The sequence below is a fragment of the Grus americana genome, chromosome 3, assembly GCF_028858705.1.
Source record: "Grus americana isolate bGruAme1 chromosome 3, bGruAme1.mat, whole genome shotgun sequence".
In the NCBI taxonomy this organism is placed as follows: Eukaryota; Metazoa; Chordata; class Aves; order Gruiformes; family Gruidae; genus Grus; species Grus americana.
Genome location: NC_072854.1, coordinates 90,122,418 through 90,173,395, shown reverse-complemented (window position 1 = coordinate 90,173,395; position 50,978 = coordinate 90,122,418). Strand labels below are relative to the sequence as shown.

Sequence of the window (50,978 nt, the reverse complement as noted above, 5' to 3'; positions counted from 1 at the left end):
GTGTCAGGGTTCTCAATTGGGACCCCACTGCTGTCCATGGGCTCAGGAACCCCATTTCAGCTCAGCCCAGGGCCTTCAGTCCCTGCCCTAGTGACACGATAGGAATGCTGGTCTCCACTTCTGCCACAGCTTCTGTGGCACCCTGACAGGAGGTTCTAATAGAAGAAAGGTTTCTAAATATATTAATATCTTAAGCAGCCAAGGAAACATAGTACAGGCTAAAAGTTACCCATCCACAAAACTAAATTTCTAGTTTCTCTGAGCACAGGCTAAAAAAGAGTTGTCTTAAACAATGAGGAAAAGAAATAGCTTGATGAATGTGTAGGGTCACACTGCAATGTACTTATGAAAAAGAATGTCTTCTCTGGTGTACATATTCTGGGAAATTTATTTATTTATGGAAATACTCTGGTATAAATCAGAATCCAGGAGAAAATTAGTCCTTTTATAATTATTATAGGGAGAAAATGGTTTATACTATTCAAAAGTAAACAGAAAGTATTCGGTACTTCCTTGATTTTCTAGCACTTGTAGAACACTGACTCGAGAGAAGCAGTTAGTGATCGATTCAGCCTTACGTTTGGAGTCACGAAACCCCTTAAAAACACATAAAATGAAAGCGTTTATAGGAAACAGATGTATTAATGTACTTTGTGTTCATATGAAAAGCAAATGTATGCAAGCAGAACAATTAGGTCACTGCTAATTTAATTAATTTGCTTACAACAACCATTAATTTCTTTCCTTGGAATAAAGTCCAGTGTGTCTCTCTCTTAGCTGTTTCTTGCATCATCTGAACTTTATTTGGCCTCACTATGCCAGGTCCAACACCTTCCTTGCTAGGCTTGCATCTAGGTTATTTATATTTGACACATCAAACAGCTGCTTCCAATTCTGGTCATGACTGACATTCTCAAAAAGGCAGCCACCCAAAGTATCCCTTCTCTCAGTAATTCTAGCAGGAATGAAAAAAATTCTGAGCTGATATACCCTGTAGGAGTCAAGGCCTCTTATGTTTTTCTGAAACTTGGCCTCAGCCTGTTCTTGTTGCTTGTTGAGAATTTCCTACGCAAATTAGAGAATGTCCTTCAGCCCTATCCCTGATAAATAGCTTCCTTGTTAACACCAGTAAATGCAAAAAGGAAAAAGGACTATGAAGTAAAATCATCCTTAAACAAGATATTGTTTATGACTCTCTTTAAATTTTTTTTTTTAGATTTTCTGTCATGTTCCCATACTGTACAGTTATTTATACCCATTTGCCAGCAAATCCAGATGGCTCTGTCCTGTATACACTTTGTAGTGGTATGAGTAAACAGGTGAAATGAAATGGATACCTTCAGTACATTAAAGTTTCAAGAGTGTGAATTCAAGCAAATGTCAACGATGAGCAACTTTTATTAATATAACATAGCTTTGTCAATGGTGGGAGGAAAGTAAGGTTGCTGTGGAAGTCATTAGTGAGTTGATGTACCTGTACTTTCAAAAGAAACTGTGTTTGGACAAACTGTGTGTTTGCATCAAACTCCTGTCTCAGGGTTTCTGCTAGCCTCCTTGTCAGGCTGTTTTCCATCCTTCGGTTGTGATCCAGCTTGGATGTTTGTTTTGCTTTTCGGTTTCCTCTAAGGCACTGAATTTGGTCCTTGTCGGAAAAAGACAGAGATCGATGTGGGGTCATGCACCTCCCAGCATTTGACCTGCTCTTTACCTCCCATGGACATCCTCAGTGCAATGCTGATTGCTCTAGTTAGGTTTGGCAGGGAAACTGGGACAGGGGCTCAAGAGTTCTTGAATTAGATGATTATTGGACTTTCTGGTATGTTTTTGTATTGTATTGTGCACAGCCCAGATGAGGAATTTACCAAATACTCAAGCAGGAACTAAGCATATGCTTTATGGCTTCTCCTTTCTTCCTCTGGCATATTTAGATTACTTGTTTAGGTCTTCACTGTACTTCTTCAGTTAGAAGAGATGGGCAAAAGTTTTCTGGCATAGGGGAAGATTTGTGAAGCATCTGTGGACCTTTCTGGGCAGTTATGTAGTTAGCATACTTTTCTCCACAGAAAGTTGATGCAATATCCAAGGCAACACCTTCCAGTCCTCTGTTCCAGCCAGAAGGTCAGCTTGCAGCAGTATCTTGGTTTTCAGGAAGTTGCCGTGTAAAGTTGCCTTGGGAAGTCTAAATTCCGTTAAGAAAAGGAAGGTAGAACTTCTCAAAAACCAGAAATTCAAGGGTTTTGTCTGACAAGCTATATTGTGACAGCTGAGATGCCAGATCAGATTACACAAAGCAGTGTTTCACAGAAGACCACGTCAGAACAGAAGCTGAGAACATTTCAAGTTTGCATCTTCTAGGTCTTCACATGTAAGACTGAGCAGATCCGAACAATTCAGGGATCCAGCTTCTGAGGGAAGAAACAAGAGAGCTTTAAAGAAAGAAGAAATCTGCTTTGCTAGTGTAAAAGTCCTGTTCTTGACTTGAGCAAAGGTTCTCCTCCACAACACAGTAGTTCTTTTTGCCTGGAGCAATGGTTATTATTGTAGTTCAGACCACCCACCCTCATCCGAAGACCTAAGGATTTATAAATTGAGAGGAGCAATCACATAGGAAGGATATTACAGACCAAAACCTCCTGCAACAGTGAGACATTTTTCAGCAGACTAAGCCAGGAAATCAAGTATAAAACACAACAAAGCAAAAATAACACTACTGCAATAGCTGCTGTAAGAATCTGTTTCTGCTTTCTAGGCAATACTTACCTGAGAAGTCCTGCAAGATAATGACTTTTCATTCAGCAAATACTTTTAATGTTATAATCATGGTATTTGAAACTGGTCTGCACAGAAAAGGTCTAATTCCCCATTTCACCCAAACTTCCCTTATGCTAATGACTGACAGATTTTTCCAGTGAAAGTTTTGGCCTAAATTCTCATTTGGTTCTAAATCTCCAGGTCCCATAAGAAACATGTGGCCAAGAAGAACCTTGAACTTGCTTTCTAAAATACAAAAAGCACTATAGTCACAGAACCACCATTCTTCTTGGATCATGAATGCACTGGAAATTTGATCCAGGCTTATACACACAGAATATGAAGTTGAAGGCAATTAAGCATTATCTTAAAAAATAAATACAGTTCTTGGCCATTCTGCATCTCAGTTCCTCATTTACAGGAATAATATGGGAAACTGTAGCTGCATGTCTCATTAATGCCCAATAATGTAAGTACTTAACTGGAATCAGTGGTAATGACTGTGTTCCTAAAATACACTGAAAGAATGGAATTAGTCAGCATTGACTCCCTAGAAATTTTAAGGATAAATATATATATTAAATCACCCATGACTTGCATGTTCTGATAGGAAGATACAGATAAATGTGGTTATCTAATGAAGAACAGTCTACAAACTGTGTCAGGATTTTACCTAAAGACTTCGGTGAAAGCTGCTGGAACTTTGCCCTCAACTTCACTGGGACCAAAGTATTACTCTCTTGTCTCCAACTACTTAAAATCAGTGTATTTCCCAGAGGGTCCTGCCTGCTTGAAGTTTGCCCTTAAAACCTCAGGAAGTAAACCCAATTGGAGAAGTCACCTCAATTAAGACAGTAGAATTGATCTGCCCCTTTGTCCCATATTTCTGAACTCTACTGCAGTCTGATTACAGCAGAAAATAAAACTTCGTGTTTTGGTGAGGCTATGTACTGAATCACAAAGACATAGCAATTTAAAGGGTTTTTATTGTATTGCACAAGATATCTATGCAATTCATGTAGGGTACTGTATTAAAGGATCCACATTTCCCAAAGCATTGGCTGTTGCAGCACACATCACAAGCATTGTGAATAACCAGTGCCTTCTTCAAAAATTAAAATAATCGGTTGCAAGTTTAAGCATGTGTGGCAATAAATGAAGAAAAAAAGCAAGGAGTATCAATACATATTTCTTTTCAAACACACAAATATACAATTTTCAGAAGAGCACCAATAATACCAAGCATCTATTTTGATGACATACTGTATGTGTAGGCTCTGCAGTAAAAAGCCAATATGCACACAAAAAATATATTTCAACTTTTAAAATAATTTAACCATAATATCTTGCATGTGTCACCTGTTTACAACATATCATTTCATATACAATGTCAGGCCCAAGCCTCCACTTGTGTAAATTTGTGCATACTCATTTAAAGCAGCTGAGACTCTGGACCAGGTGTTCAAGCTGAAAAAGCCTTCAAACTGTTCACATCCGAATACAGAGCGGTAGTATAAGACTGCAAAAGTAGTTACAGTGAAGGCATAACAGAAATGGTACTATGGAAAATGAAGAATAACACTATCAAACCCTCAAACACAAGGTTCTAGAGAGAGGCCTACATGTAAAGTGATGTTGTAATAATTTATAAGTGAATAATTAATATCAGTCTCCTTTCTGACACTTAGACATTCTCATATATTCAGAAGCCCATAGAAGTGAACTAACCAAAGGTCACAATCAGTATCATCCTGAAACTGTTTCTTAATTTTCTGATCATTAATACTGGTACTTAAAAACATTTTATTTTTGCTGAAAACAGTTATTAAAATTTACCTTCCTGCTATGAGAATTTAGTGTAATAAAAATCATGAAAAACAATAGGTAAAAAAATAGTATTTTAAGAATATTTTTAGAAAACCCGTCAAACAACTGCAAATACAGCTGATTTTTAAGTGTCTCTACTTTTGAACTATGTTTTTTTGTTTGCTTTTGTTTAAGTGAATCACTTATAAAGAAACAAGTGAGTACCAGTTCTAAGATTTATTCTTGTCCATTACATTGAGGACCTCATCCAAAAGTGAAGGTCCCAAGTCAAGTTGTAATGAGAGAAGAGAGCCTGCAAGGTCTGAAAGGGATTCTTCTGACTTAGTCTTTGTCTTGGTTAGTTCACATGAAAGTTGACTGTCATCAAATAAATCAACTGTTTGCCAATCAGTGCATCGTTCAGAAAAGCTGGATGAGTGACTGTCTCTACCATTAGTAAAATGCAAAGAACCACCGTTTTGCTCCCATATGTCATCTTTGTATGTTTCTCCATCCTCCATCTGTTTACTTTTCTCCTGCAATTTTTCTTCTATTACTGGTTCACAGCTAAGCCTAGGATTTCTCGATGACCTGATGGATTCTTGCTTTGAATTAAATGTCACTGGTGACAATAAGGGCAATGTAAGGGCTTGAGAACCCCCGATGGCAGGAAGGGAAATAGCATTTTTGAGCACTGGTGATGGAGTTTCTGTAAACATGGATTCAGAAGTGCTGTTTGCCCTTAAGAATTCATTGTGGCCACCAGACTGGCTAACTCTGGTTTCTCCTTCATTTCCAGGCAATAGCTCATAGTTGCCCTGCAAAAAGGAGATGTCTCCAAAAACATCATGTTGTCCCTCTTTTCCAATGTGTATGGTGTGACGAAAATCTCCAAGTGGTGGACTGATCATATCAGGAGACAAGATATCCCTTAGTTTGAATTTCTTCCCTTTCTTATTGTTAGCAGCTTTCAGGTAGATGGGTGTCTTGGCTGGCATCTTGCTTGTAGTTTCTGAGACAGGAAGTAATTTTTAAAAAAAAAAGGGAGGGGGGAGGGAGAAGCCTCTTACAAAGTCAGTTATTCTCAGGAGACCTTCAGCGTTATCAATGTTACATCATCATCTTGAACCACTCTTGCACATGAAGTCCCTTTCTTCTGATGCAGAGAACTGTGGGGTATGTGAAGGTTAATGTCTCCCACTGCAGATCTTTCCAAGGTGGAGCACAAGTTTCAGGTCAGTTAGCAACCAAATGCCCTGCTACTTCCAGAACTTGAAAGAAACCTGCATGGGATACAAATATCAGGTTATCATTAATTTATTTTTCATGGTTCATTCAGTCTTGTTTTTACCAAAAAAAATTAGTAACGGTACTGACAGCTCCAGCCTGCAGATTAGCTTTATGATGTTGCTTCCCTTCATTAGGCAAGATAAAAGAGTTTAGATTAACAAGGGCTAGCTAACCTTTCTCTGACTTCATAGCTTTTTTTTGAAGTCTGAGTTTCTTAGACACGGTTGCTGAGCACAATCCATTTGATAAACATCACTATCCCAATCTTTCTTCTCCTTATTCTGGCATTCCAAATGCCGGCCTTTGAGAACACATGCAGGAACACATTTATAACATTCAATAACATGAAGCTTTTGGTGGACCCAGGAAAATTGACAGAGCCATTCAGGAAACCTTTTTGGAAATGGAAGTAGACCACTTTGGATTAGAGAACTTCAGATACTCCCATTTAGTGCTGGAACTCTCACAAACTGTCACCAATAATACTTCTGACAAATGTGCCCATTTAAAAGGATAGTTTTAGGTACTTGAAAGTGCTAGTCCAGGTCTTTACAATTAGTTAGAAGCATCCAAATGAAGGTGTTTTAGAAGAGACTGATTCTTATGAATACAACCTTTAGACTATAGGAATTCTTCATAGCAATTAGTTATAGACTGGAGCTCATTAATTATGTAGGCCATGAGGCCACGGTGACTCATAGTTGTTCTGTGCAACCGAATGAAACAGTGTTTGCAGACCAGGGCTTCCTCTTAGAATGTGGTCTCTGAAAAGCCTGATAATAGCTTGTTAGCCCACGTGGACTGCTTTGGGTCGACAAGTTATGGAAAAACACTCTTCATTAATGCTTTAATGGTGTATTTCTTCCTCACAGTACCAGTTACTGACTCTTGAGCAATCTCAGAATAAGAATGCATTTTTCTCCTGGACATCTTTGTACTTTCCCCTATTCAGCCCATGGGCCACCAGAGCATCACAGGTCACTCCTCTTCACCAGAATACTCAGCCCCAAATCCCTCACACTCCGTTCACCATCCTCACTCCATAAAGGAGCTTGCAGTTTTTGCACAGAAGGACTGTTGTATGCAATAAGCAAATGGAAGCTGTCTGTAACAGGGGCTACTTTTGCTGCCTTTTATCCATGCCCCAGCAGATATTTTCCTTCATCAAATTAAGCCCAGAAGAATCACAGGTTTTAAAACTTTGTACTGTATGGCTATACAGCCAGATTGTCACAAAGTATTTAAGCATTTTTACAAATCCTTTAGCCTGAGTAACTAGTTCCTACAGTGAGGTACTTAACTGCGCATCACAAGGGGAGCTGGGAATCTGGCCAGGTTAATGTTTTGATTTTTTGATTTCCACCAGTTTTCTACTGCACCTCTGATATCGTTGAAAAAGCCCTCCCCCCAAAAGTACAACAAATATAAACAGATGAAAGCTGTCATACAGAGTAAGCTCAATGTTCTATAAGTTATGAGGACATTTTATACTTTTAAGCTCAATTTTGAAAATATATTTGATTGCATCAATCAGTTAAAAGCACTTCAAAGCTCCCTTCTACACAAGAAAATGGTAATTCATTAGGATCTACAGAATACTAGGAGATTCACATTGCATACCAAAACTCCACCAACTTAAGTCCATGTCAGTACTGTATGATACAAAAGTAAATCCTAAATAAGATCTCTACTTGTGCCACACCCCATGGCAACAGAGCTGATTAGTCAATTCAGTTACTTTTCAGTTTTAAACTGAAAAATTCACTGCCCCGATTATCATTCTACCCAAGCAACCCATTTAGCTGAACAGAATATCCTCAACTCTAAAGAGAAGACTATTCTTAGCAAACAAAGCCAAATGGTGAGGTTTTATGTTTATCTTGTGAACTCAGCTCTGTCTCACTCCTGAGGAATACCAGGCAGAATTGCCCCTGATTCAAATTCCTCATTCTTTCAGATCTTTTAATCTGGAATGAAAGGCAATGTAGTGTCAATGTGGTCCAAAGTCACACCTGTTGGTCGCTAGTTTAAAAATGAAAGACAAATCCTGGTTCATTCAAAGCTTTCATGGCTTCCATCAGTTTGGATGTATATCAAAGACCATTATCACCAAACTCGACAAGGAGATTTCAAAGAAGCCTGAAGGACACAAAAAAATCCATCTGAACATCAAGAAATACTAAAATGAAGTCTAAAATAACTTTGGAAATAAACAATCCATTTTGACACACAAGAAGAGCATGTTATTTTATTTAGCTCATATTGGGGTGGGGGGGCAGAATGCAAAAACCCTAAATAGAGCAAATTTTTAGGCATCCAGATCTCCTTTAGTTCTTGCACTATGAGAGAGCCCCAGTAAGGGGCAGTGTAAAACCACACTACATCAGCGGATGCTGCAAGAGACTCCGGTGCCAGGAATTATAATCCCTCTCTATACAGCAGTCCCTGTATTTGTGAAGGCCTTGCCTTCCATTTGGCCAGTGCAAGAGACTTTACATTGGAAGAGAAGAACTTTCACAAATAAGTGCTTACTGCAAACATCATTTGCTCTGCTGAAAACAAAGGCTACCATTGCTGCAGATTTCACTAGCCACTCTATTGAAAAATCTGCAAATTACACCTTGTAAATAAGAAATAAGGGTTCTCTCCTCAATGGACAGGCTTTCCATGTACAGCATAACATGGGCTTCAGAGCAACTGTACTTTGTTTCTGCATACCTATTTTCTGTATCAACTACTGCCCAAAGGAGTACAGATTTTAAGCTACTTTGAACAGCTGAAATATATAATGAATCTGAAAATATTCACATAGCCTAAAATACTGTTGTTACTCATATTTCATTTACAATTAAATAAGGAAGAATCTATATTAATGTAACATGGTGTTTTGTTTTTTTAAAGTAGTTCTTTTAGTAAGAAAAAAAATTCAACTTTGGCAAATGAAGAAAGGCTTAACGAGATTAAGCCTCCAGCTCAACTCCTGCAAAACTAAAAAATTAGTCCACATAATTTTCCACAAGAACCTTACACACTCCCTACACTCAGCAAGATTTAATGAAATCACTGGTACACAAAAGCTAAGAGAAGGAACAGAACGCACTCCAATCTCGATACCAGGCCACACAGTAAAGTTCACCTTGTCTTAACATGAGATCTTTTTCTGATGTTGCTGCTAAAAGAGTCTTTTATGACTAATTTCAACTCAGTAGCTAAGTGAATGTATAGCCAAACTGGAAAGCTGAATGAGAAATCATCAGAAAACCAAATGTATAACCAAAAGTCCACAGTCCCAGACTGCCAGCCTACAGTGGAAGACCTTAATTTAAGAGAAAAACAACATGAAAGCATTTTTCTTCCAGTTGAAGAGATATCCCTCTCCTAACAAGATCCAAGCATGAGCCAAGCCAGAGAAACTTCAGCCCAGTGAAAAATTAAAGTTTTAGTCTGGCTGTAACACTTACTCATTTTCATTCCTATCACTTCACACTCTCATGTAAGTGTTTTGCTTGGTAACAGACACTAATATTTTCAGAGGCACTTCTCAATTTGCCTTGTGAAACTTCTGTCCACTGAGCAGTCATCACCTTCCACACAGCGCAGTTTTCCATGGATGCCTCAGTTGATTCCACAGTCAGTTTTAAAAGGACAGACTATCGCCAAATATCTTAACAGCTAAGATTACAGAGCCAGAGACAAATAAGGGTCAAGGTGCAAAATTTATGCACAAACTCCAAGAGACCTAGATCCTTAAACAGTGTCCTAAGCAAAGAAATGATAGAAAGAAAATCCTGTTTCCATAGAGCAGGACCAGAAGCAAGTGTGCGCTCTAGGAAGCCTTCCTACAGGACAATCCCTTGCAAGGGCTCTGCCTTACACATCCTTGGCCAGAAGCACATGAACTTTAGAGAAACCCATTTCCAAAGCATTGCTTGAAATAACATTGAATTATCTTGTGGCACAAGACACTAGGAGAAAACAGTCTGTACATTATTTAAAGATCCAAATGAGAACACAGTAACACAGCAAGAGACAGATACAAACTGCACAATAAGCTGCTGCAACTTTTCTACACAACGAAATATCTGCAAGCATAGAAAAATTAGGCTTCAGGGGTTAATTTTAGGTTTTAGCTACTGGTAGCTTTCAGCAACATGAACAAACTGTTGAGAACATCCTCGTCAATGCTGATATTTTCACTATGCCTGAAACAACATCAGTGAAAACGGCGTTTTTATTGTTTTTTGTAACAGAGGCTTGAACTTGTGCAGTCACAATTCCTGAATGCAGGTAAAACAAACTCATAGTATAACCAAGTCTTCAGGTACAAGAAAAGCAGCAGATGATGCACCACAGAGCTTACCTCTCATGTTCCTGTGGACTTATGAGTCCATATCAACTGGCAGCCTCTGAAGATGAGAGGCCACAAGTCTGTCCACTTCTTGACCAGGCCACCAGGGAGCCTCTGCTTATAGAGCCAACACCTTCTAAGTAGCTTTAACCAAATCAGGTGGTAACACTTCTTCCTCCAGGCTGTTCATCTAAATTTACCTTGTTCATAAGAGGCCCAGCCTTTGAATTCATCTGTATTAAAGTTAACTTCTCTGATCAGATTAGAAGGCCCCTTTGTTTCTCCTTCCATCAAAGAATTCACACCTTTCTGATTAAAGCTACAGATTTAATTACCTTATAAAAACAATCAGCCTAATCACACTTCAGTTCAACTAATTTTCTCAAACTGCACTCAACCTACTTTCCTAGATCAAATCTAACCTATTTTTATCCCATTGCCACGTACGCTTTTTAGAAAATGAAGAAAAAGAAATCCCCAATCCTTCCCACAGCTACAAAAACACAGGTCAAGAGAGGACCCTGTGATGCAGGTCATTCATTTCTCCATCCATCTGCAAAGATCCAGGTGCCTTCTGCTAGTCCTGGAAGATGTTTGCCCACCCTCCTCTTAAAACTCCCTACAGGTTCAGACTGCACACATTAATTTACTTCACAGAGGCTAGTCATCAGAGGAGATGCACCTAAAGTCTCCCCTGCTCCAATCTGGGCCCTGATGAATACAGTTAATTATTTATGCATTCTACATCTCCTTTCAGCCTTTTCTTCTTCAGATTAAACACCACAAACATTTCAGTCTTTCAACACAGGTTTCTGGAGCTTAGATAACTTTGCCCCAATCTCCTTTGCTGGTCTTCGTCCCCTCAGCTCAAATCTTTCTTTAAATATGCCCAAAAGCAAACATAATTGTCAAGCTGAGATCTCAATTTCTCTCTTAATAGAGCGTCTGCATTTTTCTTTCAGCATCACAACATTGTTGGCTTATGTTTAGTTTGTGGTCCACTAAAAACCTATCTCCTTTAGTGAAGAACTGTTGTCTAGCCAGTTATTCTACATCTTGTTCTTGACTATGCCCCTGTAGCAAAGCCTCCATACTCACTGCATTGCATTCTATTAATTTCAAACACTTCAAATGGTCAGAATCACTTTGAATTTTAATCTTGCCCTCTACAGCATACAGGTTTAGCATCATCTGCAGATGTAATAAGCATACATTCAAATCATTCATGAAAATATTGTGTAGTGACAGAGATGGAAGATAGCCCTGCAGAGTTCCACTTGATACATCTTTCCAGAATAATATTGGCTAAATACTCCAAGATACTGCTACTTGAAGCAGCTTGGATTCTTGAAACAATTGCTCAGGGGTAAGTAAGGAAATGTGACTATGCTCCGTAATACAGATATTAATGAATGACAAGGAAGGCTTGGAAAGCTTCAGCTATACACTAGCTGGGGAGAAATATTTAATTAAAAAAAAAGGGGGGGGGCAATGAATTAATTCCTTTATCAATCATCTTTGAAAGGGAAATGTAAGAAAAATCACAAAAGGATATATTTTCATCTCCCTTTTTCCCACGTAAATCAAAGATAAATAGTACACCAGCTGTGATCAGTCCACCTGAAGAAGTGTTAATTATCATTAAGTCTAAGCACAGACAGGGACAGGCTGCACACAGTGTCTTTCTCTCCAGGTATCTTCCATTTCTCCAGCACCCTCCTCTTCCTCCCTCCCCCCCAAAAACCTAGATTCTCAAACAAACAAAAAACAAGTTCCTGAATTAATTTTTAATTTAATCTTTAAATCTTGCCACCTTTCCCTACATAGTACCCTTTCAAATGGATCAAGCTGGAGTAAATCATATTAACCAGGGAATAACTTCAACTTTAAACCATTAAAGTACATGTGTATTATATTGAAATGAATGAAGCTTTTCACATATTTAAGAGTTTTCATTTTAGCTTATAAGAAATAAAGGAAAGCCAAAATGGTTTGAAAAACAAGAAAAAAAATATTCACAGTTCATTGTATCCCTCAAACAGTTGTACTAGCACAGCAAGAAGGAGCTGCTGAAGTTATCTAATTTGGGGCTGCTGTCTAATTTGAGCAACTGGGACCAGTCTCCCGTTATTATTTTGTTCTGTATCAGTCTGTGATATTACAAAGGCCCTTTATCAACCAGTAACCTTCATCCCTGTTAAGGTACTAACCAAGTTGTTTCTTAGTCATTGGTTTTGATCAAAGTGAACAGGGGGAATTCCTCATGTGGTGATGGTGGAGGAGTAATTTTAAGCCTTCAAATACATATCTCTCCCTCGCCTTTGAACACTCTCCAATTTTCCAACATCCTTTTCAGAGCAGATCAGAATTAGTGACAACATTTCAATATCATTCTCGCTAACAGCATACTCAAAGATAAAAATCACTTCTTTCTTCCCATCCTTGCTGCCTTGTTTATAAACATGATCATATTTCTGCTTTTATCCTCACCATCTTAAAACAGGAATTTTCCTGTATTTACAGGGTAGCATTACATTACAAACCATTTAAGAGTTCTTGTGCTGGTATAACAAAACTGAGTTCTCCAAGCAGAATAAACTATATTGGAAAAAGTAGAAATTTGTTATCACTGCCATTTCTTGGTTCAGAGTGGGCATCACCATTCTGGTTTTTAGGATGATACACATCTATTCATTTCATCAATGAATTTTGCCAGCACAGCCAATGCCGGTGCTTATGTTACAGTGCTAGTTCAGTAAGACTCTATTCCTCAGAAAAAGAAAATAGTTTTCCAAGCTATCCTTCTCCAGCAAATAAACTGGATTTATATTTTTTAGGATAAAAACCAAGGCAATACCTCAGAAATAGAACACATTTTATTTGAATGTGGTCAAGCTGTCAATCGATAAATCAGTTGAGATTTCTCCTTCTTCCTCAATATACTTCCTCACCAATCTCCATCACCTGCAAATTTGTAGCACAACAATTTTACACTTATTTGCAGGCTGCTCATAAAAAATACTATGCAGCCCAATGCTGTATAAAAAGATCTCTGCATTATTTCTATAGAAATAGATCCCTCTCATGCTGACTTCTTTCTGACATTTATTCTGAGATTCTAAATGTTTTTAATACATGCTTTGTTGACACTGCAGAGGACTAATCTTTTAAAAATTCGGCTATGACACAATATTAAGTCAAATGCCTTATATAGTCTCTTTTTGCAGTTGTGCTTTTGATGACTCATTAGAATGCCTTAAATAATTCCCTTTTTTTCCCATCACGCAAATTTTTTTTTCACCTTCCAACAGGTTTTGGTCACAGCTTTCTTCCAGCTTTGAAAAGTTAGCATCTTTTGTAGAATAATAAAAACCTTTTCTTCTTCTCCAGAGACAGGCATTTAATGAGCTCACTGTATTCTGTTGTTCAGCTCTATGAGCTGAAATAGGTCCATCTTTATTACCTTCTTCTTAGCTTTGTTGGCTGGTACATTCATACATACCAATTTAATACCATATAGTTCAGTTTTATCATTGGCTTTCAAAAATTGGGCGAGTGCAAGACTACGCAGATTTAGGTATAGGTACATGTCAGTTCAAAGTCTAGCACCTTAACTCATGCAGCTTGTGAAGGCAAGGTTATGCTACATCAGACAGACTGCACTGAAGTACAGTCACACATTTCCTCCTACAAAGCCAGCAGACCAGATGAGCAAACAGCCGGGGACCATAAACTCCTAAGTTACAAGATGGAGAGGCTTAAAAACTTGTCCATTAGTTCTCTTGGGCCAAAGGAAAACAATTGTGAAATGAGACCAAAAAAACCCCCCAACCTATAACCCAAGCCCATGTGCCACGTAAAAGATTGGTTATCTCATCTGGTTGAAATCTCATCTGCTGCAGGAGAAGAAAGGAGGAGTTTTTAGCCAAAGCAGCTCCCGCATGCAGCTCAAGGCACGTTCACCTAAGTGCTAGTATTGCCATATAGAAGAACTTGGGAAGATGTTGACGGAGGCAGGCAGTACTGCCCTTTTTGATGTAAGCCAGTACTCATATCAGTTTAAGTGGATTACAAATCCACACCCTTTGTAATTCTGAGCAGGTTAGCATAGATGGCTTTCTCTTGACGCAGATGGTGTAGTTCCCCAACCCAGCTCTGCTCTCAAAGCTGGTTTAAGAAGTTCCCACCCTGGATTCCTCACTCCTTGCTGCTGGTTCCTGGTTCTGCACTGCAGTTCCTTGTACCCTCTGTGGGCAGGCAGACCTAAAAAGCCACACTGCAGACTAGTCACAGCAGCAATTCTCCCCACTGACTCAGTTTACAGTAAAGGTTTACCAACAGCTGCAGTGTGACTGATGGCAACGCTTCAAGAGAGTTCAAGCCCAATATAACTGTTGCTGTCAGAAAGGCATTCCTCCCTTTCCCGCTGTCTATGGAATTACATCCAGATTATTCACTTCTGATGCAAAAACGGTTTGGTAGCTCCACTAGCTCCTGCCTTAGTGTTCCCAAAGTAGCTGTCATGTTGAAATGAAGTGTTTTCCAGCTATAGTTAAGAGTTTATTACTACTATTTAAAAAGAAAAAAATCCTTAGTTTAACATTTCCTTAACTGGTAGCTCCTGACACTAGGCAATCTAAAATGAAAGCATTCCACCCCAAAAAATCCTCCTATCCTGAGCTCCCCACCTCCAATTCTTAAATACCCTTCATCTCTAAGTCAAGTATTCTTTATCATCTTGAAACTCACAAGTGACATAGGCATATTATAATCATCAGTTCTCCTGTTATTCAATTCTCAAAGCATTTCACTTGAAATAAATATTTACCATCTTGAAGTGGCTGATAAACTAGGTTTAAAACACACTTGAAGGCCAGAGAGCACTCTATATGTAAAGGCTAACAATGAGGTAGAGGTACAAAGCTACAGAAAAATATAAAGTTGCACAGGACTTATTTGTTTTATTAAATAGAAAAAGGATGAATCCTCTGCTCTGTTGCAGTTCCACCTCCTCCAGAGAGTTGAATGGTCATCAAGATGAGATCAAAGAGCATGGGGTTGGGGTAGACGGAAAAAAGGAAATTCTTCAATGGATTACAAAAACCTTCACTGAATTTCTGGTTTAGTCTAACTCATGCCCTCTTTAAGGAATAGGGATGAAATTATGGAGTAAATAGGACTTCTAAAATTTTGTAATCTATATGCAATTCAAAGTAGATTGTTAATACAACTAAAGTAACTGTTTTATCACCCTTATATGAAACAAAAGAAAAAAAATAGAAATTACATCTTCACTGTGAGTTTATGCTACACTACTAACAAAACAACTCCACTATTTGAAGGCACTATTTGAGCAGAGGTAAGAATCTGGAGGAATACGTGACAACTGAAAGACAAGTCATATTCTGGCTCTGCTCTGCAGCATGTCAGTGACACCTATGATGTGCCGCAGCTGATAGGGATGCCTCACACTGGACAGCAGCACAGGGGTCCCCGCTTCCTCCTGAGACCTTGCTGCCACAGACGCTCAGTTGTTAACTTGACTTGCTTATACTACATAGATCAGACTTCTTTTTTCTGGAATGTATCAAGTAGTATCAGAGTGCATTCACTCTCTGTGCCAACAGTTGTATTTCATATACTGCTTTTAAAAACAGGCAGAGTTAATCAGTTTAATTTGAAAGTAATTAATATACTCAGCACTTGTAGAGAGGTATATTGTCTGAGTATTCAGTGGCACAGTGGCAATTCAGTGCTAAAGCTAGTGTACTGATTAGCAGCTGATATTTCTTTCAAACTCTAAACCCCATGTATTTAATTAAACTGTCTGAAATACTGCTGTATCAAATCCCACTAAAGCTGCCTTCTCAACACTCAGCGTTTTACCTCAGCCAGTACTCAGCACCTATCTTGCCATTACTACAGCCATATTTCAAAAGATAAGTACAGCTCTAAGACACAGCTGAAGCCAAATGGTGAGTGAGATGACTGCATCTGTATATAGAGAAGACTGGACCCTGAGCTTGCATGTGCAGGCAACATGACAGTATAATTAAATGGGTCAGGGAAACATACTGTATCCAATGAACCCAAGCAGACCTAATGTACTGCAAGTCAAGTCCTGTCCTTTGCAGCTTTCTGGAAAAGCATTTTGCAGATGTTCGTGTTCTCTCTGCACACTGCAGGGGCTCCTGCTTAGAACTTTGCCTTGAAACTGCAAGAGAACATAAATCCTTCTGTTTAAAGGTCAATATTTCAAAGTGCTCCAAAATGGACATGTTGTTTTCAGAAGTAGTGTCAAGGGAAAGCATATTGGCGGCAAAAAGAAAACTTCTAGTAGGCAGTCACATTAGGGTAATGTAATCATGACTCATGCTCCTCACCCATTTCCTGACTAGGGCTGTGCATGATCAAAAGAAAACCAGCCACAGTAATGCTGGTGCTCGTTAATGTTAGCTAGCCTGAAAGGACTACGCACTACCAGAAAACAAACTCATTGCAGAGTATCCTATTTAAAGCTTGGCATAAATTGACACTGACAAACACAGTGGTGTAATACCATGCTCAACCAAAACAACAACTTGCCTTTGTTGCGAGAAACAAGTTACAACTTTTTACAGTGAGTTCTCCTACCTGAACAAACCCTCTCACACACCTTAAAACACTGTAAATCCTTGGAGTGCATAGGGAGAGGGAGGGGAATATCCAATTGCTAGTTAGTATCTAAAGAAATACAAGATACATGGCCCCTTTGAAGAGGATGACAGCAAACTCAGACTGCTATAAAACAACTACTGCCTCCCCAGAAAGGCTGTAAAAGAACACGCGTGCGCACCAACCAAAGCACGAGCTGGGCCCAAGTGGCTGTCACCTTATAACAAAAGCACTGCAAGAGGTTCTCAGTGTTCAATCCTGTTGGGCAGCCCAAGTGAAGTGTGTGCTTAATGATGCAAATTGGTGTTCATTTGTATAAAGAGTTCTTCAGCAGAAAACAAATTTCAGATCCTTGTTGGGACCTTGGTCACATTTAATTTGTTCCAAAACCCACATTAATGAAAACCCCAAAATTAATCACATATTTCAACAGAAACTAGGCTAGACATTAGGTAACACAGATGACAACACCCAGCTGCACCTCTCTGCAGCCTTGCAGGCCAAATAGAATCATAGAATCATTTAGGTTGGAAAAGACCTTTAAGGTCATTGAGTCCAACCAGTCGACTCTCCTCCCTCTCTCCTATCTCAGAAGCAGAGCCCTGCAGGCCTCCTTTATAAAGGCCAACTAACTGCTAAACATGCTCCTCAGCACCAGTCACTGCATTCCTTATGCTACTTCCGACAAGGTAGATCAAAGGGGAGAGAGATCCTGAAGCTGACCATTAAATGTATAATCCATTGCCAAAATCATTGTCCATAGAATTAGGACTGATCAGCAGTGGTGCTCCACTCCCAGGATATTGAAGAGACTTATACCAGGTGTCTGACAGCCAAGTTCAATCCAAATTTAACAACTTGGCCTTTTAGTAATGCCTCAGCTTACCTCTTAGAAACCTCAGACATTTTGCCCCTCATATGATACAGAGTACTGGGGGACAGGTAGGAGAAACAATCAGTTTCACAAGGCAAAAGTTACATTTAGGTCTGACTAAACCAACACCAACTAAATACAGAAAGCCTATACTTTATCTAGGTTGCACTAATTACTTCAGAGTTGAGAGAAGCTGGTTCTGAAACAGAGCACGCATATACCAAGGCCTTACACTGCATTGTGACACTTGCTGCTAGACCGTTATAATTCTGCTTGGTCATCACATGTCTTATTTATACAAGTCTAACAGCACAGAAATTAGGTGCAGCCATCCCTTTGGGCATGGATGCGCCTGTCTCTTGACCAAGAACAAGCTGTTACCACATGCTGCAAGTCATTCATGTACCAATTCGTACAGCTGGGATGGAAGGCAGTGGGGTGCAGGCAGACAAATAATGTAATGCGGAGACCTACTTTCCTGTGTAAAGGGCACATTTATTTACTTAATCCTTTAATAAGTAGATAAGATGAACTTCTGCCTTTACTGAAGGCTATTTAAAGCAAATTTCTAATGGATCTTGCAAGTTCCAGGGAGTCAGAATTCAAGTCATGGGAGGAGTGATATGTTGCTTAGTGTGGTTTACCATCCTTCAGAAATTTAAGAAAAGGTGACATGTTGTAGAGCCCAGGACAGGCACCCACAGTACTGACAAAAAACTCTGCTCAAATACTAGAAAAGAAAAAAAAAAACCCAAAAAACAACCAAACCACAAAAACTAAAAAACCCCCCACCAACTCAGAAAACAAAACCAACATAAAGATGGTCAGAATCCAAGCCACAGAAGTAAGTGGCCAGGTATTCCTGATCTCCTTAGTGTTGGCAAGGGGAGCAGAAGCAGAGGTCAATTTCTTTGTCCTGAGTGCAAATCCAAACCATATCCAGAAAAAATCCCCCATGTAATACTGTAACAATGCATCAGGATTGCATTAATTTAAGGCACAGTGTGGCACTCCCTTCTCTTGTAAAAGTCTATACTGTTTCTTTTAACAGAGATAGCCTCTGTAGAAACACAGGGAAGCAACACGCTTCAGCTCCCTGAATTACAGAAGAACACATGGCCAGAGACAGTATACTCAAGAAATTTAAGAAGGAACTTGTATCTGAGGAAGGCATCAACATCTCAGTGTTGCTGCTTCAGTACTGGACAGGAAGAAATTAATGGGTAATGTCAGGCCTGTTCCACAAACTCTCTGGATATAGCTGACATGGGAAGGAATAGAAATATCAGAACCAAAATATTTTGAAACACAGTCCCAGTAAAAGGCATGTACAGTAACTTCTAGAGGAAGATGATATTGCCAAACTGGCATTCCTTCTTTTCCTCTGTACGTGGGTGCTACCTAGATTCACCAGACACATGCTCCTTCTGGCTGCAGAAGCAGTGGGGCAGCATACTTGGGCTCCAAGAAATGAGCCCAAGGAAATCCTTACTGGAGGAAATCATTAAATTGTTCACCAACAGCTACAAAGATCCATGTTAGAAATAGTTCAATATCCCTATTGCTACAGTCCTATGCTTCTTAAGTTAAACCACATCCTTGGGGAAAATGGGATTTTGTTCTTGTTTTAAGTTCTGTCAGAACACAGAACACTAAATATGGGTTATCCTACAATAATTCAAATTAAATATATATATTTTCTTAAACAAAAAAACCTGCCACCGACACTGCTGTTAAAGTCTTGCCATTCCTGAGAAGACCATAATCCATTCACTTTAGAGAACAAAAGTGGGAAGGCAGAGATAATTTAGCATGGGAAGAGAAGGCAGGCCTTAACAACAATGAAAAGGAAAAAAATCTGCACCAAATTAGTAAACCAAAACTCTCCAAATACAACACATTAGCAGCTTGTGGTAGAACAGTTAACTTTTAATAGTCACCAGATTCCCAGGTTAGTCACTGCTGATTAGGAAAGTTCATGCCTCTCAAAGCAAGCGTTTCAGGCTGTCTGAAACAAGGCAGGCAGTTTCACCCAGGGTGCCAACACAGGTTGAAAGTGCATTACATTTTGAAGAGAACTTATAAAACCAAAAATATTGTGAATACCTGAAAAATCCAGAGACTCTTAATCTGCCTTGCATTTTGGCTGTTACATTCCCAGTGACTAAATATCCAACAAGATGAACTGAGTGCTGCTTTAGAATTTGATTAAGCCTAAAAAATAATGAAACTCCCTTCGTACCTCTTGCTAGTTGCTTCTTGTTTTTTATGCAGGAGAAGATGTAAGAACATCTTCCTACATGTTTTTCCAGACACCAAAGTATTCTTCTTGGGCTTTTTGCTAAAAGGCAGTCATTTACTAGACACCTGGAAATAGCCATTTGATCCTTGGTCAAACTTAGCATTAATTCCCTCAGCAGAGTGCAACAAAGAGTTTACCAATATAATGAACATCTTGGTAGTCATGCTGCATTTGAAAAGCAACCACTCAACACCCCAGGAAGTACAATAAACTCCTGTTTCTGTTTGTTTTCCTAGAATCTGCCAATGTTAAATGCAAGAAGCAAGAATGAAACAAAATTAACATGTTGAAACACCGTAGCAGTTGCCAGCTAATGACACTTTCCCAATAGCTTAAAAAACAACCAAGATTAACTTTTTGAGTCACTTATAGTCCACATCTCTCTCTGTTAGCAGTAATTAAATTGGTGTAATTATTGGAGGTTATAACTACTGCAAATCAGATCAGAATCAGGACTCTTGCTCTACTAAATAGATGACAAAATAACAAAACCAGTACATCTGCAATGGAAGGATAGGTCTGTACAACACCCAATACACAGAGCTCCTCTTCTGCCCAGTACATCCACTCAAAATCAAAAGAATTTTCTTTTTTCCTGTCATGCGATCTCAGAGTAGATCAATTATGACTTGTTATACACCAGCTTAATATGCTTGATTTCACAGGAATTTCTCCCCATTTGTACACCATAGAAGGTAGCGTCACTCCCAAGTCAGACTGATGTTACAAGATGTTACAAACAGAAGTTGTGGCATTTTTTTCTGTTGGCATTAGGACTCATGGGGGCTTTCTGCTCAGCACAAGGCCTTTCAACCTGCATTGCCAGTGGTTGTTCTTAAACTCTTTGCCTTCAATTCATCCATTTCAGTTGGAGAATTACCCTAAAATGACCTGTGCCAGAGGACTCGGGATCAGGGGGAGGAGAGGAAAATTAACAGGTAGATAATGGCAATGAGAGGAAGAGAGTGATCTTGATTAGCTGATATCTAAACATCAGTAAGACACTTGAGTTTTAACAGTAGCCAAAGTCATGCATTCAAGATTAAGACTAAATAACTTGGGCCATACTTTCAGGAGGGAAGATTGTGCTCAGAAACAGCAATAAGAGTTTTGCAGGTCAGAAGAGATAAGTAGCTGAACCTCATCCTCTTGTGCTGTAGTCACAAGGGGCTACTGCAATTCCCTGCTTCATAAGAGGGCACTGACAAGGAAAAGGGAAAGTCCAGTATTTCTGTATTTGGCCACCACCATGTCCAGTCCCAGTAGCCACAATTCTGGGAGGATGCTGCTAAACAAAAAAGGGTTTCAGAAGAGCCACAAGACCGATACAATCACTTATGTTTGCTAGACAAAGCAAGGCAAGCAAGAAAACATACCTTCTCATAACAGCAAGAACAATTTACCAAGACTTGTGGTGGATTCTCTATTATTTGGATTTTTGTTTAAAAAAAAAAAATTATAAAACCTGCCCATTATCTAATTCACACAATTCAGGCAGAGCCAGGAGTCTGACACAGAACTGGGTAACAATTCAGGAAAGGTCTACAGCTTGTCAGAGACAGGGTCCCAATGGTCTGTTCTGCCTTTTATCATTCAAGATATGAACAGTATTTTTCTGTAAATACATGACATTTCTCTTAAGAATTAAATATTTTGGAAAGCATTTTTATCTAGGGAAAACCATATTAAATTTTTAGAGCCTTTTTGTCCACAGATTATGTTTTCTTGGCCATCAAGATGATTATGAAGGTTAGAAGTTCAAATCTCCTGGAAGTTATCAAAATAGAGCTCTCATCCAAACTGTTATGTTTGGAAAGTTCTTGTCTTTCAGCACGAAAGAGAAAAAAATAAAAATAGTTATCTATGTTTGACACTACTTCAAATCCTGCATGGAGAACTGAATAAATTCTTTCCTGTCAAACTGCCATGAACAGTTTGAGATCTGCAAGCTTTAAAAGCTGTTTCTCCTCTGATGCCGTGCAAGCAGAAGGGCACATATTTCACAGCAATTTAGCCTATTCAAAGTGAACAAGGAAAACTAAACATTTTGAAGTACAGCTTTCTAGCAAGGTTATCTCAAATCCATGACTGAGCAGAATCCAGTGTCCAACTTCAGATACTCAATTTTGAAGAAAAGCAGAATGAAAAAATGAGATGTGGCTTCATTCACTTTTACTCAAAAGAAATTGAGGTAGTTCTTGAATTTGACAATGCTCTGTAACTATCATTTCTTTTCAAGCCACATCTCCTATATATTGTTACTACTGTAAAACTTAACTTTAGGACCACATTTGTACTTTCAGGATATTAATCTGAGAACTACGAACTTTGAAATTCAGAAAGCCCAGTAACTACTGACAGCTACCTCACCAGATTGACTGAAAGAACACACTGAATCAGAGCACCTGAAGAATTATCTGGTACCATTTCAGACAAGGATCTTTAATGTACACACAGACAGCTGCTCCAACTTCCGCAGATACCACACTATTTTATTACAGAGAGAATACACACAATTTCTTAGATGATGCCTTTTTAACGTGTGCACCTACTCTTCAGATGTCTTGGAAACTTCCCTTGTAAACCTCAGAATTTTTTATAAATATCAGACTTTGCCATTCAAGCCAACATTTTCTATCCTTCATATGCAGCAATCAGTATATGTTTCTTTATTGGGAGGATTAGAAAGAGGTGGGAGAATTTTAACCAAAGTTGTTAAACTGTTTCTCTAATAAGACAAAACAAAATTATGTATTTCTATTCCCCAGCCCTTTACTCCTATGTATACACCACCCATCAAAATCTACAGCCTTGCTAAAAAGCTCTGGCACTTCTGTACTTTTAAAGCTAATCCTGATATTCAATTTGTATCTGGGAATGTGTCTTTTCCTGTCACTGTGAATTACCAGGACAGTCCATTTTAAGGTGTTTTAATTGTACAATTTTTACAAGATTCAGTAGCTTAGTGTCTGCCAGCTTCCAAAATCCCCCCTCTATTAAAAATACCACCCCTCCTGCTTACATTGCTCTATCCCCACCAACAGGTCAGCAGGAAGGAATAACCATCAACCCAAATTCAGAGGAAGGACAGAACCTCTGCATAAGAACTAGGGATGTGGAACCAGGAGATGGAGGACAGAGGAAGTGGGGAAGGGATTGACCCTTATACATAGATGCAAGGGAGAAAGATATGTAAGCAAGCTTGATGCAAGAAGTTAGCTGGAATTTAGCAACAGGAGTTAATTTCATGTTTAGATTGCTCATTTGGGCATTGAAGCCTGCTTCTTTCCTTACAGATTCTTCAGTTTTATGCAGATTATATCTTTGTATTTTCAGAGATTACTTGAATACACTTAAAGATTTACATTTCAATTGATATACTGTTCTTACCAAAGACAACATCAAAAAGCTTCCAGTTTCTTTGTTGTTGCTTCATTAGATGCTACTCTTGTCTCTTCCTCCTGTAAGGTTGTCAGAGCATATCCCAGCAATTCAACCGTTATACCATGCCACAAAATACCTTATTTACAATGCATATTCCTCTGCCAAAGTAAAGGGACCATTGTAGTCTCAAGGTAAAATAACTACTGCAACTAGAAGTGAAATTAACTCTCAGACTAAAATCTGAAAGCTGTCTGCAGCATAAGCTACTTAATTGTTCATCGCTTTTGTTTGGAGATGTGGGTTTTATTTTTGTCCTCACAAATTCCTTTAGGAACTCCTACAGATTCCTAACCTACTTGGGCTCTTGCTATTGTAGCTTTTCTTCTTTGGGACTAGAAATATGTATTTTTAAGAGAGTCGTACTGCCCACTCTGCCATAAAATGGATGACTTCGTTGTCTTTGCTGTTGACCTTAGCGGATCTTATCTAAAAGACTCGGGAGACTGAGATGGGTATTCATCATGCCTGAGGGTGCATATAGACAAAACCAGAAGAAATATAGCCTCCCTCCCCACTAAAATCATACCCTGCAAGCGGGGAAGGGACATACAGGAACAGAACAGCTGCCATACAAATTACTGGTCTGCTCAGTCCACTTTCTTGTTCCTAACAGTAGATTTTCTATTCAGTCTGTATGACTTCTCCGTACCACTAATTACTTTGCATATCATTAATAAGAAACAAGTTAGAGCAGATATGATAACATTAACAATCCAACCTTTTCATTTAAGGTCTCCTTCAAACTGACTAGACTCTACAATTTACTACTTCTAGGCAAGATGAATAATCTGAGCAATACATTACTAGAATTTGTATTATTGTAGCAGCAGAAGCCCTAATCACAAGCCAGGTATCTAGTATATTAAGAGTTATGCAGAAATTACAACATTAAAATCCCACAAAAGACAGTTCTTCAGTTATTGCATCTTTGGGGGCATGGAATACTGCTAGCTTTGCAACAGAATTTTAACTGTTGTGAGCATCATCTCCCTCCTATTTCATGTTTCCACTCCAAGCGTTTGGACTGAAGTAAAATACAATTCGGTATGCCATATATACAGCCTATGCATGGACACACTGTTCCATTCTTTACCTCCATATTTCCATCTGGGTTTTAAACATCCAAGCAGAAAAGATGCCCAGATTCATAAGAGGGTAAGATGCAATGTACTGTGGTTATTCTTCCAAGGTCATCTGCTAGAGAGCCACAAGCAAGCAAAGAACCAGCTTAAACTTGATGAAGAGCAGTAATCTTTTGTATCTGGAGCAGGAACATGTGAGCTGCATCTGACATGCAGGACAATCAATGGTGCTATTATTTCCTTGTCCCTCTGTAGCTCTCCTACTGTTCAAGTCTTTCTTAAATTGGACTAACCCCTAACATTATTTGTAGGAGCCATGCATCCTTAAAAGAAGGGAAACACCAAAGACTCCACAGCCACATACCATCCTCCAAATGAACACAGACAAGTCATGCAAAAGCTAAAGAAAAGTGCCTTTGCAAGGACCACAGCACTGGGGAGAAATCGTATGGCTGGCCTTTACATCAAACTACAAAAGGCAGAACCTATATTTTCTTTTTCCTTCACCCTCACTGTGACACATGCAGCTGTTAGTGTCAAGAGATGCTTTGCTTTTTATTCTTTGTGGTTACAGAAACATGTACTCTCAAAGAGCCAATGAGTCACGTTAATGCTTCAAATGACAGGGAGCTTGTAAAATTAAAATTGATTAAGCTGTCACTTGAAATCTGAACACTGAGAAGATTGGCCTAACCATTCTCTGGAGATAAATTTTAACCAATCTGAAACTATGCTTTAGTTCCCAAAAGGCAGTTTATCAAATAATCCAAAAATAAAGACCAAAAGAGAATACCGATGACCATTCCCCAAGAGAATTCATCATTAAAAGCAGCGGCAATAGTGCCTGAACAAAATGCTGTTCCTTAGTGGTTGTCCATCACATTTAAGACATAATATTTATGGTGTGCATCTCAAGCACAGAAAAAGGGAGAGAAAAAGCAATCCAAAACAGTCACCATAAGCTTAACCACATCATGGACTAATCTTTGTCTGGGTTTCAGATCTAATTTACCCAATCTTATGAATAAACAGAATTAAAGTCAAACTAAATCAAAGTATACACTGAATCATATTAACTGAGGCAAAAAGGTAAAATAGAGGTTTCTAGAATATACTTAGACTTTCATGAAAAAGATATATGTAAACACACATGATTTAGCCTTTACTTAACTAGAACTGGAGATACACATAGAAGGAAGAAAGAATGGAACTTGTTTCTGATCACAATATCTTCATGAATACAATTTAAAAGGTTAGCTTTAATAAGTATTAGAATGAAGAACATTCAAAAATTATTCTGGTATCACAAGATTTTTTTTAAGGTTCTAAATTACTTAAGTATTGATTTTTGTAAAATTTAAAAGCTTTTTTAATGAGAAGAATCCATTAGTGTTGCCATACACTTCTTGATGATATAAATGAAATAAGAGGAAAAATAAACAAAAAGGCAAGAATGTAAGCGTGGGGAAAAAAATCCCCAGCAACACTGGCATTACATTCCTGTACGTCACCTGGTACTAATACACCACTCAATCACTAAAAAAAACCCAACCGTCTACTACAGGGGGAGCTGACCCAGTCGTATGCCTTGAGAAAGCCACCTTCTTAAAAGTCAACAAGCACCTTTACTAGAATAGGAGAAACAGAGAAAGTGTTTATCAAAGCAACAAGATCTATCAGCCTCTTCTTCACTGAAGACTTAAGACTCAAGTCTTGTCTACTATCTCCTTCCTGCCTCTGCTTTCTTCTTCTGCTGAAGATTTGAAACGCTATTAGTCATACTCGTACAGGTATCAGGGTTTCTCCTAGTGAAGATCATGACAGAGAACTCTTCCGGCTAGAAAGCTAGTTTCACAACCTCTTTGGAGAAATGCTTCATAGATGCTGACTGTGGTGGCAGCAAAGCACCTTTGATCTTCCTTGTAGAGTATCACTGAGAATTTTAAACCCCATAATTAGAAATATCATATGCGGAACACTAAGGTTGCAAAGTCAAAGAACGCAAAGTTAGGAAATCCTAAGATTATATTACTTGTACAACCATTATTTGGTTCCTTCACCATCTGCATTACAATGTTGCCCAGCGCCATCGAAAAAGACTATGACAGAGCAAGACCTTTAGCTTTAGCCCAGAATTTCAAACAGATCTTTTTTTTGTTACTTCTCACCTCATTCACCCTACATACTGTTTCAGGGAAGAGGGCTATGAGAAATGTGACCATAATGCACTTAATATATGTATCACCATTTTCTACAGTCATTTTCAAACTTATGGATACTTGCTTTTGCCAGCATAACAGGCTTTAGGTTTTTGGGCTTGCTTGACTTCACTGTTATACTGTACAGACTTTGTAAAAAGTTAACTAAAAAAAAATTCAGACCAACAGTTTGCTTTTATTTAGTATTTTTATGATAGTGTCTAATATTCTAATAAAAAAAAAATCTTAATGAAGACTGAACACCTGTTTCCTTTGTTTAAGGCACAACACAAATATTCAGATACACATAAAATTGCTATAGCAAAACAGTGAGAACCAGACTTGAAACATCTGGTATTTCAAAGGGACAAAATAAAAAAATACACCAAGCCCTTCATTTTAGATCTTCCCAGCAAAGACATGAGAAAGTATTTATTTTTAGAAAGTTCTCTACAGATGACTTAAAAACAATTAATTGCAATCTAAATGCATCTACACAAGTTTGCAGACCTAAGCAAGTCATACGTAGTTTCAGTGACCACAGCTTGCCATCAGCACTTGTATCTCTACAGAAGGTCAGCTGCTCTTTACGCATAACCGCAGAAAAGTTCACTTGGCTCATTCAGAATGAACCCCAGCACAATAACTCATTATATCAGTCCATTTAATTTCTTATCTGACTTGTTCCCTGTTGACCTTTATGATAGAAATCAAAGCAGTCTATCAGACTTGGTGAGCTTTCTTCTATTATTCAGTGCAAGTAAACAACATCAATGCAACATTTACATAGTTAAGTTGCATGTTGTTTTTCCACACATAGTGGGGGTTGAAACCCTTAATGTGGCTCCCTAGCATTCATGAGATGCTAGTCATTAAGTTTTAAGAGTATTGCGCAACTTGCATAATTTCAAAGATAACAGTATTTCAAGTTACTTTTGCTAAACATAGATTTCAGTAAAATGATATCACATAAAAAGCTGCTATGGTCATGAAGATAATGATTTAGTTTCAGTATTCAAGTACTGCTTTCACATTTTCAGAACTTTAAGTATTAAAGTGCGCTACTGAGTGTAGGCTCAGCCTGTAAATGGTGTGCAAATGGTTTATCTCCCTCCTTAAAAAAAACAAACCAAAACAACAAACACAACACAAACAAAAGGGAGTAAAGCACATTCAGCAGTTCACTAGCCTCTCAAAAGAAAAATGTCACAGTTGCTTACAAAAATTAACTAATTGTGCTTTGTGGAATTAACTAGTGGCACAACCCTAAGACAAACATTTGTTTCTACACTTGACTATTTATTCCACAAGCATCAATGAAACCCAAGTAAAGGTATATCTTGTCACCCTGGCCAACTCTGTCCATTTGTAATCATCTCATTTTATCTTGGCAGTGTGTTTTCTGAAGCTTTACTGTGTCTTGATTTAACTCTTAAACTATGAGGAAGCTAGTCTTCTTGTCAGCCAGTTCCAGCTGCTCCTGTTACATTCATCTCCCCTGCAGTCACCATGCCAGATCAATACCTTGGCTCAATAGCATTATGAATGTAAACACAGAACATCATAAAATATCATAAGCAATGCTTAATTTCATGAATGTCATCCAGAAATATTTATTATTTATTGTAGCATTAGAAATAGATCTTTTCTTCCACATGAACTTTACCTGAGCCTGTACTCTAGTTGCACCTCATACTGCCACCATACTTCACACAAAGTTCTCCCCTACAGAGTTGGGGCTTCAAATCTGCTCTCGCTGCTCTACCCAGCCACATCCACCAGCTAGCTGCTTTCACTGACTAGTAACTGGCCTGCTTTGCGGTGAGAGAAAATCATTTAAAAACAGTCCTCCATCCAACACCTGAATACAATTCGCCCCACATCCCCCTTTAAGTTCAGACTTGAGTTTATTTGGGAAATTCACCTTGCTATCACACAAAAACCCCAAACCAACCAACCAACTAACCACAGGGCATACCTTCAGTCAACTGCCACCCTGTAAGTGCTGTACCTGTGGGGATACCATGTCTCTGCAGCAGGGCTACACCTATTAGGCACAGACCACCCAATTAGTTCAGCTTTATCACTGAGGGAGGGAGAGGCAGCCATTTCTCTCCAAGATGGTTCAGATCTTGAGAAAATGTATTTACTTTGCCTTAATCATGATAAGGGGGAAAACTGTAAAGAAGCAATGCTTTTTATTTGCTGTTTGGGTTGGGTTTTTTGTTTGTTTTGGTGTTGGCTTTTTTTTTTTCCCCCCAAAGTAACATTTGCATGCAGGAGGGTGAAAGCCTGCGGTGTTTTACATCATTATGAAAGGCCAAAACGGGCACCAGGTGACCTGATCCACAGCAATTCTATCAACGAGGGTGAGGAACGGGAGAACGCACTGGTCAAAGAGCATCACTGTGCCCCTGGGACACAGCCTCACTGGCAAGAAGCAAAGGAGAACTTGATGGCAAATTCTGCATGGCAGAGGGAAATTTCTTTCTGAATGCCAGTTCCCTCTCCTACCCCAAATTATTTCTCGAGACTTGGGCAGAGGACCAGAATTTCTTCTATAAGAAGTCATCTAGCTTAGAAGACTATAAACTAAAGCAGCGTACCTAATTATGCAAAGCTGAGAGCAAAACGTGTTTTGCCATGAACTATGGCTTTCTTTGGTTACAGTAAAGCTGATATAAGTGGTTTGGAACAGTTTTAGACGCATCTTTGAAGTCAACGTGACATTTAACCACAGCAGTCAAATAGGGACAGTGCAGAGCCACGCTGCCTCAGGGAAAGAGTTGCTCTGGGCTGCCTCTTAGGTGATACCCATCTCTTTCCTTTCCAAAATTCACCCAGGCCACCTCCTGGTGATCCTGGCTAGCTTTACTGATCACAGAAGAGAGGCAGAACCACGAAGGTAGTTTCTGCAGCCTGATTTTCACTTCTGTGGATGCACACGATGCTTCTGAGAGAACAGTAACTGATTATCTTTAATCCAAGGAGGAGATAGGCCCCATTGTTTCCTTCCCAGATACCGTTGTCTTATACTGAGGCCAGGAAAAATCACTCCCTTCAGTACTATCCTACGGACCCAAGAACCTGTTCAGTTCCTCTCCTCTGCATGCTGTAATAAAAAACAAACGTTCAAAGCAAGGACTGCCCTGAACATAGGAGTTTCTGAATGCTTCTGCTGAAAGACTATTTTTAACATGTCATAGAGCTAAAGTAAATCTTAACGCTAACACTAAAAAAGGCTGGACCCTTTCAGTATAAGGCACTTTAAAAATAAATCCTTGCGACAGTAATCACCTGCTGATATATGCTTTTATGTTTAGCCAGCTGCTGAGATGCCACATCTGTCACTTTTTGCTTCCACAAATGTGCTTTCCTTTTCTGTAGGGAAGGAGAAAATTCTGCTCCTGGAATTGCACAGAGTATCATGATGCCTTTTTTGGTATCTCTGTCATTCCTCTAAGCATCTGAACCACAGCACATGGATTATAAGACTTCTGGTACTGTGCATCTTAAGAATTATTCAGCTTTAGATTTTCATACCTCAAAGCCTCTGATTTCTCCCTATACTTTGCTGAACAATGTTACATATTTATAACCTATATGTAACTGAAAATAATCGTCTATGAGTAATTTCACTCCTGGGACCTCTCCTTGCCTCCCTCCCCGAAATATTTTTCAAAGGAAAGTACAAGATCAGGATCACATTTGTTACATTAAACATTTCATAATAAGCCCTCTTCCTATTTTTAAAACATAACAACAATCTACAGTGACGCAAGTCCTAAATTAATTACTTCCTCTATTTTGGTTTCTTTTTAATTTCAACTGAAAATAAATCAAGCCCCTCTTATTAATCTACCACCCACCTTTCTTCATCAGCAACCCAATACAAATTCTTATTTGACTTCCCGACTTGAACTCTTTGTTCGACAAGCAGCATCACAGCGGACCATTGCCTTTCTCCCAGCCCCGTATCAGCCTTAGGTGCAGCCCCAGCTGCGCAGCCAGCGGCGGCGCATTCAAGCGCAGGGTTATTTTTAAACCCACGCAGCAAAAGGCGCAACAAAAGGGGACATCCCGCACAAAAAAATTCCCATGCCCGCGCTGTTTCGCGGCGATGTAGGTATGCCTTCGGCCTCCAAGACAAGGGTATAAAATCGGGTATGTCAAAATACGCTGGGAAGAAAATTTTAAACCGATTATAGGGGCGAATTCCAGCTCGGAATTTCAGTGATGTAGAAACACCCCGAGACGGTCTTAGCAATGCGATTGCTCCGGCATAAATCCCCCAGGCAGCCAAACACGAGAATTAATGGATACTCTCCCTGGCCACCCCGAAACGCCTCCTCTCCCTCCCAGCCTCCCTCCCTGACCCCCGAGCGGGCGCGGTGCTGCTCCGCCACCGCTCCGCAGAAGAGGAGCTGTGCCCGGACCCTCGCCGCTCCCCCGGCCCCGGCCGCGCAGCCCGGTGGTGGTTCCGCGCCCCGCTCCGCGCACACGCCGCCCCCGCTCCCCGACTTACGGCGCGGCCGGTTGTTCCCCCGCCGCTCTTCCCTCCCTCCCTAGCTACCTCCCTCCCGCCGGTGCGGAGCCGGGAGGGCAGCGGGGCCGCCCCTCCGCGACTCGGGGCAAGCGCCGCACCTGTGAGCGCCTGTCAGTGCGCGGGCGGCGGCACCCCGTATCCCGGGGGCGCGGCGCTGGGCCGCGGGCGGCGAACGGGAGCCGCGGGGAGGCGGCGCTGCCGGCGGGGCTGCGGGCGGGGAGGGCGAGCTGCAGGGAAATCCTGGCACAGCGGAGCGCCGCCTGCGAGGCGGGCAGGGGAGGCGAGTAGCAACCACAGTAACAATAAAGAGGTCCGGCCCCCCCCCCCCTTTTTTTTTTGAGCTCATTGCGGGGGTGGGGGCGTTGCAGTGTCCCGCTGAAGCCCTCGCGTGGGCAGCCTCCCCCGAGGAGGGCCAGCTCGGAGAGGTGGTTACAAGCTGATGACTTTCCCCCCAAACCTTCTTCCCCTTCACCTCCTCGACGCCCCGATCCGTCAAGGGTGAGGCTTTCAGCCCGCTCTCCGCAGCAGCGCCCGCCACACTCATTCATTCTGCATTTCCTCCATTATTTACGCGGTTTTAAGGAGCGCTCAGGCTTTCATGACTCCACGGTCTGCGATTTGCAGGTAAACGGCAAATACTGCGAGAGCTGGCGAGGCGCAGGGGCGTCTCCTCCCGCCTAGCGGCGGGGCCGCAGCGGGGCAGCGGCGCGGAGGTGCTACGCGTGGCGCGGAGCATCCAGCATGGCCTCCGTGGGACCCACTGGGGCCAAGAGCCTTATGATGACAGATTTAAGGGCACCTGCCCATCTGTTTTATACAAGTGAAACTGCCTTGCCCAGAACGTGAGAGGGCTCAAAATAGCTGTTGGCAGTCCAGCAGATTACTGGCTAGAAAGCCCATAAATACTGAGCTGATGTTAATTTTTTTACAAGTTCCTTGGTTAATCCAGGTAGAGACCCCGGTATTGTTTCATTTCTCCCAGTGACATCCTCCCAGAAGTTTCTGTTGGCAGGTACCTGAACGCAACACTCTGCGTCTGACAGTTTTACTGAAGGGTCATTTTTCGAAATGTTACATTTGGCACTGCCATACAAGCACTACATGTGCATTTATTGAAATATTAAGTGCGGTACACACCTTACCCAGGCTAAGGTATTTTTGTAAATATTTGCATAATTTTCATTATGTATGGAATTTTAAAATAAGTGTAAACAGTGGATGCATTGTATATAAATGTATACTTGGTTTAAAATATGTTTATGTACCCACATCTGGGTAAGAGAATTTTCCCCTTTGCTCTCTTTGCATTGTTAGCATTGGAGCACTTTAATGCTAAAGCACTTTACCACAAGGCAATTGTATTTTCTTTTCTGTAAATGCAGTGCCCAAATTCAGAGAGCGTTTTCATTTCAAGGTGTCGAGACTGTAATATTCAGCATGCCCACAGACTGCTGTGCCCTTACACATACGGGGTGATGTCTCTGGGCAGGAAACAGCAGGTCATACACAGCAGTTTATACCCCGATCCTGCTATCTGAAATAAAACTTACACAGAAAATATCACCCTTTCACAAGAAATTTCTCATCACTGAAGTGTGTTCAATTCTATGACGATCCTTTTGGCCATTTGATTTACATAACATGATTTTTTTTTAAAAAAAACCCAAGCCCTCCATACATTAGCTTAATAGCTGAGGGTAAAGTTGCTTGCTCTGTTGGAGCAAAGGCTTCGTGCAAACAGTCCTTCCCCTGCCTGGTGTGCGGCCCCCCAGCTGGGACCAGGCACCGACCGAGCAGGTGGTTGGAGGAACAGCCCCGCTGCTGCCCAAGGGAGCAGGATGGCTCTGTGCCGTGGCCTCCGACGGTACTGAAGGCATGGCTAGAGTCTGCACAGTTCCAGTAATTCTTAATTGCTATTGCAGAAGCCAAAGTAAATTTGAGAGCAGCCCAGAGGCTGCTCCCAGTTTACGCAAAAGGACAGTCAGAGAAAACAGCTATTATAAAGTTTGTGTAAGCAAAAGAAAAAAGAATTCTGTAATAAATCCTAGCTTCTTTGGATACATTTCCAACTTTGCAATTATTCAATTATTTATCCTGCGTGAATGCACTCCACGCTACCTTTAATCTACCAACTCTACTCTTGAGACTACTTTCTCATTTAGAAACCCAGTTTAAGTGGTTTAAAACTCTTTTAAAGAGACACTTCAGGGATGACATTGCTCATACTTTTTAGTTCTGAAAGGACACGTGTGTGAGCATGCATGTGTGTGGCTCCACGTGTAGAAGCTGAAGACAATCCATACAATTGTTTCTGAGGACAAAACACAGACACATGGATTCATTTGCTATAACAACAGGCTGGCAACATTTTACAGCGGCACACTCAAAAGCTTGACCCAGTCGAGTCACACATCCCTGCCTCTTCTGAATACTTTCCTTGGTTCTTCCTTATCAGAGCTGGGTTTCAAACCTCTGTGTGCCACTCTACTGTGCCACAGTTTGTTAACTCAAGTTTCGCTCTTGTGCTCTTTCACATCGTGACCTCCTACGCCTCTGACCTGTGGCACCTGCTCCAGCTTTTCCTCTTCAGTTTGCCTTTGTCTTTATCCCTTCTGAGTTTCATGCTTGTTTTCACTGTGGTGAGGAGATGACCTGCTTCTCTTTAGCCCTAAAAGCCTCTTCGGCCTGAAGCCACAGCCACGCTGTTTCTGCTGTTCTGGTATCATTGCTCTTACCTCTTTCAATCCCATGTTAGTCACCCCAAGGTTACCAAAGGCAGGCCTCGTTCCCCAGTACAAGGAGCACGTTCTTTACCCTGCACTGTGCCCAAGTGTACCATCATAGGCCATAATGATACTGGTTCTCCTATGAAGAAGCAAAGTACATAATAAGAAAGTGTTATGTGTACACATAAACACAGTTAGTGTTTTGAGGCTGTAACGGTTTAGAGAAAAGTTTTGATTTCTCTGCAGAAAAAATGCCGATCCCTTCCCTAGCTTAGCATGTTATGGGAAACCTTGGAAGACAAAGTGTAGGGAGGGGCCAGAGGCAGAACCAAAATTCCTAGGAGAACCTCAATTCTGAATTTTTTCAATTTCTTAGCAGTTAAAGTATCAGCATTATTAATAACATGCAGATTTTGGATTGATCACCAGGAAGGAGTGCCAGGATCCTCCGCTGTTTGGTCTCTTTCCACCAGATTTATGCTGTCTCTCCTGTCATTTCAAATCTCTCTCATTAGGAACTAAAACTGGAGTTTAAAGCATGGTCTTAAGATTCCTAAATGGCAGGTGTGCTTGAATACTTGAATACTTACTTCCCTGTGATATCTAGAGAATGTAAGTATCTGGTTAAGTGCTTTGCTGAATCAGGACGACATAATATTGGTTTTATTTTTATATGCCCAACTGAAGTCCATAGTGCTTTTACATTTCTTTCAGCTGGAGCTAGATCATAAGTTTAGTGAGGATTGTTAAACAGTCTGTTATGTTTTGAAATTGTCTGTTTAAAAGCTATACTTTGACAAAGGTTTTATGCTCCTTAAAGTCCACATGATTAACATAAGCTCTGGAAGCTAAGAAATTAAACTATTTAATGTAAACACTTTTCATGCTACCACCATAAACAAGAAAATGTTACTAAAACCTTTTTCAAAAACTGTCTAATACTATTTCCCAGTGTTCCTGAAGACTGCATTCCAAAATGGTATTGCTAAATAGTGTTTAGCAATACTATCTAGGAATAGTCTAAATATTTGTCTCTTTTTTAATCATTCCTGTGGATTACCAATGCACACATATCCAAACATGCAATGTTTCTGATAAGTTACTTTATAGAGCGACAGAACTGTAGAGTCAGAAGGGACTTCAGAGTCATCTCCTCCACGTTGTGCCCGATGCAGGATCAAGTACTTAACTTTTAAAACCTTCCAAAACCTCTGGACCTCACCGTGCTCTTTTCCAGGGGAGACACAGCCCGTTTAGAGTTCCCTGAAACAGGCTGCTACATAGCACATGCAAACTCATCTCCTCAGTCACCTTTCACTGCTCCTCCCCGATCCCTGTGGCACTGTGGGCAAGTTGGGCAACCACATGCCTAGGCTATTCCTACACATGTTCACTTATCCTCTGTTCCTAAAATCATCCACTGATGGAAATTCCACAACCTCCAGAGGCAGCTCTATAGTCTCATCCCTTTGCTATCCATATTTTTTCTATTTTCTCAACAGATAGCACAACTTACATCTCTCTTTGCTGCAAATTATTTCACTTTCTTCTCTCACTGAGCCCAGAGAAGAGCGAGACCATCTTTAAAACAGTCCTATTTGGAGGCTGCTATTTTCCCCAACCATATAGTTTTTTCTCACCGTTTGCTCTTACCAAGTTGAAACAATGATCAGGGCTACATAATGCAGCTTCTTTTCACGGAAATTATTATGCAGCATTGGAAAGAAAGAACATGATCTGACTGGGGGAAAAATCTTCTGCAACTTGTTTGCCACAGATTATTTCTATAACTGTCACTTTGGGAATTTCTATAAATAAAATCACTATCACTCTTCTGCGAAGTGAGCATTTACTACCATTTTTTAAACAATGAAAAAATACAGATCTGTTTTTCATCTAAATTCTTTATACATTTGAAATCACTCGGAGAAGAAAGTCCAAAGAAATGTGGTTAGGTTTGACGAAAAGAAGCCTCCCAGTGGGATATTTAACAGAATACCTAGAAAACAGTGTTGAAAGACTTATAATATTTGGAACCCATTTTTTCGACTCTCGTTCCATGACCTCTGAGCTCCAGAGGACCTTACTTGGCTTTAACTCATTATCCTCTGTGGTGATAACACTTTGGACCCAGGGGAGAAAAGAAGGACTAATTGACACACAGTTTGAGCAAGGCTTTTGCCTGACCTTGTCCATATTAATGATAGATGTTTGACTTCCAACTTTTTTTGGTATTCAAACACTGCACAAGATTTGACTGTCCTAGTCTTGCCTTTTCCTACTGCATTATGAAACACCAAGTGAAGCACATGCGCGTGCAGGCACCAACCTCCCCCACTCCAGCCCCCAGTCTTCCCAGGCTGCCTGGTACTGCCTGAGGGAGTGCATGGGGTGAAGTGGTGATTCAGCTGGTGAAATGAGGTGGTAGTTCAGATATTGCCCCAAAGGGCTTTTCCTTTCTTTTGTCTTCTGCTCTCTCTGGGTCCCCTCAGCTCAGAGCACTTTTCTCTGCTGAACTCCCCAGGGAGAAGAGGACAAAAATTCCACAATGTTTAGCAGGAGGGGAAGCAAACAAGTCTCTAGTGCCAGATGAATGCCACTGTCTGTGATCACCAGTGGCTTCAAATATATCACTAGTTAATTTTTAATAAAAGGAAGTTAATGGCTGTTTTAAACTTAGAGGGGGAAAGTAAACAAAAGTCACTTGAAAGGATATTGCAGTAGCTCATATAAATGTAATAAACGGATACAGCATAGAATAAATATTACTTTTAGTAACAGTTGCTCACTTTACGAAGAAAAGGAAGAGTGAAAGAACTCTTTTGCTCTGCAAAATATTGTCTTGCTTAATATGAAAATTTGCGCATCACTATCAGCGTTTAGGGACTAATTCTGAAACTGCTGAGTACTCTTCCCTTCCATTAACTACTGTGGGAGTTGAGAGCACCTGGCATCTTGAGGAATCAGGCTCTTTGGCGGTTTTAATTTAGTCTGACAATAACGCTGAATAAAAATATTCCTGGGGATAGCCCGCAATTATATAGCATGAGCTCATTTCTTCATTATAAAATGTGAGCTGAAACCATTCATAACTGCCAGCCAATATTACAACAGGCAATTCCAGTTTTTCATTGCATGGGAAAAGCACTAGCAAGCTTTAATGAGTTTCAAAAATAGCTGCCACATCAGAAAATTGTAATTGTGCTTGTTTTTCTAATGTGAATACCTGTTCAGCAGACATCGCTTAAACAATGGCATCCAAATAGACCAGGGCATGTAAAATAGCTACTTTTATTTGTCAGCTGCACACCCATTGTTTTCAGTCAGAGCCTGCAGAGCAGCTTCAGCTGTACATTCCTGGGAAGTGAATAATATCAGTTGAGATTACACTACAGTACCACATCTATTACAAGCACATTATAAAGATTGAATATAACCTAATTAGGAAATGCTGAAGTCGGCTGGGTGTGGATGTGGGCTGGTAAAGAGTCATTTTACATGACCTTCACTTACTGAAAATGGGAGTTCACAGAGGGTAAAGCAAAGGTAACAGTGTAGATTTCAGTCCCGAATCCAGATATCACACACGCATCTCACATTCCTCATACCCTTACCGCTAAGTTAAACAACTGCTCCCCAAATTTCACTTCCATGAAATGCTTTTGTAAACACTTTGCGAATCCAGCACGACAAACCAAATTTGGTCACATTCTTATTTTTGATACAGATGAGAATTAGAGCTCTATTCCGGGTTTTAGTGCTGGAAGGAAGTGGTCGCAGGGGGAGGCAGCCAGAGTTTCTTGCAGGAAGCAGTTCTTCTGTGTGCCCTCACAGAAGGTTGTGTTTCCTCATCATTTCCTACTACAGAGCCCCTTCCCCCGCACCACACAAGCCCTGCTGGCTCATGTAAGAAAATTGCTTAGCAAGCCAGCGCTCTCCTTCAGGTCCTTGCACACTCCCCCGGCTGGGTATTAGTACAGCAGCAAAAGACAGCAAATACCTGTAGACCACAGTGTCCTACCTGGATGATGGGACAATTCCAGCTGTAATGTAGCTTCAGTTTTTCTTCATTTTTGGATTTGGATGGGATGTAATTAGAGCATTGGAAGATCTTTGTGTGGTTTTGGTTGGTTGGTTGGTTTTTTTACAGATTCCTTAGGCTCATCTTTACTGGACAAGTGAAGGGGCAAGCTCTTCCAACAGCTTCATGGGACCTGCCTCTTCTTGTAGGTCTGGTCCTTCTGACATCCCATGTGGTCTGCAAGACAGGGCTGTTTCATTGCCCTCTGCTTGCAGCCTTACCACAGCATCACTGATCAGCATTATGGGATTTCACAGCTATAAAAATCTGTATCAGCTGCCCCTGTGTCTGCACTTTGTTGTTAGCCAGCAACATGCCTGGCTAACAACAACTCACTGACAAAATGCCTTCAAACATGTCTCATGTCTCGCATTTACCTCCTGCTTCCAAAATGAAAATTGCATTAATGCCAACAGCTGGAACAGATCAGTGCTCCAAGCTGGATTCATGCCTTACCACTGATTGGAACAGAGGTTGCAGAGAGAAAACTTCAGCATGCCAAGCTGAATGTAGTTTACTATGTTTATGGGACAAAGTCTCATCTGTACAGGTACTCACAAAGGACAGACTAGTTTTCCCACAGCACACCACAGAATGGTGCAAATGAGCATGCAGTTAAAACCAGTAAATATAACCTCAGACATCACAGTGTGTCCCATAACTGAATACAGTACCAGAATAGATACACTGCTGTTCATGTACTTAGACATAAGCTAAAAATCAACAATTACCTGGTTTTTTGCCATGAATATATATTTGAGACCCTATTCCCACTGGAAACAGGAATGATTCATCTTTTCTTGTATTGGCCTTCGCACATTAAGTACCATGAAATGGATTCTCAGCTGATTTTACTGTAAGTCAAGAATAACTATTAAGATCATGGCATGATGCTGGTATGAAATCACATGCAAGCGTCACTTAAAGAAATACACTTCACAGAGACATGTGTTTACCATGTATTTACTACAGTGTGCACTTCTCTGTCTCCTGATGTTACCACAGCTGTGCAGTCCCCATCCTGTGCACTGTAGATTGGGACCATGTCTACCTCTACCATAGACTCCATAAACACTGGAGAGTTATCCCTTCTCACAAATGTGATTAGCCATGTCTATCCTCTGCATCAATATCAACTAAATCTGCATTTAAAATGCAAAATGTATAAAATTACCTAGTCCCACAAATATTCTCTAGTTTACAACTTACACAAGTCACAAACTAAACTTGAAACCACCAACTCCTGCCCTGTTGCCCAGTGTCTCCAGAGCAGTTAAGAGAAGCAAGTTGCTGCCTTACTTTTGAAGCACTGGTATTGATCCTGTTGTCTGTGGGCCCCTGGTGCCCACTTCTGAGGGGCTTATGAAAGGCAAATAAGAAAAGTATGCTATTGTCAGTAGGTTTGTGTCTGCACAGGAAAAAATTTAGGAGTCTGCAATTTGAGAAAGATGGAAGTAGCTAATTCAGGACATGGAGGTTCACACCTTTTTCTTACATATGGTAAAGATTTAGCAATTTATTTTAGACTGAAAAGTATTAGTGGGAAGAAAATATAGGTAAAGCTTAAAAACGGTTACAATGATAAAGGCTGAGATGCATTTTTAAAAGATACCTTCATTTTGTAAGAAGATCTGCATTTGCAGAAAAATGTCTGAAAACCTAATAACAATATAACTGTTGTGTATGTTTTAATTTTCACAATATTCACATCAATTATGGTAATGTTTTTACCAGTGCTCCTGTTGTATAATTAGATGACCTGACATCTGGCCAAACAAACAAGATACTGTATGCGATTAAAACACTGATCAAATTGCATAGGATAATAATATGACAGTGCTGGAAAAAATCATTGCCTTGTGATAAATAGTGGTGGGTTTTTTCCCCAGACAAAAATACTTTCATCTGAAGAATATAACTGTCATTAACTCCTTCTCTCCCTTCCTTGCCATCCCACACATTTATAAATACGCTGTCATCCTAGAAGATCATTTGAGAAGCAACTGGACTAATCTTTTTAAATGTGGTAACAGCCTACAAACTGGCCATTAACTACAGGCAAAAAGTGCCCTGCTAGTGTAATTAAAGCCTAGAATAAGAAAACTCCCACTTAATTCAGTAGGAATTTACCCTGCACTAGCTTAGTCCAGAACCAGGTGCTTATGGTTTTGGGGATTTTTAACATTCACCGATTATTTTAAATCCCATTCCGTTTTAGCTAAATTATTCTTTTTTGAGTAACCTCTTAAGCAAACTGGTATGACTGGAATATATATTTTAGAGAAGAAAGATGTGTACCAAACCTTAATCAACTGTGTTTCTGCTGAATGACATAATTTGTTTTTCTTAAGTAACCACAATAGTTATAGGTTTTTATTTGGGGTCTGGTATGTTTGCATGTTGGCTTTTTTTTAAAATGATGTTTACTATAGTTGTGTTACACTTATGTCTGTAAAAACTACTGGAGTGAAACAAATAGAGTCAGTTAGTGTTTACTGGAAACACACGAAGTATTTTTGTTACAAGATTTTCATTACTTTCAGCAGCCAGTGCTCCAGGTTGCTGCACAGAGCTACGTGTTAACCCAAACCAGATTATACATCTGAAGTGATATCATCTGACAATGGAATTAAAAAAAAAAAAAAAAGCCAAAAAGTTTGTTACGTGCCCTCCTGTAAGTGCAGACAATACGGAATCTAACAAACCTTGCTGGATCTGAGCTAGCACTGCACTGAGAGCAGAACACCACACTGCTTTCCATCTATTTGCTTATTCAGCCTGTCTGAATACTTAGAAAATCCATTGCATGCTTCTTTATGTTCACTTCTGGTTGTTTGCTCAAGGCTCTGAAAAGTAAACCTGAAAGAAATAGAAAAATGTGAAATTGCTTTCAGATATCTATTTTTCCTCCATTTTGAACATTTTGTAAGAAGTGGGAGTGTCTTTTTTTTTCCCATCAACTTTGAGTTTCTTACAAATATTTCAGGTAGATTCATCAAACTTCAGTTTAATACTGGAGCCACATCAGCTTAAACCTAGGTTATTAGTGCTCAGCTTTGGATTTCCAGTCATGTGCAGCTATCTTCCACTTCTGAGCTTGAAGAGATAACTTTTACTCAAACTATTCCTTTTTTGACTGGACTCCTAACTGACATGCAAATCTCAGTTGTATATTTTATGCAGTACAGACACATCTTTTGGAAAAAAACCCTTGGCATCATGGAAAAATGTCATGTAATGAACTCTCTCATGACATGTCCAACTATGAAAAACTGATTTAAAAAAATGCATCACTGAAAAAAAATGCCAGAGCAGATTACAATAAATTCCCTAGTGGATTCCATCAAGAACGGAACTTGTCTTATTCAACGTTTACTCACAGTCGACCAGTTCCTGAAGTCCTGAACAAAGATTTACTCAGGCTCTGATTCGGTAGGATGCGCACGTGGAGATTCAGAGGCAATCCTTCCTGAAGGGATGCCAGAGCTCTCAGCATTTCCAGTGGTTTGGGAGAAGACAGAGGAAAGGATCCTATATATGTATCTCAGTGTTTTCATATTTAACTGAGTTTAGCCTTGCTTGCCATTGTGCAGTATTTGTTTTAAAAGTGACTCAGAATTTATGGAGCCTTTCAGGAGGATGTCCCGCAACCTGTGATTCATGACATCCTGCAGAAATTGCATGCTGGTTAACAATACCCTCTCTGTGTAGAACTGCATTTCTGAGCTGTGAAACTTCACAAGTGCTGACAAACCCTTCTCACTTAATTCTGTCAAAAAACTATTTTGTGATGTACAGCCTTTCAAAGTATAGGTCTACCCCCCTAAAAAGCTTCTAGAGTGTTTGGTAGCAGCTCACAGGCCCCACAGAGCCCATCCCTCAACACACTGACCAGCAAGAAATAAGGGGGTCACATTTAAAGAGCTTACACACATCAATGCTACATTCTCAAAAAAAAAAAAAAACCAAACCCAAACCAACAACTGTTGGATTTTTAACATACAAACTTCCAAATCAAAGGTTTAGTCTGTAAAGCCAATCATCCTGCCAAGCACTCCCTGCTGTGGAGCAGTCTCAGGGATTTTGCCTGGGAGAGGTTATCTTACAGCTCGCTTGAGTTCAAAGGAAAGTTTGTTGACTTCAGGTAGCTCTTTGTCTGGCAATACACCTAATAAGATTTACGAGTTTGGAGCATGTTGACTAGCAAGTTATTTATATCTAATTTTAAATCACACCGTTATTTAGAATAAATAAAACCCCACAATATTAACAAGTTAAAATTATTAACACCTAGGGAAATTAATTTTGAAATATGCAGTCTCTTAAAAGTGAAATGGAAATAAAAAGGTAGGAAGGAAAGCGCCATTAAAAGCAAGCTACCATAATGATGCAGCATGCAAACAGGTGGCCTTTGTAGTTCATTATTAGCTCCCATGGAACTTGCTCATACTTTGCTGCTGAGATTTGGCAAAATGTGCCCTGAACAGAAAGTCCTGCCTGGACATCAAACCGATTTATAAAAAAATAGTGCCAATGGCATTATTTTGCATGCCTTATGGTTTGGGGGATTCCTTTTCTGCAAGGTAAGAAAGTTCTACTCTCCTCAACAGGAATTACCTGAAAGGAAAATATTGACTGGGGAGATAAATACTGATCTGAACTGAATTACCTTACAGCTAAATAATCATTTCTGTGAGTGGGGACCCGACAGTCGACACTAGAGAAGGATCAAGAAACAGTGAATTTACACATTCCAGCACTTTTCATTTGGAGTAGTATTGCCATTTGCTGTAAATAGCTGTGGCTTCAGTTGAGCAGTGCAGGATATTGTAAATTGAAACACTTCCTAAAAAACACAATGCCTGCACAGGTGCAGTGAGCTAGCAGGATGATATAAAGAGTTATTCTGTGACGCTCATCCTCACAAATATATGTCTCTTGATCCCTGTGGCCATAAGAAACCCTTTAGCCACCTTTTCTCTTAGCATTGAAAACTCCAACATGTGAAGAATGTTTTCAAACAGGATGACAAGGCTATATCCTGCACAGACTTGAAAGGAATTGATTGCAAAGAGCAAGCAATAGCCCATAATATCCTTCCTGCTCAGTTGGCCCTCCTATCGCTGCTGATCTCAATATGGGGAAGTCCCAAATAAATAGGAGCTTTAAACTTCCCCTGTTGTGTCACATTCCTATTTGGCATCTAAACCCCTATTATTTGCTATCCAATGGGGAGACAAATGGATCATCGATTAACTCATGGTAGGTTTGAATCGAGGAATGTGAGTATGTGAAATTGCAGCACCATTAGATCACCCTGGGCTGATAGCTGCTACAAATGAACCTCGCCCCGTTGTTTTTCCAGGTAGATGCAGCTGGCACATCCAGGCAGTGCCTAGGCTGAGGGCAGCTGCCTGCTTTGGTGTCCAGTGAGGATCCTGGCCTCCTCACAGCGCCGTCAGGGTCTGGCTCTGAGCTCATGGCACCTCTCTGTTTCTGCGTTGCTTCCTGCAGAAACCCAGGCAGGGAGGAGATAGCGTGTGTCTGACATTCTCTCCAGTATGTAGCTGGGAAGAAGCTGGGCTGCCCTCACCCAGGGGATCGGAAGTGCTTCTGGATCCACCAATTTAGACAGGCCTCAGGCTGGTTCTACAGCCACAGTTTGGTTTGACCGTGAGAGCCACCCCTCTCTAGGTTCAAAACACCCGAGAAACACCTCACCCTTGTTTGCATCTCTCATCCAAGCTCCTTTACAGCATCCATTATGGGGCTTCTTGACCTTCCAGCACTAATCACGCTCTAGTAATCAGCCCTTGTCTCCCTCCACAGTCGTCACCTGTAATTAGGGGTAGATTGGTGAGTGGGGGACGGTGGGAAGGCAGGATGGGGCATTGCCTGATTGCTGATGGAGGACTCCTAGCACTGATGGTGTTCAGCCCTGGGGTTCTTCCAGCAGGACAGTATTCCCCTTCAGGTGCTGGGGTCCTTCTGGCCATGGGGTCCATCTGCCAGGAGCGAAGCGAGGGATTTGCTGCTGAGATGGAGGGTGGGCTTGGCAGAAACCCGCAGTCCCATCATCCCCTGTGAGGCTCTGCCGTGGGCACCTGGAAGGGAAAGCAGGGGCTGGATTAAATCTGTGGCTGATTGCATGGATTTATGTACTTTCTGTTAACCGTCTCTACAGTTACACAGTTATTGGGTAACTTTTATCAGGGCTGTTCTTCCTCACAGTTCATCCATGTCCTATGCTTTCATTGTGTTTGTTTTTCCAGGTTGCAAAGAGTGAATAGAGAATTTCACATGATTTTGTGGGACAAGAGACTCCGATAGTAACTGTGTTTTTCACTAACATGATTTTTGCCAGCAACTAAATGGTGACTATTAGTATTCATTTCCATAACATAGGTCTTATAAAGAAAATGGCATAATCAAATAACACAGCATTTTGTATTGCTTAATTAATGCAAGGGAAAGGCTGAGATAATTTACCACTTCATCATCCTCCAAATTAAAAGTCTGGTGCTTGAGGCCTCTACCTAGAGCTCCTATTTGTTACTATGAAGGTAAGAAAAAAAGGGGTATGCTACAGGCCAACTTCTGATAAAATTATGATCTTTTAAGAGGCTGATTCTGCTTTCATTAAGTGTAGTGCAATTCAGAAGAACACCCCACAGATATCAGGGAAGCTGTAATACAAAATCATCAGTGGTAATATCTGAATCTGAGATATTTATAATAAAAGATGTAGTGTTCATGTCTGTCCTATGTTTGTTGATAGTTTAGTTTGAAGAAGAAGGTGCAAACCAAAAGCTTAGCCTGACAGTGATTGCTTAATTCCTATCTTCTTTTCCAAAACATATATGTTTAGATTTTCTTCTACCTTATATTTGGATAATTTCATAAATTCTTGAATAAAAGAGGAAATAAAAGAGTTTGCACTAAGTAGATAACATTGTACTTTTTGTTTAAAAGCAAGTCCTTAATATAACAGACTAAGCTAAGGCACCAACATGAAAACCAACTTTTAAGTGAGGATGAATGTACTTTTATAGCATTCTCTGTAAAGTGTCCTGAATCTCCATGTGTATCAGAGGAAGTAATTAATTATTTTTTAGCAATGGCCAAGTGGTTCTAGATAAAAGGCTTAAAACTGGTCTTTGAAGGTATTATTGTTTTCATTAATTGAAGGGATGAACTCAATCAGAGCTGATGAGTCATTGCAGGAGCCTGCTGGAATGTTGCTCCAGCTGCATATCGGGATCCGCAGGTGCACATTTCTTGGCCCAGATATTCAAAATTAATAGGGATGCATTCAGCATTCAGCAAATTCTTACTAGATGGAGTATGTTTTCTCCGAAGGAGAAGGGCATGGTAGTCAAACTCCTCATGGCAGCATGTAGTACTTATTACAGCATGGAAATACAGTGATGTCTGATCCGCTTCGACTTTCTGCCTTCGTTTCTTTTTTTAGCAGTCCAAACACAATAAGGCACTAGTGAGCAGGATCCAGTACTAAGAGCTGCCTTGAATGTTTTCCTACATTTTCTTGCCATTTTTGCCTCTAGCCTACACTGAAAGAGAAAGTGAACGTCCTGAGACTTGCAGCCAGCCAAAAGCTTAGAGACTTCTCACCTACAAGAGTTTCTTGTGGACCACAGGGGAGAGAGCATGTGCAAAAGATGTGAGCTATTGTTACTCAGTTTATAATCTGGAAAAATCAGATCTGCTGTGCTCTGCAAAGGACTCTGCCTACAAGATCCTGCTTATTCTACTGGCAACACATTACATTTCTAGTCAAAGTATTGAAAATTATGTTTCCTTTTAAACACTCTGCATTTTTTAAATGTTTTGTGTTTCTTATCACATATCTTGTGTTTGGTTTTTGTTATGAACAACTACTGAGAGAATTTCTCAGCATGCCTTATCCTGTTCCTCCTAAGGTTTTCTTTAATCCTAAACAAGAGATATTATACTTGTATGTCATTAATAAGACTTTTCTGACCTGAGCAACAGAAAAAGGTGAACGGTAATAATGGAAAATTATGCAATGAATCTGAATTGAGTTTGATCCAGTTCTAGTCATTAATATATAATATAATACAGACTTCTGATTTGATTAGTCAGTAGGAAGACATGCTTCTGCAGAAGGACTTTTTAAATTTATATTGACATACTTTCCAACAGCAATAACATGCGTTAACAGCTGTGAATGATACAGCAAAACTGCCATTCCTGGCATGTCCCCTGGTTTGTTGTTTGTTTTCTGTTTCCCAGCATGTGCTGTCTTCCTGGCTGGAAATCTTGCCTGGGCAAATTTTGATCACTTTCTATATTTGTCTGGGATTTTCAGCCTTCCTAGAGGCTAGTTCTTGGTGAAAGGTCAGATGCTGTTTTGCATATGCCCTGTACTGACAGTTTTGGACCTGGCTTGTATACAGAGGTCCTAGATAACCACAGAGTGTGGACACACGGTGTGGATATATACCTCACTTGTACAATGCCTGGTGCTTTGGCAAGCATAGGATATACCCCACGTGCATTATACAGCCACCTTGAACCTGTGCAATCAGTGTGATGCTTCTAGGAAGAATCAGCTTTCATTACTGGACTGGTGTTGCAGAATGACTCTGTGGAGGGGCAGTAGGTCTAGAAAATCCCAGAGGTATGTATGGTGGTGCCACCCAGAGATAAAGCATCTGTGGCAGAGTTCAGCTGGTCCTGTCCTCAATTGCACAAGAATAGCTATTTAATCAACTTTAATTCTGTACTTTCAGATAATTAGCTTTGGCTTGCTTGAGTGCTTTCTCAAAGACAAGCTCTCAGTGGAGATAGATAGTTTCATTTCTCACTTGGCCCAGCTCTAGGGTTTTTTCAGGACTACCAGAGATTTTGGACACTGCTGCCTTTTGTGGCTTAATATATTTGTGAATACATATTAGACATTTAATTATATTTGGGATTTCAAAGAACTTCCGATGATCTCCTGTGACACGATCATTCATTCTGCAGCCCACTGAGCATATGAGTATATAACCCTCTGAAGTGTAGCTGAAACACTGAGGTATAGTTCCTTTTTCAATTGACTCGTTTAAACTGGAATTTAGAATAATCAGGCATTATATTTTTTTAGATTTATGTAATTATATAAGCACCACTAAGACTACAAATAAAACCTTAGATCATTGTGAAACGGCAATAGCAGTCCAAGAAAAACTCCAAGTTACCAGAAGAATGTTCACTTATGGAAGGAAAGATAAATATTTCTAAGACTCACATCATAATTTTAGCCGTATCTGAAAGAATTTTTTTTCCCCAGTTTATCTTTTACCTTTGGTAATTAGAAATTATGGTTCTTGCCCTGAGGAACTCCAGTTTCCATTTAGCTTTAATTTCAGTGCATGAATGGAATGCAGCCCTCTATGCAAGACGCACATGCCGCCCCGTGGCCTTCTCATTGCTGAAGATGTGCTTGTCTGGTGCTCAGTGAGCTAGAGTTGCATTTTGGGTTGTGCAATGTCCTTCGCTTATGGATGTATGAGATGATAGATTGGTACATAGATAGGGCTGCTGGTATCATTTCCATCTATGTCAGCTTGTCAAATATATGTTTACCTTTTAATCATGACTGCGTTTGTGCTCATTATGTAGCTTTGCTTCATTAACTCTTTCATTCTGAATTTTCAGTCATGAAGGTTTTTTTTTCTTTCCAGAAATAATATAATGTAGGAACAAAGATAAACATTAAAAAAGGGGAATCATCTTTTGCCAAGATTATAAGTCCTAAATAATTTAGTCAGTTTGTTTGACTGAAATGTTTTATTTAAAATAATAACTGCATTTATAACACACCAGCTCCCTTCCCAACTAAGCTACTTCAGGATCTGTAAAAGCAGGCAGAATAACAGACAGATCATACCAATTAAAATTTTATCAGGAGCTGGTTTACCATGCAGTTTATTTCATGCAATTGCAAAACTCAGGCATCCAAAAATAATAAGATAGTTTCCCCCAAAACCATAAGATTTGAAGTAATAAAAATGTTGATGCTGGTTTTATTCCTTGATGTTAGATACACTTTGTGTGACCTTCTACCTAGTCTGTGTCATACCTTGCTCTAAAACCAGCACATGCTATTGTATTTCATTCTCCTTAAAAGCCCACTATATCCCTGGACATTCAACAGATCTCTCTGACATATCAGCAGTTTCTGTGCAGTTTTACTCAAATCAAAAGTATTTCTAAGTAAGAATCACTCAGTATGTGCATTAAATTAATCAGTGCAAGTTTTCTCATAAATATGGTGTCTGTTTACACATACACATAATAGCAATAGCCAATATGAAGATTTAATGCTGTTTAAGCATAAGCTAGGTACTGTATTTCTTCATTTAGCCCTGCCAATCCCAACATTTTGCAAAACGGGGGTTGAGCTTTGAGGTCAGCCTACAAATCACAGTATTAACAATACATAAATGTTGTACTCTCTTTTTTTTTTTTGTGTGTGTGTGTGTGTCCTTTGTGTCTTTATAACTTATTTAATAGTACCATGTGTTCATGCTTTTTGCAGCACAGAATTACAGGAACTAGGTTTTTTATGAAACATAGTAAATATCATAGGACTTAGAGGGTTGGCTGCTGTACCACCATTGTAACATCATTTGAAATTTTCCAGCTTTCCTCCCCTGCTAGCTATATATGAGGACATTGGAAGTGATGTAGGGAGAAAGATATAATAGTCTGGCTACAAAGGGCTTGAGAAACCGTAACAAAATCAGTGTCTAGTTTGCAAAAAGAAGTTTGTCATTTTAAGTAGAGATCCTGCATTTTTGCATGTACTTAAAAGCATAGTGAAGAAATCTGAATGAGGAATGAATAGTGGACTGAAAAAAGGCTTAAACAGCAAACTAATCTATCTCAATTTTCCAGCTCATTCTATCTAGAATGATGTGTACACCATGCTTAGTATGAAAATAGATGGAGGGGTAAGCTAGGATTTCTAATACTGTGTATAGTTCAAAACCACAAATGTTTGTGGTGCCTTTATGTTATATACAAACACTGGTAAACCACCCAATTTTGAAAAATACTGTAACGCAAGAGTTGATGTGAACATTACTGTGCAGTCTGCTACTTTTCAATAAACTCTATGCTCGAAACATATTCAATATGGAATCCGAGTGGTGCATTATCACATTCTCCACATTGCAGGGGTATTTAGTGTGAATTATGAACAAATACATGGGGAAACAACGGGCTACATTCTTCTTCTGATAGATCAAAGTCAGTGCAACTTTCAGCATTAGCAGCAACTGCAGTGAGTTGTGTCCCTCGTCCCCTACTGCTCCCTGAAAGTTCAAGACCCGATTCGAGGCCGACTGGAGCCAACAGAAGGATTGCTGTACTTCAGCAAGACTTGCATTCATTTGGCAGTACCTAAACAAATCATTCAAATCCTCCTTAGATGCTTCTCTTTCCCTTGTGGGGATACACATTTATGGAATTATCATAAATGAGTTTTATGATCATATTGAGAAATGCCTTCTCCTTGCAATGTATTTCTTCTTCCCTTAATCTTGACCCTGAACATGTACTGTTAAAACCCTTTAACCATCTAACTTGTTTTCACACACACAAAAACATACGTATGTGTTCACTGGTACATATACATACATCTATATGTTTCAAGGGTCTTTAAAGAGCAGTAACATACAATTTGTTTCGTTCTCACATGGGCCACGCTGGATGTTACTACCCCACCCACCTAGCGTGTACTGAAATCAGCATTTGTGATTCAAAAACACCTCATACTTGTGAAACTCCCAAACCAAACTTTGCCCCTCTGGCACAAGATATGTTTATTCTGTACTTCCTAATTCAGTGAAGGGGTTCTGATAAAAAGCTAAACATGTCTTCTACCTGAAGCTGTCTAATAATGGCTCTCAGCAGGATAAACAGGCTTTCAAAGAGCCCTGTGATAATTGCAGCTGAGCTACTTCCCATATTTGAACCAGATCTTTTCAGCTCTAGTTAGACAAATGTTTTAAGGTGCCGCTACTGTCTTTCCCCCTCTGCCCACCCCAGATTCATGTCCCCATTTCTGGGGGTGAAGGGGTTTCATTTATGCCAATATAATCATTTTGCAGCCAGATCAGTTTTCCAGCTCACCCTGTGGCTGCCCAAGTATGTGTATTGACACCAAGAAGGGGTTAATCAGGGCAAGGGCATTAGCAGCTCAGGCCAGGGCAAGATTTCTTCATCCAGCAACGGCTGATACCAATTTCTGCTGGCTGAAAGTGTTTGTCAACACTTGGACATCAATATGTTGCACAAGATATAATAAAGCATTCAAGTACAAAACAACCTGTCAGATCTACTCTTCATTGAGAAGTCCTACAAGGAGCCATGGAGACTGACTGCTACTGATTTGGAGCGGAGTCCATGCTGGCGCTAGTATGCGCGCGTCACCCACCATGTCACAGCCATTCATACAGATCTACAATTGCAAGCCCACAAATAGCTATAGTACCCCTAAAACCCCATTCCCTGGCTGAACCTCACTGAACGCCATGCAGTCCACCCAGAAAAAGAGGCATTGCCCCAGACGTGCACCCGACCTCGGCCTCAGCGTTTTAGCCTAACCCACACACAGCGTGGGAGGAAGCAGATCTTAAAATGGTCATGGGAACAGGTTTTTTTAATTTCTGAAGACTGGTGCCAAAGTTGGTCACACTCTTGTTGTTAGACAAAACTATGTCCGCTAGAGGGCTCTTCTAATTTTGTCTGATAAAATCAGAATGAAAATTTTATTAAAATATTAAAATCAAATTATATAGTTACATGAACTGTTAGAAGTTGAAGGCTGAGTCATATCCTACT

The 50,978-nt window shown here is 40.0% G+C and overlaps 1 protein-coding gene across 4 annotated transcripts; it reads right to left on the bottom strand.

Moving 5' to 3' along the window:
- Positions 1-3,719: 3,719 nt before the first annotated feature.
- Positions 3,720-31,919, bottom strand: CDC42EP3 (CDC42 effector protein 3). Of its 4 annotated transcripts, none has more exons than XM_054819703.1 (2): positions 31,768-31,919; positions 3,720-5,840 (listed from the first exon to the last, which is right to left on the bottom strand). In XM_054819703.1, the coding sequence occupies exon 2, from the start codon at positions 5,553-5,555 to the stop codon at positions 4,788-4,790; it is 768 nt and encodes a 255-aa protein (XP_054675678.1). In that variant the 5' UTR covers positions 5,556-5,840; positions 31,768-31,919; the 3' UTR covers positions 3,720-4,787. The 4 variants fall into 4 exon arrangements, with proteins under 4 accessions (XP_054675678.1, XP_054675677.1, XP_054675676.1 ...); XM_054819702.1 differs by lacking the exon at positions 31,768-31,919 and adding an exon at positions 31,394-31,514; XM_054819701.1 differs by lacking the exon at positions 31,768-31,919 and adding an exon at positions 31,275-31,460.
- Positions 31,920-50,978: the final 19,059 nt, after the last annotated feature.

Coding starts and splice junctions, on each gene's coding strand:
- CDC42EP3 (XM_054819703.1), bottom strand. CDS start 5,555: ATGCCAGCCAAGACACCCATCTACCTGAAAGCTGCTAACAATAAGAAA.